Raw genomic sequence first — 71,610 nt, 5'->3', positions numbered from 1 at the left:
GGTGGATAAGACTTGCTCTAGTTTCCTTATATACGTCAGCAGTAGTTCTTGCCCAGAGACTGAGGAGAGGGTGAGAGTAAGCCCTGAAAGCAAGAGCCAGATGCATTTTCCCTCTGAAATCGACCCCTCTTTGTACCTCTGCATATAAATTAGCGTATGCAAACACCATGCAGATTTATGCCCTGGGCTTGTGCCCTGAGCAACACCCCTGGTGGGTAGATGATCCACTTTGTATGCAGAAGGTCCAGGGTTCAATCCCTGGCATCTCTAGGTAGGGTTGAGAATGTGCCCTGCCTGAAACCCTGGAGACGCCACCGCTTACTAGTTTAGATAATATTCGGCAATGCTTTGACTTGATAAAATGGCAGCTTGCTGCATTTGGAGAAACCAAGCTGTCTTTTAAGATCTTGGATCACATAGTATAAAAATGGCCGTAGAGAAGGACAGCCTTTCATCTGTGGGTGAGCATTGCTTATTGAGAAGGGGAAGCCCTTGATTTCCCCAGTGTCTCCAGGCCAGGCTGGGCTGCCTAGTGGCCCCCCCTCCCCAAGGACTCCTGTTGATATTAATTCAGCATGTGATGGAGCCGAGTCTCTTCCCCTCCCCTTCTCCTTTTGGCTCCCAGGCACTTGTTAACACTCATTTAATTAGCAAATACCGATCTTTTGACTGAGCGGCTTAATTAGCCTGACTCTCTGGCAGCTACTTGGCCCAGGCAGCTGAACCTGGGCTGCTGTGCGAGGGGGAAGGAAGGAGGCCTCTTGGCTCCGTGGGCCACAAAAAGCCACGGAGTGGGGCAGAGGGGACGGGGCTGAGCATTCTGCCTGATTCACACAGTCAGTTTGGATGTGCTCGAGTCAAACGTCTCTTTGCTTTTTCCAGCATCTTTGCTTTGACACATCTCGCCCCGGCTTGGTGAAGACATCACTAGGAGGCTCTCGGGACTGAAGAATCAAGCAGTGGTTTAAGATACGGCTTATTTATTTAGGAGACTCCTGTGGTTCCAAGCGTTTCCAGAGTTTGGTTTCCTTCAAATGAATCACAGAATGACAGAATTTCAGAGTTGCAAGGGACTTGAGGGTCATCTAGTCCAACTTCCTGCAATGCAGAAACCTCAACTAAAGCATCCATGACTGATGACCACCCAACCTTTGCTTGGAAACCTCCAAGGAAGGGGGGCCCACCACCTTCCAAGGGAGTCCATTCCACCGTCAAACAGCTCTTACAGTCAGAAAGTTCTTCCTGATGTTGAGTCAGAATCTCCTTTCTTGTAACTTGAATCCATGGGTTTGAGTCCTACTCTCTGGAGCAGCATGAAGGAGGCTGTGAATGAGCAGAAACTAACCTACTCTGCAAATATACAACTTAAACAAACTGGTCTGTCCACCTTTGCTTCTGGTCCCCACCACCACCACCGCGGGCATATTGGCCTGAAGAGAATGTGAACCTCAGGCTGGAAAATGTTCCCCAGCTCTGCCTTCCCCAGCCTGGTGCCCTCCAGCTGTTTTGGACCATAACTTCCATTGGGCTGAGCCAACTGCAGCTCAGGGGAGTTGTATTCTAAAACACCTGAAGGCCATTCTAGGTGCTGCCTCAGAGGGCTCTGGATAGTGGCCACTGTGGCTTGTGCCTTGGCAGCTAGCACTGGGCTCTGCTCTCTTTTCTACTGCACCTATATTGCTGTCTCCTCCTGCTGCCATGGCCACTAATGCCCTCCCTCCTGCACCTTGGAAGGAAGGGTGGATGTGTGCAAAAGGCAAGGGCCCCATGAGAGGAGGTGTACCCACTCTGTGTATGCTCTGTGAGCCTCCCTTTTGTAGTGGGAGAGGAAGCTGCGTTGCCAGGTTGTCGCCGCTGAGTTAGAGAGATAGAGCCAGCCGCCAGCTTTTCCAGGAGGGGTCTCCTCACCACTGTTCCAAGGACGCCGTGTGTCTCCAGTGGCATGTGCCTCCACATGGTTACGTTCAGGGACAGGCTCACGGTGGAAAGAGGAGGGCATGTTAGAGGTGCCTGTTGCACAAAGTGGGTGGGAGGCGAGAGCGGATGTGTAGACATTTCTGGGAAGAACTTGTGAATTAAAAAATGACCTTCAGATGTTGGAGTATTCGGCGCCAAACAATAAAAATGAAATTGCAGGCTGAGAAAAACCTACAAGGGGGGGGGCAGAGAGTGAATGTACAACAAACATGAAGAGGAGGAGAATTAGTACTGACGAATGAGTCATCAACGATTTGTTGCTGCTGAACAGATAAATACTTCGGGACGCGGCTGAAATCCGTCAATAGTGGGACTTGCCTGTCAATTCAAAGCCCTCTTCCAAACATTAAGGCAGCATCGCAGAATTAATCCCACGGTGCTTTTATTGAATCCGCTGAGTGTTCAGCCAGGCAGGTTTTCAGCTCTCCGATGTTTTCAGCGCCACAGCAATGAGCACATTTTGTATTCTCGATATATTTTTAACCCGTCCATGCCAAACGGCTGCCAGCCATCTGCATAGTCTAGATCAGAGACAAGAACGCAGGAAGCTGCCTCCTACTGCGTCAGGCCATCGGAGCATCTAGCTTATTATTGTCTGCCCTGAGTGGCAACACTTCTCCGGGTTTGCAAACTGGGCTCATTCCGAGCCCTAACTGGAGATGTCAAGGATTCAACCTGTGACTTTCTGCATGCAAGGCAGATGCCCTAACCACTGAGCTATGGCCCTTTTCCAGCCCAGGGATCATATCTGCTCATGGATAACTAGCCTGGGGCTGCAAGACCGGGGTGGGTGGGACAGTCAAAATGGAGACAAAAATGTGTGAAGCAATAAACGAGGCTCTTAGCCAGTCAGAGGTTTCCATTCACACCCCTCTCCTCCCAGGCAAGTGGGAGGCAAACGCACTCAAGGAAAGTGGGGCTTGGACCTGGTGAGCGGTGTGGCCTAGAATGGGGACATGGCCAGGAGAGGACCCTGAGACCGGGAGGACCGCAACTGAGGTTCCCTTGGCCCAGATATCCATGTTTGAAAGGCCAGGTTAAAAACAGTGGATGTTCTGTTCTTCAACTCACTTCTCTGCTCCTCTGGACATGAATAGAAACATTAAGACTGTCTGAGAGTCTGTGCACATTTAAGCAAAAAGGATGCCTGGGTGAAAATGTCTGTGAAGCATTTATGATACAGTTTACTGAATTTATTTACATTACCTCTTTTCAGATCAGCTAGGTTTCCAAAGCATTTTTAAAAATAGATAGATAGATAGATAGATAGATAGATAGATAGATAGATTGATAGATGATAGATAGATAGTGCATTCACCCTCCGATCCGGAAAATCCCATGTGTCAGCACAATCCTAACAATGTCTACTCAATATATGTCCTGTTATTTTTGGTTGGTAGGTTGGTAGTTAGATGATACAGATAGATAGATGATAGATAGAATGTAAGTCCTGTTTAATGCTGTATTTGGTGAAGCTTCCTCCAAGGTAAGAGTGTGTGGTGTTTTTAGTGTGTGTGTGTGTGTGTGTGTGTGTGTGTGAGAGAGAGAGAGAGAGAGAGAGAGAGAGAAACTGACTGAAGAAGCCTCCTTCTCCAAAGTGCTGACCTGTGTCCCAGGCAATTATCCATGTTGAAAAACAAGAGGCAGCAGGAGGGTAATTTTTCCTGCATTGATTTTCCTTCTGCTAATTACAGCCATTTGTTATAATTAACCTGCCTGCCGGCTCTCTCGGGACATGGAGCTGTATGGCTGCACTGGCTACCTTGGCCCAGCAAGAGAAAACAGCTCTTTCTTTCTGATGGGGGCAAGAGGAGTGCAGCCCCTCGCAGTCCCAATGGAGCAAGGATGGCAGCCCCTCATTGATAACACAGGGAAGAAGAGGCTCAGATCAAAGCGTTTGGGGTGGCAGCTCTGGTTAAAAACAACCCCTTTCTCCTCCAATCTCCTGCCAGCTGGAAAGCAGCTGCTGCAGCTCAGTGGCAGAGCATCCCTTCTGCATCCAGGCAGTCCCAGGTTCTACCCCCGGCTTCTGCAGGTGCAGCAGGGAAAAGACCCTCTTGGAAACCCTGGAGACCTGCTGCAGTTAGCATAGTATGGGGAACTCCAATTAGCTCCAGCTAATATGGCTCATGGCCAGGGATGATGGAAGCTGCAATTCAGCATCACCTCGAGGTTGACCTGGAGTCTCCAGGTTTGTCTGGCTCCCTCCAAGGGGCAGATGGGCGGCTTGGATCTCCACATTGGGGAGAGTGCCTTTAAAAAAATGGTTTTTATTAATCTGGACCTGCGATCAACCCACTTTAGCTAAGGCCTCTATCAACTTCCAGCCAGTAGCATATCTGCTAATTTGTTAGACTGTTTGAACGACATGCTCTCAACGACCATGGCCAATGTTTACTGCATCATGCTTAATGACATCACCCTCCATGACATCACTGGGGATTGCCCCAGTGACATCACCAGGGCCCACTCCTAGGTTTCAAGCTTTAGCCCTGAAATCTCAGGGTCTGGGATGCTCCTGACCTGGCAACCCTACCTGGTGGGACAAAGGTTCCTCACAACTGGTGTAGACCATATTGAGCCAGATGAACCTAGTGGTCTGAATTAGTAGAAGGCGGTTTGCTGTGATCCTATTTAAGCCAGCCCTTTATTTAGAACTAGGAGGAATGGAATCTTAGTTCTGTGGTGGAGCACATGCTTTGGGTGCAGAAGGCCTCAGATCCCATCTCCAGCATCTCTAAGTAGGGCTGGGTGGGTGGGCGGACCCTGTCTGAAACCCTGGAGACCCGCTGCCTGTTAGTGTAGACAAACCTGAGCTAGGGGAACCAGTCGTCTGACTCAGTAGTAAGGCAAGCTTCAGTATATTCAGCCCCTCTGGGAAGGGAAGGGTGGCTTGACTGGCACAGCAAGGTCTCCACATAGCACACCAGCTCTTGCCTTGGAAAAGCAGGCTTCGCTTGAGACGCAGAGTGGGTGCTGACCAGGTCGTGTCGTAATGCCACTTCCTTGGGAGTATGTAAGAAAGCTGCTTTGGCTCAGATGAAATGTTGCTTGCTCAAATGCCAGGGCAGCAGCACAAAAGCCCGTGTGCGTGTGAGCCGAGGCAGCTGCCTGAGTAATCGGCAAGCGGCACGTGGAAGAGCAAGATTTTACAGAGATTTTCAAAAGGGAGAAAAACAAAACACCACCGCACACATGTAGGGATTTTCATGCTGATGAGAGTTCTGGAATAACAAAGTTCCATCTTGAATCAGAGCGATTCAAGGATGATGCAACTAAGGGGGGAGCATTTAGGGTAGAGGCAGTAACTCACTGGTACAGCACATTCTATGCATGCAGGAAAAAAACAACCAAAAAAAAATCAAGCCAGGTTTAATTCCCAGGAGACTTCAAGTTGCAGGACTGGGACAAACCTCTCTCAGTCATGAAGACCCTGGGCTGGGCCTTTTAAACCTTCCTGGTGTCCTTCATGCCATCCTACAGATGTAGATGTCTATTTATTGTTGTTGTTTATTATATACATTTATATACCACCTTCCCCTCCAAGGATCTTGAGGCAATGTGCATAGTTTGCATAGTAATCCTCACAACAACTCTGTGAGGTAGGTTAGGCAAGTGACTGGCCCAAGGTCACTAAGCGAGCTACATGGCTGAGTGGGGATTCAAACTTTGGTCTGCCCCGTCATAGTCCAACACTCTAACCATTATACTACACTTGCAATGTGGCCTTTAGAAAACCCACTTTTGTTTCCTTGTGGAAAAGAGTGAGATGAAGAAGAAGGATTTTGGGTGGGGATGTGGCCAAACAACAAAATCAGGGTGGATTGGGACTGGGGGGGGGACTCACTGGGTGCAAACACCCACCCACCCACCCACTGTCAGGGGCTGGACTAAGGAGGAATGGTGGGAACCGCCTTCCCCCCTTTTCCTGCACCTTCCCGAGAAGAGGACAGTATAGATTTAGAACAGTGGTTTGCAGAAGGTCATAGTTCCGAGGCTGCAGAGGGGAGGAGCTGGGAAATATTGGGAGAGCAGCAGAAAAAAGAAGTACCATGGGAGAGACAGCTAACAGACTCAGTGTCTCTTGAAAGCATTCCTGACTCGCTCCCCTCTCCCAGAACAAGGTGTGCCTTGAGAGTGATAGAACAGAAAACTCAGAGGCAGAAAGCACAGATTAGCTGGCATAGGGGTGACGTAGAATACGAGGGACTGAGGGGATGGTACTTTACTCGGAGCAATACCATTAACTAAGAGAGACCACATTCCTTCATCTCTCCCTGTGAATATTGAATAACCTACCTGATAAGAACTCTTCTTGTTTTTCTGCTTCTTGGCATCCCACCGTGAGAGGGATAGGATTGCCTGAAACCTTGATACCTATGCATCACAACTGGTGCCCACAGACTCCCAAGTGTGCCCCCCAATCAGGTGATGTAAGAATATTTGCACTGACAGATCGGAAGCTATCTTTTACTGGGTCAGACCATTGATTGGCAGTGACTCTCCAGGCTTTCAGACCAGGGTATTTCCTAGCCCTAGCTAGAGATGCTGAGGATTGAATCTGGGACCTTCTGCATGCAAGGTTGATGTTATACCACTGAGCTATGATGGCCTTTCCTCTAAAGGGGCATAGGAAAGACAAGCAGCAGACATTTGGGGCCCATCCATAGAAGAGCACAGACTGGGGTGGGGTTAATGGGAAGGTTGGCAGCATCTGTCTGTCTCAGGAGATATTGGAAGACATTGGACTTCATCCTTCGGGGGTGAAGTAAAAATGTTGGAGAGCTACAGTGCCTGCTGTGGCTGTAGAGACCAATACAGGAAGGACATTGATCATTGTGTGGGTTGCTTTGTAGCTGAGTGCCGACTGGGCTGAAAGAGAACAGAGTGAAAACGAACTGGTTGCGTGGGAATGCCAGGGTGCTTTCATATAGGGGTGGTGACTTTATTTTACATTGGGAGCAATCATGAGATCTACGTTTTCAGAAGGAGCGCTTTACACTATGTCTTTGGGGAAGCGTGGCCTCAATATTGCAAGAAATCGCAGCCACAGATAAGAAACAGACCATCAGACCTGCAGCACCTCCTAAGCTCGCTTCACCAAGGATGAATGGCAGCAATAAGAAAGGACGACTAATGAAAAGCATCCATCTGCTGCCATCTGCCCCCAGCAACGGGAGCATCAGTGGCCGGGTGCAGCCTTCGGCACCCAACACCAAGGCATTTATCCTGGCAGGGCAAAGATCTCTGGGCTGCTGCATCTCCTTTCTGCATGAGAAAGAACCTGGCATCCAGTGGGCTGTTGCGCACAAAAGTTTAAGCTACAACAAATTTCTTCTTGGCAAATTGTTCTTCAAACAGCCTGTGTGATTTCTCGTTCTTGCAGACTTGCTGGCTGCTTGCTTGCTTGGTTTCTTAACCCCTGAAATTAGGAGATGGATGTGGCCACCTAATTCAGCACTCCCGGAACACAACTGGGCTGCCCCACATTTCAGCCCACTCAGAATCCTCCCAGATCAGCATAAGCAATCCAGGCTCAGGTCAGCCAACATGCTGCATAGATCAGATTGACCACAGAAAAGGGCTGTTGTCGGTTGGGAGTGATGGAGTATCTGCTTTGCATGAAGAAGGTTCCCAGCATCTCCAGAGACCCAAGCCGAAGAGACTTTGGGGGGGCATTACTAGTCAGTAGGCTATACTGCGCTAGGTGAGTCAATGGTCTGTAAGTGGTTTAAGACTAAATAAGAACCCAAGAAGAACCCTGAAAGACCAGGTCAATGGCTCATCTAGTCCAGCATCATGTTCTCACAGCGGCTAACCAGATCTCTATATGAAGCCCACAAGCAGGACATGAGTACAACAGATCCCCAGCGGCTGGTATTCAGAAGCACACTGCATCCAATAGTTGACCTAGAATATAGCCATCGTGGCTAATAGTCATTCATAGCCTTGCCCTCTATGCATTTGTCTAATCCTCTTTTCAAGCTTTTCAAGCTGGTGGCTTGGAGTTAGCTGGACATTCAGAAGAATGATATTCCCTGGGCTTTAAGTGCTGCCTGGGTGATGATACCTGCCTCTCCAAATCTTCTACAGATCCAGAGATGTTGTGCTCATGTTCTGCTTATGAACTTCCCTTAGGCATGCGGTTGGCCTCTGTGTGAACAGGGTGCAGTCTCAGTGCATTAGCAGTGGATTTGTACTGGGCTGCGTTCACACATCATTTCTGCCTCTGAGTTGTTCTGCGATACTTCCCCATTATTGCCATCTGGAGAGGCACTCTTGCACTCTAGCACTGTTCAGCAAAAGCAGGACAACACCCACCCACCCTGGGATATTTATATGATGAAAAGTTACAAGATTTCAGCAGGGTGTTCCAAGATATGCACCAACTTGAAATAAAGTGTCATGTCCACCATTAAACCTTTCCAGGTGTAAACGGTGTTAAAAGTGGGCTTGTGGATAACCACTTTGAAACCTTCAAGAGCACAAATCATACAATTGCTCCATCGAAAGGATGCCTGGAGGGGCCTAAGGGCACTCTGCCAAGAATTCTCTCCCAGAAATGGAATAACTCATAGCCACTGTTTGTTGGTGACTATTTGGAAGGTGCTTCCAGAGGCCCACGGGGATTATGCATTGCCCAGGCTAGGAGTTCTGAATCACCAGCATTGGTTAGGATTAAAACATAGAATTCAGAAATGAGATGCTGCTGAGCAGATGCTGGGAGGAAGCCAGACATGCTCTCAGATAGAGAAAGTGTACATCACTGCGTCATGATTATGGATGAGAGCCACAGGCATGGTTGACTCAGTAGGGCTGCCTATTCTTCAGAAGGAGGACTTTCTCTCTGTCACCTGAACCTTCCTGCCCATGGCTCACACTGGTCAAATTTCTGTAAAGTCGTAAAAATGTGTCATTTATTCTCTTGAGTTCTGGGTATGTTGATTTACAGAATGGGTGAACTGGGATGGATTGCCCCTTCTATTCCAAAGGGGTTAGGGCAGCCTTTGCCAACCTGGGGCCCTATGGACATAACCTGGATGCAGTAAGCCATAAACTTTAAGAAATGCTGTACAGCATATACTCATTTTCTCTTGTCTTGGTGAAATCTGGGCTGGGATATTGTATTCCTTGCCACTTTGCAAGGAAGAGTTTCTAGGCGTCTCCAGATAGTCATTATTTCACAGAAGGTCTTCAAGCACATAGGGGAACTTTAGAGTCACACAATTGAAGGTGTTTAAAGGACTCCATTGCTGTAGCTCGACATATTGACTAAAAACAACAATTCACATTTCAATTTTTTACTGATTTGATCTGTGTTTTAATTATAACAATTTTAAGAGCTTTTAAAAATGGTTTTGTTGATTTTTTTGCCACATTCTAGCTTTAATTTTATTTGCACTCTGCTTGGAGAGCTCTTTGACTAAGCAGATTTTGATATCTCTAAGTAAATAAATATGCTAGTAGTTGTGGAAAAGAGCAAAGTTCAAGCTTCTGTTTGCATCTGACACCCCCCCAAAAAACTGATGCCAATATTCATTGCTTCTTTTTGACCTTATTCCTTTCCTACCCTACACCTTCTTTCATAATCCTTTTGCTTGTTTTACCATAAATTGGATTCCAACTGCTGTGTAACCAAAAGAATGTCAGAGAGATGAACTCCTGTAATCCTGCATGAATCTACCAATAATGATTAATATTTTTAGCACTTATGTAGTGCTTTAGGTTGTTCAAAGTACTTTGCATAGGTTAGAATAGTAATCCTGCAAGGTGAACCTGTATAATTATCCCTCCATCCACCTGTATTTCAAATTACTGTATCAGAAGCCAGGAGTCTACATAAACAGCTTAAATATTACAGACAGATTCCAAAGGAATTGGGAGCTCAAGAAAACTGAGACAAAGGGAAAGAACGAGGTAGAATTCCTAGTTAATGGTGAGGTAGAATTCCTAGTTAATGCCAATGGGGTTTATCATTTGATTGTTTGAGGGGCTGGCTGGGGTTCAGCAATATGGCAATAACTGGATAAGATTCCAGGTTTCCTGGGATGAACCTAACCCAGGGTCTCTAGGCTGTTGTCCCTGTCTTTCAAAGTGTGTCAGCTATGGTATACCTAGGGAGGAGAATATATATTTCAGATTCTCTCACTTGCTCATTTTCCCAATCTCCACTATTTCACATCAGTTTGCATTCTCCTCCTCCTCCTCCTCCTCCTCCTCCTCCTCCTCCTCCTCCTCCTCCTCCTCCTCCTCCTCCTCCTCCTCTTCTTCTTCTTTGTTTTTTAAAAAAAACTCATGAAAATTCACCAACATTTTAGTGTAAATTTCTCTATGTACACACACACACACAAACAATCTTATCTAACACATGCATTTGCAAAGCAATCTCCGCCTAATAAAATGAATTATTGGATGCTGTTTTCGCTAATATATACATTTATATGCATCTGTTTCTCTGCTTGAGATCTGCATTGTAACATTCTGAGAAGTGTGTATTTTGAAGGATGGCTGTGTTTGGCTTGTGTGTTCCTTCAGGAAGTCTGAATTAGTCAGAATCACTTTTACATGCAAAGTGAACCTGATTTATTTCCTCCTTTCCTTCTTGCGCCTCTTCATCAGGCACCATCCTGGCTGATGGTGGCAGAGCCCAGCAGAGGGCAGTGACAGCTTAGTACAAGAAGCAGCAGGGAGACCCTTGGGGAGAGAGATAGAGAACAGCCCAGTGCTTACCATGTCCTCTCACACCCACCTGGCTCCATCAACTTATTGGTGCCTAGCAGGAAATCATATGGCATCTTAATTTAGTTTCATCCCCGGGGATCAAATAAGCAATATTATGGCATTAGCTGGGATTTATCCCGCCACAACCATCACCTTTGCAAGATGGTTGAGTTGCTCTGAGCACGTCCAGAGGATCCCTCCCTCACCTTCTGAACAACACTTGGGATTGGAGAAATTCATGGAGGATAAGCCTATCAGTGGCTATGTTCCACCTCTGCAGTCAGAGAGCAATAAATGCTTCTGGATGCAAGCAGCTGGAAACTTGGGAGGGTGGAGTGATCTTGTGCCTGGGTCCCACGGGGGCATCTGATTGGCCATTGTGAGAATGGGATGCTGGCCTGATCCAGCAGACTCTCATACCCTCCAACATTTCTCTGATGAAAATAGGGAATAATAATAATAATAATAATAATAATAATAATAATAATACTCCACCCATCTGACTGGGTTGCCCCAGCTATGCTGGGAGGCTTCCAACACATATAAAAACATTTTAAAACATTAACCATTAAAAAAACTTCCCTATCCTGGGATGCCATCAGAGGTCTTCTAAAGGTTATATAGCTACTTATCTCCTTGGCTTGGGGGTGGCATAACTCCATTCCCACTAACATTTCTCTGATGAAAGTAGGGATGTCTTAAGGAAAAGTGGGACATTCCGAGAACAAATCAGGAACATGGAGGGCTTCTGTAAATCCAGGACTTTCCCTGTAAAACAGGGACACTTGGAGGGTCTGGACTCCTCTTATGTTGTTAACCGCAGCCATTCCCCACATTTCTAGAGTTAGGAAGCCTGGTTCCTTGCCAAGCAGATCTGCCCACCCACCCAATTTCACAAGATTAGCACCACTCCAGCAGCACCGGCAGTGCGGCTTCCTAATTGTGGATGTCTTTGGGGGGCCTTCCTGCCCGCCTCCAGCCAACCCCCCCCCCCCATCTCTGATTTCTGTCTGTTGTCTGACTTGCTTGGCGGCCTCAAGAGGACCTTTGGAGCTCCTGCATCCAACTTGTTGTTCCTGCTGAGGATCAAAGGGCCTAGAGATAAGGTTAATCTTCAGTTCATGCACCGGAACAGGGTCCTGTTGGTTGGAGTGGCTCTTGTTTCCTACACTCTCTGTGAGATTCTAAGTGGAACAAGACCTGCAATCAGTTGCAGCTTGGCCCATTACTGAGGAGCAGAGGCAAGGAATCAGGCCCTCCAGGTCTCTCTCTCTCTCTCTCTGGCCCTCAGAATGTCCCCCAAACCACACACCCTCCCCAGCCACACCCCTTCTGACCCAGTCACGCCCCTCACCAGCCCCTCTTCACACTCTCCTCCTCCTCCAGTGTTTTTGCTTGGCCTTGAACTCTGACAATGCATCCTGGGCTGGATGGAGTATAGAGGAGCTGTGCAAGTGCGGGTAAAAACTAGCTTCCCACATTCAAGTTACACACATTGCTCCCCCTACTGCTGGCATATGGTCCTCCAAGGGTTGCCCAGAAGCAAATGATCTCCCACCCTGTTAAGGAGGGTAGAACATTGACTTTCCCTGTTGATGGCCTGGAATTTGTTCCCCAGCATCTGCTGGCAGAGCAAAGAAAGCCCCCTTCCTTGAAACCCTGGGGAGCTGCTGCCACTCAGTGTAGTCAATGCTGGTCTAGATGGAGCAGCAGTCTGACTCAGTATATAGCAGGCCCTTATGTACCTATGAGAGCAGAGCATACTGATTGCCATCTTTTAGATGTGAGCCCTTGAGATCCTCCATAATGGAATTTCCTGCCCCTTCACAATCCCTTCCTGCACTCCAACGAACATGGGATACTGAGTCAGCCCATTAGTCCACCCAGCTCAGTATACTCTGCACTGACTGGCAGCATTTAAGGTAGAGAATCTTAAGGTAGAGAATCTTTAAGGTAGAGAATCTTTCCCAGCCCTACCTATAGATGCCAGGAATTGAACTGGGACCTTGTCCGTGCAAAGTAGATGTCCTTGCATCAGAGCATGTCAGCTCCCAGCTTTCTGCATGGAGGCGCACGTGGACCCCAGCATGTGGACCCCACAAAGTTGCCTCATGCTGTGTACCTTGCTGTACCAAGAGGCAGGTGTCCTAGTTCTGCCAGCAGTGAGGGGATTAGCTCCTGCTGTGGCCTCCATCAACAGGCTCATCCAGAGCATTTGCACTGCAAAATCTTTGAAATATTGGCTAATTCCATCATCGCCCCCCCCCCATCTTTCTTGCACCCTCCTTTCGTTCCCAGAAACAGAGTGGACAAGTGTGTATGCACATAAGGATTGTGTGCACTCCCACGAACATGCAAATGGGTTGGTGTGCGGACAGGTTTCTTGCAAGGAGACAGATTGAAAATGTGAATAGCCCCATTGCAGAGCTGTTGTTAAGACACTGCTCTTGAGTTCAATGGTAGGGGAGGCCAGCTTATGCCCCAGGGGCAGCAGTTGGATTCACATGCAACTGTTGCTTGCAGGTTGCCAGCCCGGCAGTGCTGGCTGCCATGTTGCAAAGTGATAACTCTGCACATGCACTCACCGGGCTCCCTTTGTCTGGAAGAAGCGCTGGCTTTGCAGCCCTGTGCAAATGAAACAAAGAAACATGGGATGCTCCCCAGTACCAAGTCATACCATTGGTCCATCTAGCTCAGTAGTGTATATACTGACTGGAAGTGACTTTCAGGCAAGGGTCATCCCTAGCCTCACCCGGAGATGTGAGAGACTGAACCTGGGAGCTTGTGTGTGCAAAGCAGATGCTCTACCACGGAGCTACAGTCCTCCCGCTAACTTGTTGCTGTAGAACTGGCAGGCTTGGCGCACCATTCTGCCTACCTGTGTGGCCTGAAGCTCTAACCAGCTGGAGGGAGGCGGGTATCACTTCCTATGGCAGAGATACTGGTGCCAGCAAATTTTCAGCAAAATTCCTCAATGCAAAAACAAACAACATCTGGTGCTATTTTCTTCAAAGCAGCTACTTGCTACAAGATTTTATGGCTTTAAAGAGGGACGGGTCTCTCAATGGCTGCTATCCATGATGACTAGAACCTTCCTGTTCAAAGGCAATCTACCTCTGCCCTGCTGCCCTGCTTGTGTGCTTCCCAGAGGCATATGGCTGCTCACTTTGGGGGAAAGGATGCTGGACCGGATATGCCTTTGGTCCCGGTACTTTTACGTTCCTAACACATAGCACTGGAAAACAGGCTTTTCCTCAGTCTGCAGCTTGGAAGAGGGCTCTGGACAGGGACGGCCGCCCCAGAAAAAATCCCAGGAAGTCTGTTGACAAAGAAAACAACTATATAGGAGCCCCCAGGCAGCAGAGATCAAAGCTGGCGCATTGCCCAGAATGATCATAGGATGGCAAATTATTTTTCACAGAGACAGGTGTGAAGCTTTTGAGGCAGGCTCCCGCCAAATTAGCAGCTGAAAATCGAAGGCGGGGAAAATTAGGAGGCGCCAAATCTGCAAGCAGAGGTGTGATTCTGTCCCTGGCATGAAAGAAGGAGGGAAACTGAGGCAGAGACATCACTGAGACTCCAACATTGAGCAAAATGGAAAGGCAGGAAGTTGGCCAAGGACTGCAAGAGATAGTTCACCTCAGCAACTGAGCTGTAGAAAGAGGGCCGGTTAGAGAGGCCGATATGATCTGAAGTTCTCCATAACCATGAGATGGATGGACAAATTCAGAAGGGACTCCTTGACCCCAAATGAAGGAGCAGAGTGCTTTCAGTTCTAGGGATGCAAACTCAAAAGTGCCTTATATATATATATTTGTATTTTATTAATATTCCCTCTTACCTCTAAGGAGCTAAAAAAGAAGAAGGTGATGACAGACAGGGGTCTCCTCCCCATTTATCTTCACAAGCAGCTTGTAAGGTAGATGGGGCAGTATTTCCCCCCTCTTTGAGTTATAACTCCAACAACCCTGGGAGATAGATTAGGCTGCTGGCTAGCCTAAGGTCAGCCTGTGCACTTTCGTGGCCGAGTGGGGATTTGAGCCCCAGCTTCTCAGGTCCTAGCCTGACACTCTAACCGTTGCACCACACTGGCTCTGACAGGTTAGCCCGCATGCCATGCATTGAGCTCTTTGTGCTTGCAGCCAGGCTGATCCACCTGGAAATGAAAGGGTGGATTTGGTGGTGGAGGAAGGTTATTGTTTCAATAGATTTTTGTTTTTTTGCAGTGAATGGGGTGCTAGGGGAGGGGTAGTACCTCTGGTGGGGGATAAACCATGCTCCTTCCGGGATAGTTTGTTTACCTTTGGTCCCCACTCTGCACTCAGTTCTCACCTGTGGCTCCTAGAAGCTGTCAGCATGCAACAGCAGCCACACCCTGTGAAATGGCTTTGGCTGTCAGCTAAACCAGATGAGGGTAGCCGATGGATCTCAAACATAGGAGCCCACCCCAAAGCTGATGGGCATTGCCACTCAAATGGTGTTCACATGACTGATTGTGTGGGGCGGGGCTTATCTCCCCCTCCCATATTTTATTCAAGTTGGCACCCCTGGTCTCAAATCCTTGGTGAGTTAGGGACTTTCCCTGCATGTGAAAACAAGCTCCAGTGGATTGAGTGGAGGAGACCGTTAGTGGGTCCAATGGTCAAGAAGAGGGAAGATGTAGAGGGAAGTGAGGGGCAGATGGGGCTCGTCAGTCTGGGAAGGGAGCCCTTCTAAGAGAAGGATATTTAACCTCCGCTATCTGGAGTGGAGTCCTTAAGACAGTTGGATGGCACCTTATATTGGCAACTCCTGCAGCCAAGCTGGTGCCAAATGTATTGCTCTGCTTTCCTTTGGACATCAGTGAGGCAGAGAGGGGCTTCTTGTCATCTGGGCAACCCAGGGCCTCCATACACATTGCGCATCGCAGGAGGTCACTTTGGTGCTGCAAACGAGACAGGTGGATACCAAGCAAGAAGATTTTGGAGAGAGGAGGAAGATGATGGTTCTAAATGGGGTTTTTGGTTGTGAGTTCTAGGGCCAGCACCTGCCATGAGGCTGCATCAATGCATCTGGAGGGAAAGGCTGCATGCTGTGGGAGGCAATGGCCCCACCGTTAAGGGCAAGGGCACAGGTGTGCTGCTGGCTCACTGAGTACAAGAAGCACAAGCAGAATTTGCCACCACCACCAGGCCAGATTTTGCAAAACGCTGAGCATTGCTGAGATTGGGGAAGATCGTGCATTTATTTTGCAGTGACCTGTTTGAAGGTCAGGATGGACGTGTGATAAAAATGGGAAAGAGGGGAGGCTCTGGTTTCAGGCATGGACCTAACCCTCCTCGGAGACAGAGACCCCTATCCTGAGCGTTCAGAGGTGACTGGTGCCCACTGGAGCTGGCAAGGCGGAAGGCGAGGAGCCCAAACAGCAAGAGGCTCCAGAACCAATGACAGGCAACTCACCCTAATTTTGCCCCATCCTCCTCCTCCTCCTCCTCCTCCTCCTCCTCCTCCCTGCTGAGTTCTACAAGCGCAACTCTTGATATTCAAGAGGGGGATGAAACTGGCAGGCGGTGCCACCCCCTGGATTGGATGATAAGTAAGAAGGCAGGCAGGTGGGAGCTGGCTAAGGGCAGGTTGGTGGGACAGCGCCCCAATCTTTCCACTGTGAGGACTTAGCAGTCCCCCCCCTTCCACCCGCGACTGAGAAGAGAGCCGGCGCTGAAGCAGTTAATTCCTGCGCTGTTGCTGTCGTCGAGTCTGGCTCTCGGAGCTCCGCAGGAGAGAGCGGGCGCAGGCAGGCAGAGCGCGGATCTTGGCGCTGGCAGAAGAGGCGCAGCAGCGAGCGAGCGCTGCTGGCAGGCGGACAGAGGGACGCGCGCTGTGGCTAAAGCCGGTGAGTGGGGGAGCCAAGGCGCCAGGCGGCGGGTGGGCTGCCCCGGGGTGGGCAGCGGGCCAGTGCCAGGGAGGTCAGCGCCTTTGCCGGCAACTTTGGCAGGACGAGCTCCGGACGCGGCGGGGCAGCCGACGCTGCCAGCCAGCCTCCCCACCGCCTAGCTCCAGATCCGCGCGGGGAAAGGGAGGCTCTCTAGCTACTCCGGAAGGAGACACGTGAACGCTAAACGTGTGGATGCCTGAAACTAAATTCCAGAGATGTGCCGTTGAACATGAGCACAGGGGCATTACACCCATGCCTGCCTTTTTCTCTTTTTGGTACGTGGGAAGAGCCCGCAAACTTTGTGCAGGTGTGTTTGTGGCAGCATGGGCGTCATCTCTGTGCCTGAGCAGTTGTGTTAGCCTGACAGAAGTGTGCATGCAGGAAATTGTGTGTGTGTGTGTGTGTGCATTTGGGGTGCATGCACCAGCGTGTGTGTGTGTAAATGCACTCCTGGAGGATACTCGCTGCCACTACTTTTTTAGACAGCAATGTTTATGTGTCAGCAAAACTGTATTTGCACCATAATGCGTGAATGACAGAGTGTTGGTAAGAAGATACCTACACTGGCTTCCTGATAGGCTTAGAAGGAGCAAAAGGAAGCACACCAATGTTTGCACATCAAGGTGTTCATTCTTGGATGTGTGTGAATAAAACCTCTGAGAAAAATGACATGCAACAGCCAGGAAATGGGTGCATATGCAAGGAAATACACACTTCTGCATGAACATGTATTTACCATTTGGGTGGCAAGGAGGCATGATGGTTTTGCTTTATTATACATGTTAAGTAACTTTGATCTTATACTTGTATCTCACAAAACATGCATTTCTCTTTCTGGACAATAACAAAAATAGCTAACAAGCTTATTAACTGCCCATGCATGTGGGAATGTTTACGGAAGTGTGCATCTATAATCGACGGCGTTTATACTGAGGTGTGTGCTTGTGAAGCATGCACACACATGAGTGTGCCCCCGCATGTGCATGCATATGGGACTGCATGCTTCTGAGCATCTCCATGCACTGGCAAATGTGGGTTGTATGTTTTGCGGGGGGGGGGGGGACAAACATGCATCAAAAAGTCTCCTCACCAATCCCAGGCACTGACAAGCCTAGGCACCAGCTGTGTGCAATTAAGTAAGCGCTTGGCCACAGGAACGCCCCCAACTTCCTCCCCTTTGGGGGGATCCCCTGCTGTGCTTTCCACTTGCCATAGGGTGTGTGTGTGCAGGGTCAAGAATTTGGAACTTCCCAGAGCCCAGGAATTAGTTGCCAGAGAAAGTGCTGAGCTCTGCTCTGACAGAATGGGCAGAAAGAAAAGCCACAAGGATGCCCACATTACTCCCATGACACCCAATACTATTTTCTATATGAAGTTGCTGGTGTGCCAAACACCACAATAACAGTCCACTGCACTGCCAGTTCTGGTTTGGGGCCTCGGCAGCAAGCTTGCAACAGGGCTTTCCGGGTTAGAGAGAATCTCCAGGAGCTGTTCAACCCCAAACACCAGATGGACTCTGAAGAAAACAGGGTTCTCTTCTGTCTTCTCCAGTTTATGGGGAAAGCCTCTAAAGATGTCGCCCTGTTCATCCTGCTGCTCCACCAACCTCCAGTGAAGGGGAGAGAGAGAGAGAGAGAGAGAGAGAGAGGGAGGGAGGGAGAGGGAGCTCTCAATTGACATGACCCAGAGTTCCAAAATGTCTGTGAGCAATTGAATGGCAATGGCTCAGGCAGAGACCCCTGACACAGCTAACTGCCAGCCTGCATAGTGGAAGGTTGGAATCTAGGTGTACCATTGCAGTGATAGGTGCTCACGACTTTCTGTTCTTAATTAGAGTGTGCATACGTGACGAACAGTTTGTGCAAATGCATCACATGGAGACACAAGGCTACCTGTTGCTGGGGAACAACAGAGAGTCCTGCTACATCAGACCAAAGGATGTTACAGAAAAGGTCTATCAGGTCACATAAGCAAAATACAAGCTGGTGCCCATCCAACCCCATTGGATGGAAGGGATGGTAGGGAAAGCACCTGCAGAGATCAAGTTAGTGATAGTTGGTGTAACTCCCCTTATAACATACACAGAGAAACAGATCAAATTTCCAATCGCAATTCTTAACAGATATCCAATGTTTTGTTTAGCATCTATCTTGAATTCCATCCAAATCAATCTACCACACCTTGCAATTTCCTTGAATGTAATCTACATCAAACTGGCCATTATATCCAGCATAAGAACTCTGCTGAATTGGGTCAAAGACTCATTTAGTCCAACATCCTGTTCTCACATCATCCAACCAAATACCTCTGGGAACCCACTAGCAATTCACAAGTGCAAGGAGCAATCTGGATCCAATAATCTGTTTAGAAAAATAGTGCATAATATCAATCCAATTGGTTTAGGATCTTGGTGCAGTAAAGAAAAACTATTTCTTGAAAATACTCCTTGTTATTATTTACTTATTTCTTCCCTATTTTTCATTTAGGGGAAGTGAATCTGACACATTTAACTAAGGACCATATCCTAATTTGCCATTCAATAATTCCCAGTGCTCAGCTACCAAAACTCTTGATGCCAGTAATAAGAAATATTTTAATTTGATATCCCAATCTGACCCTATTCCTTCCAGATACCCTAATAAAACGTTACAGCAAAGAGTCTCGTGGTACATTAAAGACTAACAAATCTACTATAATTTAAACTTTTGTGCTCTACAATCTACCATCAGATGATTGTATGTTGAAGTGGACTGTAGTCCATGAAAGCTAATATCACAATAAATTCATGAGTCTTTAAGGTGTGATAAAACACCTGGCTGCTTTTGCTGCAAGAAACTAACATGACTATCTTTCTGGAGAGGAATTATAGGATCTACTGAGATTCCCAAACCTGTTACTTCTTTGTGATTTTTTCCTCCTTTGTTTTTGTGTTCATAACTCCCGTATAAATGGACAATTCCACTAGGTAGATGGCGTAGCAGCTTTTTTGACAATTACCATAGCGGCACTCCAAAGACAAATGAGAAGATACATGTTTCAGGGCTCTGTGGAGTCATAGACCATTTGGCAAATATTTCATAATAATTGTCAGTGAAGCTAATGTTTGGTATGACTGGTCTGACATGGATCAGAGCTCCACTGCATCCTCACATTTTGAAAAGGTTGCAAGAGAGACTCTGCTCTTGCTGCTCAGTTGTGATGATTCAGAATGCTCACGTAAATTGACTTCACCATCTCCGACTCAATCTCAGCCCTTAGTCATGATGCTTATGTGGAGCATCCAAATTCAAGGGCAGTCTACCTTTGGATACAAGTTGTTGGAGAACAACAGCTAGGGACCACTATGTCTTCATGCCCTGTGTGCTTCCGCAGAGCATTGTGTTGCCATCCCCAACCCCGCATGAAAACACGATTCTGGCCTAGATGGTCTATTCCAGCACAGCTCTTCTTACATTATTACTTATCTCCTGATTTCTGAATGTTTGGGATGTGGCTTATCAATTTACCTACCCTGTGTTTTTTTTTATATCCTTTAGGCAGCTGCTTGAGTGACCTTGTCAGCACATTTCCCATGGCAAGGTAACCTGTTCTGCCAGTCTGTGAGCATCACACAAAGACCCTGGTGCTGCTGTGGATTGTGGTTTCCACTCGTGTCTAGAGATCCAGCCTTGAGCCAGATACAAGAAGACGTCAGCGTATCCTCTGGTAGATCTGCCTTGTGAAATACGTGCCCTGTCTCCTGTTGTGTCAACCCAAGATCCAGAAATCCAGGGGACTGCCAGGTTATTTCTGCTCTTGGTGACTTGGAAAAAGAGACTTGTCTCTCTCCCCCCCACACCTGTCCTCCGCCCCAACCTGCCCTGTTATTCTCTGAAGTCCTGAATACCAGCAAAGGCCAGAAGACAGGGCCACCTCCTCCCCCAATCTCTCCAGGGAGGGTGCCAGGGCACATACGCACCCAGGCTAGATCTGTGCCAGCAACAAGGCAAGCTGAGTGGGATCTGGCATCCGGGTGAGAGGAAGAAGAAGGAGGCAGCAAAACACAACTTGTTAATTTGTAGGGAGAAGACAAACTCCTTTAATTAGCTCTGCTTGGCAGCAGCCAAGCAAACAAGAGGCAGTGCCTCCTTCAGGCTATGTTCCTCAAGCTTCTGGGATTGCATTGACCACATAGACTGCAGACAAAACTCAGCAGTCCCTTGCTAAGTGGCGACGCCTCAGGGCTGAAGGTGAGCCAGGCTCCTTGGCTGTGCCGTAAGCCGCCCTGCAGCCAGCCCATCATCACCGGACCCCAGATCTGGCTGTGGATGTTCCTGGGCACCCAAGCCCTTGAGCCACTCTTCTCTGCTGCCTCTGCTACCTGCAGCTGTTGCTGAGCGAGGGCCCTCCTCCCTGAGCAGGATGAATGAGTTACTGGACCCAACCTCCCAAGCCAACCTGGGCGTTGTCTCTGCCACCTGTGTCTCCAAGGTGGAGCTGCGGGTCAGCTGCAAGCACCTGCTTGACCGCGACACGCTCAACAAGTCGGATCCCTGCGTGGTGCTCCTCATGCAGTCCCAAGGGCAGTGGATGGAGGTAGGCAACAGGCTCACGGGGAATGGAAGGTCGGAGTGGGGAGGCAGGCAAGGCGGGCTGGTGAGGGATGGGAGGATAGTGTTGCTAAGCAACCAGGTTGGTTTCACCTGCTGCCCTGCAAGCATCTTCAGCAGGCGCAGAGCAGAGTGAACCAACAGCTGGTGCCGGAAGCACAAGGTGCCACTGCTGCAGGAGCCCTCTCCTTTCTCTCACCTCTTCTTCTAGGCATTATTTGAGGTATATCGGGCTCACCATCTTTTAGCTCATCCTGGTCATGAAACTGACTAAGGGCACCCTCCTCCAATTTCCACCCATGTGCCACATATAGAAGTGCAAGGGTGTATTTCTGAGAAGCATTTTTGATGGTGGTTCTGCTTTTATAGACCTACAAAAGTCCGATTATAAGCCTTTTCTAGACGGACTGGCTTTTGTGGACCAGGGTTGAGCTAGTGGAAGGGCAGGGCTTTCAAAATAACGATTTCAACTGTTGAACTGGATCTCACTGAGCTTCTAGGAAGGAGAGGCCTGAATGGGTTTTTGAACGAACGAGTGAATGAATGGATGCAAACCTTTGCAATCCCCATTGCCTGGACGGTTTCACTTGGACAATGAGGAGAACATGGAAATTGGAAACTGGCCTGTCCCGTTGAACTATAGAGCAGAAAGATGGGTTCACTGTTTGCTTCCAAAATGGCAGATCCCAGGGTGTGGTGCTTGCCATACAGTCGTGTTTCAGCCACCACATAGGCTTGTAATGATTGAATTCCTGTCCATAGATGGGAACAATTGTAGGCTACTTCATAGGAGTGTGGTTTTATGTGTGGGAGGATCAGAGGGCCACAAAGGGCTGGCTTTGGGGAAGAGGGGAGGTGGGACATAGCCCCTCTTCCAATAGCCTTGTGTTAATTTCCCAGGTGTCTTGGTTTTACAATGCTCAGCACAATTGATTTGGCGGAGATTCATCAGACAAATTTTATCATGTTCGGTCCCAAAGGATCCATTTTCATCTGGTGTGTGGTAAAGAGTTCTGTGATACCCAAAAGCTTGCACAAGGGGAATCTTTCCAACCCTGTGCATTGCCTGATTTGTGCTCAAGAAGGACTATTTCCCCCTCTCCACACACTATAAAGTTCAACTGATTAGTAACTTAGGGCTGTCACTTGATTAAAGAAATCTTACTCAGTTAATCCTATGAGATTTAGTTAATTAATCTAGCAATTAAAACTGCATATATTTTCATGTGGGTAAAACCATATTCCTGAAGCAAAATGCAGTCATTTTTAGAGGAAGGATGCCTCTGTTATCTTTGCAGTGTTTCCCCCCTTTTCCATGAGAGAGTAAGGGCAGGGCCTCTTTTAAGAGGGTACCTGTCATTTGCCGTTTTTACAATTTTGTGTGTGTCCGTCCATGTAATTTTAAAGCAAGAGCCTGGTTAACTGGGGGACACTTTTTAATAATTTTAATAATAATAATAATAATAATAATAATAATAATAATAATAATAATGTTAACTGATTGGTTAAAGATTGTAATAATAATAATAATAATAATAATAATAATAATAATAATAAATTTAAATATTATAAATATCCCACTCTCCACAGCCAAAGGACGCGGGTGGCGCTGTGGGTAAAGACTCAGTGCCTAGGACTTGCTGACTGTAAGGTCGGCAGTTCGAATCCCCGCGGCGGGGTGAGCTCCCATCGTTCGGTCCCAGCTCCTGCCCACCTAGCAGTTCGAAAGCATCCCTAAGTGCAAGTAGATAAATAGGGACCGCTTACTAGCGGGAAGGTAAACGGCGTTTCCGTGTGCGGCACTGGTGCTGGCTCGCCAGTTGCAGCTTTGTCACGCTGGCCACGTGACCCGGAAGTGTCTTCGGACGGCGCCGGCTCCCGGCCTCTTGAGCGAGATGAGCGCGCAACCCTAGAGTCGGTCACGACTGGCCCGTACGGGCAGGGGTACCTTTTACCTCCACAGCCAAAGCCGGGCTTAGAGCAGCTAACCACAGTAAAAATAGCACAGTTTACGTAAAATCACAGTCAATTAATTGAAATACATTCTAAAATCAATTCATTCTACAACCGATTCAGAATCAAATTAATGGCAACCATTGGGCTAGAGTTCTTTGAGGATTACAGAAGGAGGGGGTCAGACTGTGCCTTGGCCAAAGCCCTGGTGGAACAGCTCTGTCTTGCAGGCCCTGCGGAAAGATGTCAAGTCCCACAGGGCCCTAGTCTCTTGTGACAGAGCGTTCCACCAGATTGGGGCTACGGCCGAAAAAGCCCTGGCTCTGGTTGAGGCCAGCCTAACCTCCCTGTGGCCCGGGAACTCCAAGATGTTTTTATTTGAAGACCGTAAGGTCCTCTGTGGGACATACCAGGAGAGGCGGTCCTGTAGGTACGAGGGTCCTAGGCCATATAGGGCTTTAAAGGTTAAAACCAGCACCTTAAACCTGATCCTGTACTCTGCCAGGAGCCAGTGCAGCTGGTATAGCACCGGGTGAATGTGATCCCGTGGCGAGGGATGTAGCTGTATAAAGGACATTTTGTCTTCCTTCATAAATGCAGCTTGGCTCACTCTGGAGCTCTGAGCTTGGCTGGCTCCAGCCTGTTTTGTGTTGGCTCTTAGGTTGCTATGACTGCATACACCTAATGTGCAAAACCTCAGGCCCAGGCCTCTCTCTCTCTGGCCCTGGGCACACCCCATTTCAGGCCACACACCCTTTCTCCAGGCCACACCCAGCACTGACCCTATTTTGGCCATGGATATTTTTTTCTCTCTGGTTATGGAGTGTTCCCATAAACACTGATAACGACTCTTGTTTACCAGGATGGAGAACCGAGAAGGATGTGTAAGTGTGTAGAAACTAGCCTCCTGTACAAAAGTAAAATCTGCATTTGTTGCTCTGCCTACTTTTGCCTGTGGCCCCACCCACCACTGGCTGAAGGGAGTCCCACCCACCCTTGCTAGGTCACCCAGAAGGGAATGTGGCCCTCGGGTTGAAAAGGGTTCCTCACCCATTGCATAGACCTATGCCACAGGCTGTGCCCAAAGGGAGTCAATTTGAGGATGGTCTTACCTTGCCGTGGTGGTGCTTGAATGTCGAACAGCTCCAGTACCGTATTTTTTGCTCTATAAGACTCACTTTTCCCCTCCTAAAATGTAAGGGGAAATGTGTGTGCGTCTTATGGAGCGAATGCAGGCTGTGCAGCTATCACAGAAGCCAGAACAGCAAGAGGGATTGCTGCTTTCACTGCATAGCGATCCCTCTTGCTGTTCTGGCTTCTGAGATTCAGAATTTTTCTTCTTCTTGTTTTCCTCCTCCAAAAACTAGGTGCGTCTTGTGGTCTGGTGCGTCTTATAGAGCGCAAAATATGGTATGTCTTTTTACCCCTTCCCATTCTCTGGCAACTCCCAGCCTAGAAGGGAATCCATTTGGAGATGCAGCGATGCAATGGAAGGGTCTTTCTGGCTATTCTGCTTTCAGGCACATCTTTGGTGAACATTAATGCATTTCTGTCAATCTACTGAGTGCTTTGTAAGAGTTAAATACAAATGGATCCCTACTGAAAGCACTTAACTGATGCTGAAGGCAGGAGCACTTCTGGAGTAGCGTGTGCCAGGCATTCTTACCCTTAGCTTCAACTGATGCTGGTTCCTGCTGGCTGTGAACTGTCAAACTGGGAAGAGGATACCAGGTCCCCTGCCAGCCTCAGTGGCTAATTTCTAAGATCAAGACACTGGGGAGACCCAAGTTTGCCCTGGACAGCATCCCTGGCCTTTGCTTTCCAATAGGAGATGACACGCTGTGGCCACTCAGTAAGCAAAATGCATTTGCATCACAAACTCACCTTCTCATCTGCTTAATTATTTACAGGTTAAATGTGTCTGGTAATAAACCAGAGATAAAAAAGCAAACAGTTAAAAAGAGAGAGGAGATACCAATAAATGCTATTAAAATCTGGAACGTTTTCTATGCAAAGCTTGAAGAATGCACATTCATAGTGCTTTGATAAATGGGAATAGAAGAATCTGCATTTCTAATTAGTGGTTAGTGATGATAGTGACCTTAATTATTTCTTCAGCTGTTCACAATAATTTAAAATAATAATGATAAATAATCTTATAAATGAATAGAACTCTGTCCCCACAGAGGGGTGCATGGCCTCTATGCTATGGATTTTTAAACTGATTTAGAAACCATGCCTTTTCTCAGCTACCTTTTCATAAAGGCTTTCTTTGCAGCACTGTTACAAAATTATAGCTCTGCTTAGCTGTTTTTGTTAGTCTTTGTAACTCTTTTAAGCTGGCCTTTTATAATAATTGTCAGTGCTGTTGCCGTTGATTATTATTTTTTAAAAGATAGTATTATTTATTTATTTATTTATTTATTCTGATAATGTGAGCCACCTTGGGACAGCAATGCCCCAAAATGCAGCACGTAAGTAATTTAATTAATAAACAGTGTTATGGTTGGCATCTGTCCGTCTTGGGAGACAATAAAGAGGTGCGCCTTTGGTGGTGAAGTCAAACTGCTGGAGAGTTACAGCACCTGCTGTGGCTGTAGAGACTGATACGGGAAAGACATGTTTTGTTGCAGCTGGGACCAATGAAGGCGTCTGCTTGTGCTGCTGCAGATGCACCAAGGCGTTTCTTCTGTCTGTGTTCGTCTCAGTAGTCATTCCTTTTCTGGTCACTGCTATGGCTGCACAACGTAGTGGGTAAGGTTCATTACAACTCCTAGAAGAGATGCAGCCCTTCCTTGCCCAGAGGACCGCAACTGCATGAGACCTGGTGTGGGGAGCCTTGGGAAAGCTAGATGTTGCTGAACTATAAATCCCATCAGCCCCAGCAAACATGGCCAATGGACAGGGACAATGGAAGCCGTTGATCAGCAAAATCTGCAGGGCAAAAAGTTCCCCAGACCTGCATTAGATGGACAAGCTGCCTAGAATTTTGAATCTCTGCTCCCTGATCCCAGAAGCGTGGAAAGTTGGTGGAGATTATTCAGTGAGGTGAAGGCAATGCCCTCTTGATGTGCTCTGAGGCACCCTTCTCCGTTATCAAGTCACATACCTCAGGAGTAAGCTCTGACATTGAACAAGGAGATGTTCTGGGACTAACCCATGATTACTTGTGGCTTCAATTCCAGGTCAGCTCTGAGGCATTTTCCTACCTGAGCTAAGGGCAAAGTGGTCTGTACCCCCCACCACTCCCAAGCTGCATGCCAGGTAGATAAACAAATTGAATTGGCAGTTAAATCTTATTCCAATACTGCACCTGAGGTCAGCAGGCAGGTTTAAGACTCCTGCAGATGATTTGCTTCCTCAGCATTCATCCTGATTTGCCAGCACAAAGCTTATGTGGAGGTTAGACTGTGTCCGGTCTTTACTGAAATGGCTTGCGGAGAGGTTATACAACCATAAACATTCACCCTGCATGGTGTTTACACGTCTTCCTGCGGATCATTTATTCACCATCCCACACTTCTCAGTGCATTTCCCTGCCCTTTTCTTAACCACAAAAAGGCCAGTGTCTTTTCAAAAGACGGATTTCTTTCACCAGGGCAAGAGAGGCACTTTAATCTGCTTTAAATACACAAGCCCACAGTTCCAGCATGTGCTTGAATTCCTCCTGCAAAATGCTGACAGCCTGGAAGCGGACTTAGGGTGCAGAGGGCAGGCTGCATGGCACCCACAGCTTTCTCCTCCGACACCTTCCCTGAGCTGCCTGCCCTGCTCCATCAGCCGCCTGAGGCAGCTACCTCACTCTGTATAATCCTGATTAATCTGTGTAAAAGGATACATTTGCAGGTGGCTTTTTGCAGGATACAAGGATTTGATCCTGTGATTATTCTCTCTTGGAGTGTCCTGGGGAATGAGGTTAGTTTGGTTTGCCCTGCTGCCGACCCCCAGGAGGGGGGCTTCTGAGGAGTCACAGCAGTCAACTGCTGGGTCATGACACCTGCAAACCACTCTCTGCTCACTCCCTCACCTGGGCCTGTTGCCAGCCACTTCCTGCCTGCAATCTTCCTTTCCTTCCTTTGTGCACTTGCAAAGAAGAGGGAGAGCGCCTGGCTTTCTTGTTGCTCCCGGCTCTCAGGCTGATTCCCTCTCCTCACTTCCCGGCACATGGCTCTTTTGTAACAGTTTCAGGGTTAATTGCCTGTAGCTTCAGATGCTCGTTAGATGTTGGCACTGAAGGCTTTCATCCTCTGCATGAATCGCTGAGCAGGCAGTGGCAATAGAGGCCAGGCAGGTGGGCTAGAAGAGATGGACAGCCAGTCCCTTGAAACGTCCATGGCCCTTTTCTCCATCAGGGGCTTCTGGAGTTGGAGAAGACGCTTTGGCTACCCATTCCAGAGGATGTAGCCTGATTTGCTCGGGCTGATGGACCTTCTGGCTCAGCTTGCAGAGGGAACGACAAGAGCCACCAGGCACCCCAGGGCATCAGAGCAGGCTGCTGGCACAAGGCATAAGACAAGCCTGGCTCCTGGGTAAAGCCAAAGGGGGCCCATCTAGTCCAGCATCCTGTTCTCACTGCAGGGCCGGATCTACAGTGAAATGAATGAAACTTAAGCTTCAGAGCCCTTAATCCTTGAGGGGCCCCAGACGCTGAAAAATGTGGTGTCTAGTTAAGTCACACAACTCAAAACAACATCTTGAGGACACAAAGCTGGGAGAGGCTAAAGGGTCATTTCCATAGGGGTAGCAGCTGTGGTAAGTCAGTTGCAATGAAGTGTCTTGTGGCACCTTGAAGAGGAATGTGTTTTTATGACTGCATAGACATTAATGGACTGCATCATCAGATGCAGGAAGTGTAGCCCTTCAGTGCCACCCTATTCATTTGGGTCTGAATGGAGACCATGCCTTCCTTTCCCACTAGAGATGTTAATTCACTCAGCATTGCCAAGTGGATTGTTTCATCGCCTGTCTCTGCTGTTGTAAAGCATCACTCTGCTCATCTCACATTCATTCTGGCTCTAATTGAATTGTCACTATGTGCACCTTTTGAATTTCATTTTCATTTGGCACCACGAGCCTTTGCCCCCCCTTACAAACTAAGTGCTCGCTTGCGCTCTCTCTCTCTCTTTCTCTATGTCTGCAACTGAGGATTATGCTTCATGCTTCTAATGAAGTGGACCCCGTAAAATCCATGATAAAATTTGCTGTTCATCTTCAAGGTGCCATAAAACCTTTTGGGAGTTTCCCCCTCCCGAAGGGCATTCTTACTGTATTTGCAGTGGCTAGTAAGGATCCAGGTGAGGTTTGGGACTTGAGAGCTCCTGGAATTCTTTGAACTTTCATGTCCTTCTTGCCTCTCCAACAGGGGTTTCTTGTCTGCTACTACGGTAATTTGTGTAGTACCTGCTCACGTTCCGCAACTTCCATGGCATCATGAACATGGAAAGGGGGAAATGTTTGGGGGATTCAACCCTATTAAAATCTGTTCAGTTGCTCACAGCTGCTACATCGGTCCCAAAGGATCCATTTTCATCTGGTGCGTGGTATAGAGTTCTGTGATACCCAAAAGCTTGCACAAGGGAAATCTTTCCAATCCTGTGCATGCTTTTGTGCATGTGCACATGTGTCCATGCATGTCAGTACTGTATAGATCTTCCTTCCTTAGGGTGTCTCATTATCATAAAAGGTTGGGGTGTCAGATGCAGTAATAACTAGGCTAGCTCTGGGTGCTCTAATGTGCCTTGATTTGCAGTTACCCTGCAAGGTTGGCCCAGCCCTGCAAGCCCAATTGACTCAAGATGGGATGGTGGGGAAAAGCCAAAGATGCTGGTGTAAATCAGTTCTGCGGGAATGTGATCCCCCCCCCCATTGGGAAGTGGGCAGTGGGCTCCTCGAGAGAGGAAGGGAGCTTGATGGATGACAAAGGAGGCCTCCTGCCAACCTTGGGAGCAAGCAGGCCAAGCCCTCATGTGTTGCACAGCGATAGCATTCTTCCCACTAATTCCCTCTTCCCTTGCAATTTGCATGATGAATGAGGGCTGTTAAAGCTTTCTGGATTGCTCAACTGCAGGGATGCACACACACAGTCCTCAGCTGTCCCTTTTCCTGTGGGATCAGACTTTACTGCAGTGATAAGCATAGTTGCTCACAGTGCACTCTTCAGTCCTCTTAGCTAGGTCCCAAACAGATGTCATGCTATCAACAAAGTGAATTTGATCAAGGTTGCCAACTGACCAGGAAAAGAATTGCTCCAGCTGCTCCTGTGCCACTAACATTGGCTGGATCAGGTGAAGCTTTTATGGCATGGAGGTCAGTGCTGTCTCCTCTTACAATCTGCACAAGAGCACATGAAGCTACCTTTTACCAAGGAAGACAACTGGTCCATCAAACCCAGTATTGTCTACACTGATGTGCAGTGGCTTTCCAGGGTTTCAGGCAGAGATTTCTCCCAGCCCTACCTAGAGATACTAGGAATTGAACCTGGGACCTCCTGCATGCAAGGCGTATGTTCTGCCATTGAGCTACAGTTCCTGCTCTCCAGATTAAGCTGTTATTAAAGGCACAGGTGCCTTGGTAAAAAAGGTGGGCAACTGCTAAGCTGTGGGTCCCTAGCGCAAGGTCAGGAGAGACATCAGTGGCTGATAGAAAGGAGCAGCAGGAGAAGTGTTTTGGTCAAGGGCAGAAGAATGGAAGGTTGCCAACAAGCTGGGTTTGTTCGACAGTTCTTAAAAATTAGCAAAAATCAGCTGTTCTGCCTCCACTCAATCCCCGCTTGTAGCAGCCATCAACCAACGTACTTGCCAACTTTTGAAAATTCAAAAGAAGGCAAATTAGCATGCCTACTCAGATGCGTAAGCACCACTGAGTTCAATGAGACTTACTCCCAGGAAATTGTGTATATAGAATTACAGCCTACACACATTTTTCTCATTTCTCCTTTTCCCCCAATCCTAAATTCAGTTATCCACACTTACACATCAGTTTGCAATTCATTAATTTTTCTAAGTCACCCTGAAAATTCTGCAGCCATTGCTTTTGACTCTCAGGCATCCCTTGAAGACCTTTTTATACCGACAGGCTCTTATAGCAGTTTAACTATTACTTTTTATCCGGTCTCTTTGATAATTATCTGGGGTTTTTTTAATGTTGATTGCTGTTGTTAGCTTTATATCCCACCTTCTATTCAAAGAGCTCAGGGCGGAAGTTGCTTCTCCTGTTGTTATTCTCACAACAACCTTGTGAGTTAGGTTAGACTGAGAGACTGACTGGTCCAAGCTCACCCAATAAGCATAATGGTGGGGATTTGAACCCTGGTCTCCCAGGTTCTAGTCCAATGTTCTAACCACTACACCACACTAGCTCTCTTTATGTTTTAGTGTTGTACAGTGCCCAGATATTTTATGATATGATATAGCGGTATAGAAATACGCCATAAATGCTGGAGTGGTAACTCCAGGATTGCATGGTCTGAGAGCGCCTTGAAAATGCCACTATTTCGCAGGAAGGGGGGTGGTTGTGATCTGCATACTGGAACTTAATGTTTGTGCCATTGAAGCGGATGAAAAGGCTCTGTTGCCCTGGTGCCACAAATCTGCTTTTAAAAAGAACTGACATCTGTGGTTTGGAAGAGCAACTGGGAAATGCATTGAAACACGGGGGATGAACAAAGAGCTAACGGCAAGACATAGAAGCACCAAACTAGGATGGATGCAGGCCAGGCTAGGACGAAGGCTCATTGTCATAGAACTTCCCTGCAAACAAATAAGAATGAAAGCTCAGTAAAAACCAGCTATGTTCGAAGCTCCACTCAGGCTTTGTGCAAGCAAATCAGGATGAATGCTTAATAAAGGAGGAGGTCATCAGGAATAACCCTAAGGACCACAGATCCACAGCAACACTGCAAGACGTCCTGAGGTGAGGGCACCAGACAGCTGCTGCGAAGAATAAAACAATCCAGCCCTCCTTGAATAATATAAATCTTGAGATTTGCAGTAATACAGATCACAATCCTCACGAAGCCTAATTGTGGGGTTGGGGGGGGGATGTATCTCTAAACAGCTCAGTTTTACAGCAGCACGGCCTACGTTATTATCTCTTTTTTAGTGTGTGTCATTATCCGTCATTTGTAAGTTCTGGGTCATGCGTCACCTTCTTACCAGACTGACAAAGTTGCTGCATGAAAGCTCTGCTACGTTTTTTTTTAATGTCTGAGCTACCTAGCAGCTAAGGTTTAGCAGAATCACATGAATTCTGGTCTTGCATGGATCTCTGCTTCAGCCTCTCTTTGTTCTACAAGGCTTACTTTAAATAAGCTTAGTTTCAGAATAGTTGCCAGAGGGATGCCTAGCCCAAAGCTGTGCCAAAAGTGGCGGGGGCGGGGGGGGGACACATAACTCAGTGGTAGAGCATTTGCTTTGCATGCAGATGATCCCCGGTTCAATTCCTGGCATCTCCAGGTAGGGCTGCAAAGGAAACCTGAAATCCTGGGGAGCTGCTTCCAGTCAGCGTAGGCTAGGGGTGGGGAACCTTTTTTAACCCAAGGGCTCCACTCACTCCTGGGCAATCTTCCAAGGGCCACATGCCAGCAGAAGGTGGAGCCAGAGGCAAGCAAGATTAATGACCAGAGTTCAAGGGCACATTCCATCCAGGCAAAAAGGGGCTGGTGGAGGTATAAGTAGGGAGGGTGTGTGACATGAGCCAATTCCCAAGGGCCAGAGAGAGAGGCTTGGAGAGCTGCATTTGGCTCCCTGACTCACGGGTAGGCAATTCTGAGCTAGCTGGACTGCTGATCTGACTCAGAGTAAGGCAGCTTCCTATGTTCCTCTGCTCAACCATTCTCTGTTTGCAGAACGAGAGAAGCCAAAGTGAGCCAAGCCACCAACAAGCTGCAGGGGAGCCAAACCTAGAAAAGCCTCCTAAAAGCTAGATTTTTATTTTTTATTTCAGTTAAACACCCTTCTCAATCCCAAATATATGACAGGCCCTGAGCAAAATGTTGCCCACCCACCTGGTCATTCCAGAAGAAATTTAATTGGCAGCAAGCAACACCTCTCATGCTTCTTTCATTTGGTCTAGCAAGCTGAGCTCTGGAAAGCGGGCTCTAATTGCCTACCACATTGTGAAAAATCCACAGTGAAGCGGAAACGGAGCCGAACAAAGGCTGAATTAAGGGAGCTGCTTTCAGAGGGAGGGAAACCAGCCTGAAAGTTGTTTAGGAGGTGGAGGAGAGTTGTCCAGTCCTAACTTTCGTCATCCCCTTCTCTGGCAGAGGCCCAGTAAGCCAGACTCGGCCTCGATTCTGGGGAAGAGCTACTTTGAAATGTGACGATGAAGAGACAATTATAGCAGAGCCAGAGAGCATGTGATGCTTTTCATCTGAGATCGCAGCTTTGTGTTCTTTCGTATCAATAGATCCAAGGCAGCATATTCTGAAGCCTAATCTAGTAGATAATGAGCCAGCTATGCACACCCACTTCTTTGGGCAGTTGGATCCATATTGTTCGAAATGCACCGTCCGTACCCTAATAAACGTGTCTGCCTTTGAGGTGCTACAGGAATCTTGGCTGGTTTCGCTGCAACGGGGCAGGACAGCTGCTGCCTCTCTGCAAAAGGTCTTGTGTCTTGTTCCCAAGGGCATCAGGCTGGCCTCTGCCAGAGAACAAAGCTCTGGGCTAAGTGGATCTTTGGCCCGGCACAGCATGGAAAACGTCCTGAAGATCACCCTGCGAAAGGGACAAGTCTGAGCGGTGCTGAGCATAGTGAAAGTCTCCCTTCCTGGAACAAGCCCGCTTGGCTGTTGCTGAGGCTAATTTATTGTCTGAAGCAGGCAGTGCAAACCCACTGTTTGCACTTAGATGGCATGGCAAAAATCAATATTGAAATGGGCTCTTGTATTTTCGAGGGAGCCCAGCCGTCTTGGCCCATATTAGCAGCCATGGAAAATCACTTTGGCCAGCATCCCGACGGCGCGCTTTGCCCTGACGTTGATAAAGTTACCATTTTGTGCTTTGTCGTTATTTAAAAATCATTACAGAAGTACAGCAATGTAGCAGCGATTTCTGCCTTCCTCTGGGAGCGTCCGATAGCTGCTCAGGCTTCCGTGGACAAAGGGTTATTGGCAGTTGACACCGAGGCCAACTCCACAGCTTGGCACCTGTTGCTTGCTGTGCAGCCAGGGGAACCCTGAAGGCGGGAGAGGAAACAACCATTTACCTTTCCTGGTTGTTGGTTAGTGAAAGGTGCCTTTACAGTGTAGAGCAGGGGCTCTTAGTTACTCAAGCCCCAGGGGTCTGAGTAACTCACCCAGAGAGTCCGTGGCACATATCCCTCAACTTTCTAGAGACATCCTCCTGTTTTGGGGGGCTGTGCTCTTGCATGAGAGCATGGGACCCAAAGGTGTGCAAGATCATGGCCCGATACACATCTCGCATGAGATTGCAATGCCCAAAAATGTGCAGTTTGCGGCAACATGCTCTTGTGTGGATCGTGTGACTTGCACAGTAGTGTAGCCTGGAAGATACACATCCCAGTTTTCTGCTGGGGCATGTGGGAGGGTAGGGTGGCACTATTCACATATCAAAAACTACCACAGAGACATCAACATTTTCAAAAGTAAGGCATCCATGGTTTAGCTTTTGAAAGACAAGGGGTCTGCAGTACTTCACTCATTGGAAACAACTGGGATAGATCACCTATCTTTGTGCAACTGAAAATGGACGGCTCACCACAGCATCTTTGCAAACATCTCTTGTGTTTCCAGGCTACATGCCAGGGCAATGCCTGCCCCACTGCAGATAAACACATGCTCCAGAATCCACTAAAGGCAGAACCCAATGGGGATAATTTTCCAAAGTCTCATTTCCAGCAACTAGCACAGCCTCCTTCAAGCTGGGGCCCTCCTGATGTTTTGGCCAGTTGGGGCTGGTGGGTATTCTAGTCCAAAATATCTGGGAGGACCCAAGGTTGAGGGAGGCTCAACCCGTTCAAGGAAACTCAACCTCAGCCTCATTTTTTTGTTTCTCTCAAAGCCCCCTGCTGTTCAGTGCAACTGGACAAGCAGCTTTGAAGCGGCTGTCGCTTAGTGGGAAGAACTGTGCCAATCCATTAAACAGAAAATCCCAGCCAGCAGCTCCAGCTGGAGCATACATGATGGACAGGACTTGGAAGCTGCCCTGTCCACTCTGACATGTCCAGTTTGGCCACTGACCCTTGGCATTAAACCCTCAGAGGACGTCTTGAGGGATGGCGAGCGCTGCTCCAGGATGATCTTAGCCGTACGTTTGGAGGAGATTAGAGCTGACAGTTATTGCATCAAATTAATAAATCCCTGCTCATTAGGGGGGAGGTTTTTGGTGAAGTTTCCTGAGATGAAGGAGCTTTGGGGGAATCGATTGCCACGGAGCGTGCATCCCTCCGGCTGGCTCATTGAGACTCAAATGAAATCAGGATTTGGGGAAGCAAATGGAAGGGCCCTCCCTGCTGCTGCGTAATCAATATGGAAAGCAGAGAGGCATTGTGCCAGGCTAATCTTGTTCCCTTCCCTGCCAGGATGAGAAAGAAAGTCCCCACTTTCAGGTGGGAAAGCAAGCAAGAGCACTTTCTTCCCTCCCCCAAAGGAAAAGGCTGCTGGTCTGAAAGGCTTTAATTCAGCTTGAGGAATTGGGGGGGGGAAAGGGGGGGAAAGAAATTGCTTTTGGACAAACGGCAGCAGGAGCGTCTCCTGCACAAGCTCATTGAGCGGAGTGGGAGCTGTTCCGTAGGGTCCCAGGACACTTGCACTCCTCCCGTTCACCTGCCTCCTTCTCCAAGGCATGGCCAACTCTGTCATCAGTTCCTGCCGCAACCAAGTGACACCATCTCCACTGCCACACTGTGCCAGAACTGGAGAGCAGAGGCACTGAAAGTGGTGCCTGCAGAAGGAAAGCTGCAGATGGCTCCTGCAAGCCAGCCAAGCCTCATTCCTGAGGAATGTCAATGCCAATCTGAACTGCTATGAAGCAGTGTCACCCTGGCACCCTCACTGGCACCCCAAGGGATGCTGTCATGTAGTTGCTGGTGCCAGCCCTGATGGAATAATGGATTCTGATGCCATCATTGTGCTTGCGTGTGTTGGGGCAGGGGCAAGGAAGGGATAGCAAGTGAAAAAATGCTCAGGCTGCCTGGGATAGATTCATAGGAAGACACCTGATACTGAGTCAGGCCTTTGGTTTATCTAGCTCAGTATTATCTGCTACACTGACTAGCAGCAGCTCTCTACAATTTCATGAAGGAGTCTCTCCCACCCCTATGTGGAGATGCTGGGGACTGAACCTGTGACAGCCCCTGATCCACCACTGCCTAGGGGGAGTTGTTGTTTACAGAGCACTACTCGCATACTAGGAACAGAGGACCTGTGATCTACTTTAGACAAGAGAGAAAGGGGACAGCCCCTGACCAAGTAAGCAGAAGGGCTAGGGAAGGACCCTCTTTTTATTTTGCATTCCTGATTATTTGTGCTTATAATGGTATTGGGGTGGTCTCACAAGGTTCTGCTTTCCATACTGTTTGCACCTGCAAAAGTTTTTGGACTGCTTCATTTCCAGTCAGTGCATGTCCCATAACTTTCTGCTGAAATCAGGCAACTTTCCATACCCCAAATGTTCTGGCTTATTTTTTTTGCCTCGCTTTTTGCAGCACTTTCACTCCAGATGGCCATGATGTGGTGACATTGGGGAATTATTACAGGATAACTCATCATTCAGACAGATGTGTGGATGGGTCCAGTTTGTACCCAATGCCAGCAAACTATGGTTGCATCAGTGTTGCAGTATACGCTGCAAAAAAATCCAAGCACCAGTCTGGAGTGGCCCTCTTGACACTGGTGGAGAGGCAGGGCAGCTTGAGGCTGCCAGCCACCCTGACAATTCCCCCCCCCCAAAAAATAACCTGGCACCCTCACAAAGCCTCCCCACAAAAACTGGGATCAGTGCCTAAGGAATGGCTCATTAGCATCTCATCTGCATTCACCACAGTAACGATTCCATTCCCCGAATGTTTAGGCAAAATTCTATTCCATTTCCATAAGAGCGTCAGTTTCTATCCCTTAAGAAGGTAGGTAGGAGGAGGAGAGGAAGGGAGGGAGCTGTGATGCTATCCGGGTGCCGCAAATAACCAGCCTCAAATAACCAGCCCTCTGGAGCTGGAGATAAAGGGCAGGAGAAGGCACTCACTCTTCCCTTCCCTTCCTACCACGAATATCACAAGCGCAGATCCTTTCCTTCATCAGAATAATTCCACTGCTAATCCAGGAGAGACAGAGAGAGAGAGAGAGAGAGAGAGAGAGACTGATATTGCTAATGTAGAGAATGCAGGGAACAGGGCCTGCAGATTTGCGGCATTTTCTCCAACATTTCATATTAATTATATAAAAAAAATTGGCTCCAGAATTCGTTTTTTTCTTACTGGAAAAAAGACCTTTTAATTTAGGCTATAAAAGTCCACTGTCCATGTGTGTCTGTGTTTACAAAGCTGTTACCTCTGAAGAACTCTTGGTTTGGCGTTTTGGGTTTTTTAATTACTCATTTCTCTTTTTTATATATTCAACATACTCATATGAGCCATCATGTGAGCGTTATTTTGTTTAAACCAAATGGATGCATATAATTTAAAATGATAAAATAAAAAATACAAGGAAACTCAGTGTTAATATCTGCAGAAAGCAGCAAAGCAATAATATCCAGCAGAAATAACCAATTGGGGAAAAACAAAAACTGCATCAGTAACATGCTGGAAGTCCTGGACAAGCATAAAAACTCTCTGCCTACCACAGGAAAAACCTCAAATTTGTATGTGATGCAAGGCGGTACACCCCCCCGGAAGACTTTCCATACATGGGGTGCCACAACCACAACTGCCCCCCAATCCCCTGCCTAATTTCAGAAGACAGGGGACCTAGAGGTACGTCTCTGGAGAAAAACGTGAAGCTCATCACTTAGCTGAGTGAAGCCCTGAGTTTACTTTCAGTCACAGGAAGCTGCATTCTATTGAGTCAGGCTGATGGTCCATCTAGCTCAGTATTTGCTTGTCTTTAAGGTGCCGCAGGACCTTAAGGGACACAGGTGGCGCTGTGGGTTAAACCACAGAGTCTAGCACTTGCCGATCAGAAGGTCGGCAGTTCAAATCCACACAATGGGGTGAGCTCCCATTGCTTGGTCCCTGCTCCTGCCAACCTAGCAGTTCAAAAGCACCCCAAAAAGTGCAAGTAGATAAATAGGTACTGCTCCGGCGGTTCGCCAGAAGCAGCTTAGTCATGCTGGCCACATGACCCGGAAGCTGTACGCCGGCTCCCTCAACCAATAAAGCAAGATGAGCGCCGCAACCCCAGAGTCGGTCACGACTGGACCTAATGGTCAGGGGTCCCTTTACCTTTACCTTTAAGGTGCCACAAGACTCTTAGCTGTTCTGAGTGGCAGCAGATTTCCAGAGTTTCAGACAGAGTTTTCCTAGCCTCACCTCAGTCCTCATGATTTTGAAAAAGAGCTGATTTCAATAGGAACATTGGAAGCTGCCTTCCAATCGTAACAAGCGGCAATCCACAGAAAGAACTGATTGGCGTTTGCTCCAGTTCAGCAGTAAAGTGCAGGTTTTCCCAGGTAAGCTGCCAGGACAAATAATTATAATAAACACCATTTGGACACAGAGTTCTAAAGTCTGCACCTGTGCCTAGAAAAGTGGCACAGAAGGAAGTCAGGATGAGTCCAGAGTCAGACCATTGGTCCATCTAACTCAGTATTGTCTTCATTGGCTAGCAGTGGCTCTCCAGAGTTTCAGACAGGGCAGTTTTTCTCTACCCAAACTACAGATGCCAGGGGTTTAAACTGGGTGTATGTGCTGTACCATCGGGACGCAGGTGGCGCTGTGGGTTAAAGCCTCAGTGCCTAGGACTTGCCGATCGAAAGGTCGGTGGTTCGAATCCCTGTGGCGGGGTGCGCTCCCGCTGCTCGGTCCCAGCGCCTGCCAACCTAGCAGTTCGAAAGCACCACCGGGTGCAAGTAGATAAATAGGGACCGCTTACCAGCGGGAAGGTAAACGGCGTTTCCGTGTGCGGCTCTGGCTCGCCAGAGCAGCGATGTCACGCTGGCCACGTGACCCGGAAGTGTCTCCGGACAGCGCTGGCCCCTGGCCTCTTAAGTGAGATGGGCGCACAACCCCTGAGTCTGTCAAGACTGGCCCGTACGGGCAGGGGTACCTTTACCTTTACCTTTATGTGCTGTACCACTGTGTGACAGCCCTTTCTGAACTAAAAAATAATGCATACATACCCCTGTCCCTTTTGCATTCTGTTTTAACTAGAAGAACAAATGCTTTGGTGAGCTGGACTCAATGATATTTCACCCACAAGACATAGGAGAAGGAGGAAGTGATCAGAGTTGGGTCTGTCTTCACCACAGACTCTGTGTTCTGGCTCAGGGACACCAAATGGTGACTCCAGCATGCAGTGTTTCAACCTCCCACTACAGGCAGTTAATGGCACCAGTCTGCCTGCTTTGCCTGCTCAAGAAACTGGCATTACTCTGGGTGCAGTGACCCTGTCTCCTCTCCCCTTCTTTATAATGTCTACACTATGTTTAGGCTACAGTTCTGTGCACACTTAACTTGTCAGTCAGCTCTGCAAAGTACACCAGTGGGACTCACTTCTGAGTAAGCAACATGCCTAGGATTGCTCTGTGAATTTGCAAAACAGCTTACAATCTTTGTTCTGTATTAACTCTCACAGCAACACTGTGAGGTTTGCTGCTCTTGTTCTCAGAGGCCACAAGTAGGTCAGGTGGTTGGACTTGGATCTGATGTCCAGGGCTGGCTGGCCCAGGGCATTTTGCTGTCTCAGGCAAAATGGCACCTCCCCACTCCATGAGAAAAATCAAACTGGCCTGGCAGCTGAATCTTATTTTGACACTGGTGATAGAATAGGGTCCTCTACCTGCACTGAGTGCAGCAGACAGACTGCACGGTACAGCCATCTGTGTTCAATACCTGCCCCTCAAGATATGCTGCAAGAGGTAGTTGTCTCACTCTGCCTAAGAATATGGCCAGCCCTGTGAGCGGCTCATTTCAAACCTTTCTTTCCACTAACCCTGAACTTGATATTCCACTCATCTTGAATGTCTGCTTTTCCTCCCATGCGTTCCACAGGTGGACCGATCAGAGGTCATCAGAAGCAACCTGAACCCCATCTTTGCCAAGGTCTTCATGGTTGACTATTACTTTGAGGAGGTGCAGAAACTGCGGTTTGAGGTGTATGACATTCATGGCCACAGCAGCATTGGGACCCACGATGACGACTTCTTGGGCGGCATGGAATGCACAGTGGGCCAGGTATGGAGTGGCAGGTGCCGCCACATGAGGTTGGCACAAACAGTGGTAGCAGAACAGAACCGCTCTCCTTTGCTCCAAGTGAGAGAAAGGGAAAGAGCTGCATGGCCAATCTGGGAGCCAACAAAAAGGCCCAGTCCTAGTTCAGTATTGTATTGCATTGCATTGCATCTATATCCCACCTTTTCTCTAAGAAGCTCAAGATGGTCTATGTGGTTCTCCCTGTCCTTGTTTAATCCTCATAACAACCCTGTGAGGTAGGTTAAGCTGAGAGGGAGTGACCAGCCCAAGGATATATTTTATACTTCAGCACAGCAGTTTGTAACCAAATGAATGCGGACCAAAAAATTGATAAGGATTGCTTGGATGAACTTGAATTGAGCTGTGCATTGAATGTGAACTGAACTAATTCATTTTGCAAAGGGACAAATGTGAACTGGATTCAGTTCCCTTTTAGATATGCTGAAGCCGAGCTCAAATGAGTCCCTTTTAGAAATGGACTTTCCGAATTCTGCAAAGACCTGCCATCCACTTTCCTGCTGTGGCTCGTCCACAGCGATTGCCCCTTAAAAGCAAGAAGCAGCATGCGGACTGGAGCTCTCCACTCTCTCTCTCCATGGGATAATTGCCAGCCATTGCCAGCCTCCTGTGGCTTTGCTGTGTGGCTCATGTGCAAAAGCAGTGATGAGCAAGTATCTTGAGGCTCTGAGCAGCTTCCACGGGTCTGCCTGCTGAGTCTCCCCCACGCCCAGCATGCTGCAGGATTCCCCCTCATTGTGCTTTTTTGTCAGGCAGAACCATTGTGTGACTCACCCGTTTTGGTCCCTGAGCCAGTGCTGAAATCATTTCCCATTAAAAAAAAACCATAAGAAGAGCCTGTTGCATCGGACCTATGGCCCATCTAGTCCAGCATCCTGTTCTCACACTGGCCAACCAGATGTTTGTGGGAAGACCACAAGCAGAAAGTGAGCACAATAGCACTCTCCCCATTTGTGATTCCCAACAGCTGTTATTCAGAAGCATTACTGCCTCTGACAGGGGAGGTAGGGCATAACCACCAGGTTAGTAGCCACTGATAAACCTCTCCTCTATGGATTTGTCCAATCCTCTTTTAAAACTATCCAAGTTGGTGACCAGCACAGCCTCCTGTGGGAGCGAGGTCCATAACCATGCACTCCATGTCTATGTCTATACTCTGGTAACCTCTAGGTTAGGTTCCTGAAATGTGTTATATGTGGGACTGCCTCAAGCTCCTTCCTGCACCCCAATATGCCAATAGACTCCAACATCCTTCCAAGGGAAGCAGTGCATCACATGGAGAGTGTAATAACGCATGAGGAATGGTATACTGGGGTCCCTGAGAGCAGAGATAAAAGAGGTGACGGTTGCTAGTGAGCCAAGGCAAGCGTCACTGGGAAGGTGTCTTGTGGGATATACTTGCAGGATTGTCTGACCCCCATAGTGCCCACTTTTTCACTTCAATCTGATATAGATGCCGTATAATAGTCATTCCTCACTTGTGCAAAAATTGAAATTCGTAGACTCACAGAGTTGGAAGTCCTCCCGAGTGTCATCTAGTCCAACCCCATTTAACTAAGTCCTGCTCAAAATCCACCCATTGAAATTAATGAACTGAAGTGAGTCATGTCCATTAACTTCAATGGGTCTACTCCTGAGTAGGAGTGGTGTTGAATTTCAGTGTGGCAGCACCTGCACTCCCTGTCTATTGACATCTGGCAGGCACCTTCTCTATACTGCTTTCAACACCAGCTTAAAACATTATTCTTGAGGCAAGCCTATCAACACAGATGTTGACATGTTGTGATTTCTTTTTAACTTACTGTTCATTTCCATTATCTTTTAAAGGTTTTTGATTGATTGCTTTTAACAGATTTTTTGTGTTCATTTTAACATTTGTTGTGAAGCACCTTGAGTTTTATTACAACCAAGCAACACAGAAAACATGGTCAAACAAACAAATCTTTTCTTTCTGCCTTCCTTTGCAGATTGTGGCCCAGAAGCGGGTGACCAAGCCTCTGTTCCTGAAGTACGGGAAGTATGCGGGCAAGTCCACCATTACGGTGAGCAGCTCGGTCACACAAGCGGACATTTTATGACAGCCTTCTGGCCTCCATGACCTGAGGACCTGTGGGGATTATGGGTTTATTTTGGTTTTGTTCTTGTTTTTATAACGTATTTTATGTTTTTATTTTGTATTTTTTATGCGGTGAACTGCCCGAGATCTTCAGGTGAAGGGTGATATAAAAAGTTAATAAATAAAATGGCTTCTGACTGGCCTCCCTCTTGAACCTCCTCCCCACAACAGGTGACGTCTGAAGAGATTTCTGGCGACAATGGTTTTGTGGAACTGTTCTTTCGAGCGAAGAAGCTGGATGACAAGGTAACAGGGGCCACAAAGGACCCATCTCTCTCTCTCTCTCTCTCTCTCTCTCTCTCTCTCTCTCTCTCTCTCTCTCTCTCACACACACACACACACACACACACACACACACACAGAGCAAGCAGTATAGTGGTTGAGCCTTCCCATTTTTAGCCACATTCTGCTGGGAGGGCTGGCACAGGGATCTTTATTGAAGCACCCATGGGTGGAGGGGAGCCAACAACATAACACATCTAATTAATTATTATTAAGCACATAACCCTGCTGGATCAGGCCAACTGGATCAGGCCAAACCCTGCTGGATCAGGCCAACTGGATGCCTGTGGGAAACCTGCAAGCATGGATGCCTGTGATTTCCAGCAGCTGATATTCAGAAGCATTACAGTACTGCCTCTGGCTGTGGAGGCAGAGCATAGTCATCACATCTTGTAGCCTTCGACAGCCCTCTCCTCCATGAAATAACAGCAGCAACAACAACAATAATAATAAATGACCTGGCATCAAGATCATGGGACTCAAACCCTCTCTCCCCACAGGATCTCTTCAGCAAATCAGATCCCTTTTTGGAGATCTACCGGATCAATGATGATGGGAGTGAGCAGCTGGTTCACCGCACAGAGGTAAGCGTGCACAGCAGAGGCCAAAAGGTGTAATTCCCCAATACGTTCACTCCTGGCCAGCTGACTGAGAACCCAGAGTGGAATAGAGAATGAGGGTTCAGATCCAGGTGTGTTGCTCCTTTATTCATCTTTGAGCTGGTCCTTCTAAAATCCTGGGGAAATGTTGGGGGCAAGCAGTGAGATAACCTCTTTTGCACCTTCCTGAGGAACTGAGAGGCAACTGGAATGTCCTGAATCATGTGCTTATTTACTGGAATTCCACAAGGGCCTTAGAGAGAAATACGGGGGGGGGGGGCATGTCCGCAGAAGCAGGCAGGCTATAAAAGCCCTACTAGCCTTAAGGAAACCACAATAATATTACCATAAGGAGAGAGAAAACCAGAACTGTGCATTCTAAAGGGGGGAAAGCCGCAACAGGGAAATAAACCTGAAACATAAATGTAGAAAGAGACTACTGTAGTTTACCCTTCATAGAGCTACAGTTACCAGCAGCCTTAACAAACTACGGTTCCTAGAGTTCTTTGGGAGGAAGCCATGCATTTCAAATGTATGGTATGGATGTGACCTCTGACGCAAACCAAGCCAGGAGGTCTTCAGGCAGTTTGGGGAAATGCTCAGGCTCAAGCTGAGGTGAGCCTCCGGGTGAAGGGAGTCAAGAATGGAGGCAGCCCCCTGAGAAGAGAAGTCCATTCTGTAAGACTTTGCTGTCAGGAATCACCAGCCCTCTCCTGCTTGTGCTTTGCAGTTTGTCAAGAACAACCTGAGTCCCGTGTGGGAGCCATTTAAAGTCTCACTGAACTCCCTGTGCAGCTGTGAAGAGAAGCGGAAGCTGAGGGTAAGTCCAAAATGGGAAAGGGGGGGGGAGTCTGTGACTGGACAGCACACTCAGCACAGAGGCTGACCATGCCAGTAGTGCAGAGGTGAATTCAGAAGAGCAGGGTCCCTTCATGCTAGTCACAGCAATGCCCCCTTACTGCCATGCCCCCTTCTAAGATTATACAAGCAATAATTTTTAAATTATTCAATAACAATCATTAGGAATGCATTGCAATGATCAGTGCAGATTTCCATGTGCTGCCTTCCAGCCAGATCTATTATTTAAGTACACGGAATATGCGCAACTTGCGGATCTAACATAAAGAATAAGAGAGCAAGAAGAACATACATTAAAAGAAGGTTGGAAAACGCTTCTTGAGTATATGGAAAATATCAGTGTACAGTTGAAAACACTGGCAGCTTTAGGATAAATTCAACAGAGTAAAATAATTTTAGATGGAAGTAATAGCGGATAACCAATTGGAATAGTTATTGTAAAATATGCAGGGATGTAAAATATGCAAAGTGAACTGTGGAAAGAGAAGAAGGGAAATCATTAAATATGTTAAAGTATATAAAATGTTTATTTAACATTCTAATATATATATATGAGAGATCTACTATTTTCTGTCCACATAAATGGGCAAATGATCTAGAGTGCTCTAATATCTAGTTGTGGTTTCCATGAAGTTTCATTGTACATAGCAGAACATGCACGTATTCTCTTGAAAGGGAAGCACCTTGTGTTTCAGTCTTCCAAAAGGCTTAGCTTTGGATCATCCAGAACCATCACCACTCCCGCCTCCTCTGTGTTTTTCCTGTGTGCCTTCTCCAGAGTGACCCTAGGAGCCAATTCTTAGTGGCTGACTCACCTCCTTTCACTCCGATTGGCTCCAATAAGCACAAAGGGTGAGAAGGCTTCTTCTCAGTGGCTAAATTGCTCCCCTTTCATGCTGATGGGGGATTGCTCTAGGATGCTGGAGACTGGAACTCTGCTGGGACCCTGCTGCAGAAAGAGTAATGGATCTTCGACCCTTGCTCCCAACCCTGGACCATTCCACCACTGAGCCTTGTACCAGAAGGGGGCTTGCTCACCCTTTCCACACACTAAGCAGCTCTCTCCTTTTCTCTTTCTTTTTCTCTCTCTGCATTCAGTGTGTCGTATTTGACTATGACTCCCGGGGCAAACACGACTTCATCGGAGAATTTTACACCACCTTTGAGGAGATGCAGAAAGCGATGGGGGGCAACAAGGTTGGTGTGTGGAGAGGAGTGTGAGAGAGGCCCATGGGGCAGCCCACCATCTGCTTGTAATGGACAAGGGTTCCCCTCTCATTTTGGGGGCCCCTTGGGGAAGACATGCTCCACAGGGGGCCCCTCTGCCAGTGAGCCAACCTCCTCCCTGCAGAAGGGCTCTTTTCAGTGGGCCCCTGCTGGGGTGGGGACCCTTGGCAGATGCCATGCCATCCCTTGGCACCAGCCCTTCCCACCCACTTTCCCTTTCTTTCTTCTAGACGGCTTAGCGTGAGCATGCCCTGGGAAGGATGCCCCAAGGCTTGGCATACACACAGTCAGATTCCCCTTTCATTCAGACCTTGCCTGGTCCCAGCTGAACACAACATGTGTCCAGCACCAGGTGTTGTGATCTTACTTGCTCAGACCCCCACTAGTCTTGATGCAGCTTGCAAGGGAGACACCTGGTATGGGAAGGGAACACTTGCATTTCCCAGCAGTGCCTACCTCTCATAAGGGCACGGCACACCTGCTCACCTTTGCTCCTGCTCCCCAAATCAGATCCAGTGGGATTGTATGAATCCGAAGTACAAGCTGAAGAAGCGAAACTACAAGAACTCGGGTGTGGTCATTCTCTTAGACTTGAAGGTGAGTTGTGCGGTGGGGGAAATGTACACAGGATGGGACAGTTTTCCTCTGAGAGAAGAGGCTGCACAGTGCCTGGGGGAGGGGGAAATCTACATGGGTAGAGATAGAAGGGCATCAAGACATCTTTGGAACCCAGCAGAAAAGCTGAGCCTTTTGCTGCTGGCTAACCTTTCACTCCCGCAGTCTGGCTGTGTCAGTTTGGTATCAGAGAGTAGGGATGAGGAAGAAACTTGAAACTTGATTCAGTTTGCATTAAAAGGGGAACTGACCCCATTTACACTTTCCTAAACAGTAAGCAAAGTAATTCCCGGCCATCTTCAAAATTCGCAGTTCTGAGAATTTTGTAAAGTACTTCTCCAAACAAGTAAGGTGTTCAGAAATACTGTACATCTAAAAGAGTAAAGCATGCATATAAATGTATATGATAGTGAAAGTAACATACAGATATGCATTACATCTGGGGAAATTGCTTTGGAAAAATGTGTACATTTGGCAAAACTGCATACAGGGTTGTATATATTGGGAGAAATTAACACTGAAATGCTGATGAAAACATTAAAAAAAACAAAAAACTAACTGATGTGGAATTGCAGAGAACTGAATCTAAGATTGGGGAAAAATGAGAAATGGAGAGAAAGCAAGGTGGAATATATTTGCCCATCTCTGACTGGGAATTTCTCCAAATCTTTCCCCTCTGGAATCTGGTGGGTTGCTGAGCTGTAAGCAAAGCCAGGTCCTCATTGAATTCTCTCCCCACACACCTTCGACCTGGATGTGCAGTCTTAATGGCTGCCTGGAAGACTGCAGGAGGAAGGTGGATGTGCCCACCCATGACATTAGCTAACATGCTCTTTGTCTGAAAGATTCACAGGGTCTACTCCTTCCTGGATTACATCATGGGTGGTTGCCAGATCCACTTCACGGTGAGTAGCAACACTTGCCTTCCCCCGCTGCACAGTGAACCCATTCTAGCCTCAACTGAACATCATAGGATAGCCTGGGTTTTTAAGGCAAGTCTTCTGATGAGTGTGTGTCTTTCACTGGAGGCCAATTCATTAGGGCAAATGGGGCACTGCCCCAACAACCTCAGTCCATGCTCAGCCCTCCCCACTTGCCTGCCTTCTTACTTCCAACCAGTCCTATCAGCTTCCTCCTCCGCAATTACAAGTGTTGTCCTTGTAGAATTCAGCAGGGAGAAGGAGGGTGGGGACAAAACTAGAGCTAGTTGGTTCTGCCAGCCATTTGGCGCCACCTACTGTTGGGCTCCCTCTCTTCTACCCTACCAGTCCCAATGGGCACCAGCATCAATGCTCAGCCTGGAGGAGAAAGATGGAAACAAAAGCAGAACGTGTTTGCTCTGCCTGTCGTTGGCTCTGAATCTGCCTGTTGTTGGCTCTGTTTCCACCTACTGTTGGCCTCCCTGTCTTCCACCCTACCAGTCTAAATGGGCACCAGTGAGCCCTTTATATTTCCATATGTGAAGCAGCAACATCCTGCCTTTTCACATGCAGCAAATCCGTGGGATCCTGTCACTGTACTGGATCGCCATGGTTGTTCGAGGTTCAAAAGCATGTTCCACACATTGCAGTAGAACAGAAATACAGAAAACCCTCCAAACACTGCATATGCTCAAAGGCAGTGTCGATCTCAGCAAAGATGCTAGGCTTGTCAACTCTCCTCCATATGGGGATGTCACTTCCCTGGTTGCTGTCACTAACACTGTTGTAGGATACAGGCTTAGGGTATGCTATCTGCACACGTGTGCGCACAAACAGCCCTTGCCTTGGCAGGCCAGCTTGTCACGTGCAAATCAACCACAGGCTTGGCCAGGCAGTTTTGCAAATGGAGGCTTCTTCAGTGATCCTCCCCCAGGCCTTGGTGAGCTGCCAGGTGGGCATGTGTGGGGAGCAGCTCCTTTTCCTCCTCGGGCTTTCACAGTCCCTGCTGCCAGGCCTTCGCTGCAGCTTCGCACAGATTTTTCTCCCTTGAAAACAACCAGCGCCCAGATTGCGTTTTGAAAGAGCAACTCTCCTTCTTGGAGTGAGTCAGATCCTAGAACATTCAAGGAACAGATTGCTGGCTCTCAGCCTCTCCGCTCGCTGGGATACGAGCTGGGAACGATCCCAGGAATTAGAGGCTCGCCATGTCTGGAGGTGCCAAGGCCTGTTGCTTGTTGGTGCCGCGGCGTAGAGGCAAACAGCAGAGCAAGAACGGAATGGTAGCAGCAGGTGGCACAAAGCTGTGCTGTGCTTGGTGCTGCCCCTGGTGGGCAAAATGGGAAAGTGCACCAAGATGGCAGTCTTCCCTTTGAGTTCAAGTCTAGTGGCAAATGCCACTTTTCAAGAGATACCAGGTTGGGATGGATCCATTCAGCTACTTAGCAAGGGGATGAGAAGGAATCATAGAACTGTAGAGTTGGAAGGGATCCCAAAGGACATCTAGTCCAACCCCTGCAATGCAGGGATCACAACTAAAGAATCCCTGGCAGATGGCCATCCGACTTCTGCTTCAAAACCTCCCATGATGGAGAGTCCACCACTTTTGAGGCAGTCCATTCTACTGCCTAATAGCTGTTGCCATCCGCAAGTTCTTCCTAAAGTTTAGTTGGAATCTCCTTTCTTGTAATTTGAATCGATTGGTTCAAGTGCTACCCTCTGGAGCAGCAGAAAACAAGCTTGCTTCATCTTCCAAGGAAGAGAAGAGGCTCATTGCTCTGTGCCCCTTTTGCATCCATATAGTCAGCAAATTGCTTGGCTAAACAGCAACCTTTTCCAACTTGGTGCCCTCAAGATGTTTCGGACAAGGACTACCATCAGGTCCAGCCAGCACAGCTGTGTTGTCTGGGGCTGCTGGGAGTTACAGGGTGCTTCACTACTGTGTGGGAGGAATATAAGTGCCTACAAGGAAGCTTAAGTTTGGGCAGTGGATTAAAGCACCCTAACACAACAAACCCACTTTAGAAAAAGAAACCCTCTTTTCTCAGTTAGGAAAGTCACAGGAAGATGCATTGAAAAGTGTGGAATGAATGAATGATCAATGGGAGATGCCTAACTGCTATGCGGGCAAATCAGGATGAATGCAAGATGAATGATTTATGCCTCATTGGAAGGGAGCTCATTGGTATAGTGGTTAGTGTTGGACCTGGGAGCATGGGCGTAGCCAAGATTTATGTGGGAGGGGGGGCAGGAGTCGGGCTCAGCTATCTGCAATGCAATTGGTAGTTAAGTATTTTTATTTATTTACTTGATGGGAGGCAGCTGTCTCGTCCCCGTCCCCCCGCCTGCTGGCTACGCCCATGCCTGGGAGAGACCAAGGTTCAAATCCTCTCTCAGCCATGAAGTTCTTTGGGTGACCTTTCAGCCTAACCTACCTTGCGGGGTTGTTGTGGGGATTAAATGAGGAAAGGGAAGAACCATATCCACCACCCTGAGCTCCTTGGAGAAAAAGATGGGATATAAATGTGATAGAAAAATACATTAGAAGTTCCCCGTAAAGAAATCTCAAGGAATCCTCAGTAAGGACTGGATCTATTCTAAGCTCCGTGTCAGCTTTGCGCGAACAAGTCAAGATGAAAGCTCAATAAATGGGAGTCATCTGCGGAGCTGATAGTCAGAAACATCGGCTGGCCGGGTGTGCATGCTGCGTTGGGGAGGCTTTGCCAGATATTTCAGGGCTGCTCCAAACTCTCCTTGTAAAACTGCTAAGCACTGCAGCTGGAGGTGGAGCGAGAATCTTAGCAGATCTTCCTCGTTTTGCCTTGTCGAGTGGGAGGCGGCCATCGTCAAGGCTACCACCTTCAAGCCTGCCACTTTGGGATCTATCTGCCGCCTGCTAACTCGCTTCTGGTTTTGACGGGTCTATTCTCATAAACCTGCAAACGCGGCACGTCTGCATCACTGCATGAACGGTTTATTTCAACCCAATAAACACACTTGGAGCGCCTGTTCTTTTCTCGGCTGAGAGAGGTGTGAAATCGGAGAGCAAGTGGGAGAATTAGGCGGCTGCTTTGTTAAGGCAAATACAAATTGTTGTGACTTTCCTATCAGGCATCTGTGAGAAGGGCGATCTGTGCGGGTTGCCCTGAGGCAGTTCCTGGCTAGACAAAAGTCTTGTCACAAGAGTGTCAGTTGTTGCAGGCATTTTGTTTCCATGGGAACTAATTGTTAGAACATTTTCTGGGTGTGTGCGCAAAAGACAGAACTCCCCACCCGCAGCAAAGGGATGTTTTAATCTAGGTGTCTGTGTTGTAAAAGAAGAACAGACTGTAGTTTGAGTGAAACTGAGAGACAGAAGCAGGGAGATGCTCTTGTAAGCATCTTAGTGTGTTGCCTGTCTGCAATGAGATCTGATGTGGGGACCGTGGACTTTGGCATGCTTAAACCAAAACTAGAGGATCTGTAACATTTCAGGGTAGTTTGGAATCCCACCATCCCCAATCACCCTGGCAGACCATCCATCACAAATGAAAACATGAGTTGCTGTTTGTTCCGATTCAGCGTTAAATAGCCTGTTTTCCTGGGGAAAGGGGAGGGGGGACAACACTCGGACACGGAACTTTAAAGGATGGAAACGTGTGGCAAAAGGTAAGTGTGGATGTGAGGTTATCCAAGAGGATAATTTGGCTAACCAGTGGAAGATCCTCCTATGTTATATTTCCTCTCTGTTCTTCTGCCTTCCCAGGTGGCCATTGACTTCACAGCTTCCAACGGAGACCCCCGAAACAGCTGCTCCCTCCACTACATCAACCCCTACCAGCCCAATGAATACCTGAAGGCGTTGGTAGCCGTGGGGGAGATTTGCCAAGACTATGACAGGTGACCGGATGTGTCTTGGCTCCTACTCTTGCTTCCTGACCAGACCTGAGCTCCCTTACCTCTTACTCACCAGCCCTGCCTAAGGACATCTGGGCTGGGGCAGGGCAGAGAGAGTAGGGCAGGAACTGCCACAACATCCATGTGTTGGGGGGGGGGGAGGAGACTGGGGGCTCGGAGCTCAAAAGTCTGCCTCCTCTTTCAGCCAAGCTTGTAGAAGGAGGATGATTTTGGACTCCAGCTCCCATCAGCCCCAGACAGCATGGCCAGGGTTCAGGGATGATGGGAGTTGTAGTCTGGCAGCACCTGGAGAGCCACCAGTGCTCTACTCCTGCTGTAGCATATTCATCAACGTACTTGGTATGCCAGAGTTGCCCCCTGGAATGAACACAAATGTGTCTTGAAGAACATGGTCAGGACCAAATGAGATGTGGTCTTAGATGCATTTTCAGTTAATTATTTTATTGCTTTATATCCTGCCTTGCATCCATTATGGAACTTAAGGTAGTGTACAGGTAGTTCTCAGGTGTTCACCCATCCAGACACTGTCCAGACACAGACCTTCTTAGCTTCAGGAACATGGGGGTGGCCTCTAGTGCCTTTGGATTATACCCTTTGCATTTAACCTGCACACTTTAAAAAAATAATGCAGAGAGCTGATGGGTGGGTGGGGCTGATCATTTTTCAGATCTGAACAGGTGAGAAGAGGAGTTTAGCCCTTTCCTTATCTGCGGACGTGTGTGGCATTGTGGTCTAAACCATTGAGCCTCTTGGGCTTGCTGATCGGAAGGTCGGCTGTTTGAATCCATGCAACGGTGCTCTGTCCCAGCTTCTGCCAACTTAGCAGTTTGAAAGTACACCAGTGCAAGTAGAAAAATAGGAACGCCTGTGGCGGGAAGGTAAATGGCATTTCCATGAGCTCTGACTTCCGTCACGGTATTCCATTGCTACAGAAGTGGTTTAGTCATGCTGGCCACATGACCCAGAAAGCTGTCTGTGGACAAATGGCGGCTCCCTCGGCCTGAAAAGTGAGATGAACACCGCACCCCATAGGTGCCTTTCACTGGACTTAACCATCCAGGGGGTTCTTTACCTTTTTTTACCTTTACATCTGCTGTACTTCTAACAAAAGTTCCAGGTTCCATCCCAATGCAACTAGCTGCTCTGGGGAAAGCCATTTTCATCAAGCTAAACTCTCCTTCCAAACCTGCTGCACTTCTGATAATTATCGCCACTCCCCAGAAGCTATTGTGTGCATTTACAAAAATGCACATTAAATGAAGATGCATTTAACAGTTGCATCCAGTTTCACCCTCAGTGCTAGAACAGTTGCACAAGCAACCATTGTGTCTGCTTGGGCTGATAATGTTTCATCCCCAGCACAAACATCATCTCTGCGCCACAATAATGAAGGATGATGGGGATAACCTCTCACATGTTGAGGCTGGATGTCCTGGGCTGCCCAGGAACAGGAGAGAGGTCACTGGTCACATCTGCATCATACATTTACAGCTACCACACACAGCTTCCTCCAATGAATCATGGCGCTGTAGTCCACTACTAACAGAGCTATAGTTCCCAGCACCCTTGACAAAGTACAGTTCCCAGGATAGCTTGGGGAAAAGCCATCTGCTTAAAATATATGATGTGGGTGTTACAATGTGAATGTGACCTTGGTTTCCTGGGGTGCCTCTTCATGCGTTTACGGTGCCAAGCCAAGAATGCAGGGAAACCGTTCCAGTGCACACCCTAAGACCATGCACTCTGCTTCTCCACAGTGATAAGAAATTCTCTGCCTTAGGCTTTGGAGCCAGAATCCCACCCAACTATGAAGTAAGTGAAGGATCATCTGGGAAATGATGGGGCTGGGAGGGGGAAGAGGCCCCTGGACAGGGTTGGAAATAAGGGAGGATGGGGAGGGATCAGTGCCAGAGGAGGGTGCAAGAAGGAGGGGCTGGTGTTGTGGGTCCCTTTCATATACATGCTGATGTTTGTCTTTCCTGTCCTGGGCAGATCTCCCATGATTTTGCCATTAACTTCAACCCAAACGATGATGAGTGTGAAGGTAAGAAGCTGACCAGGGTTGCTTTGGAGTCTTCATTCCATCACCCCCCAACCCCTGAGTCCATCAGTACGGTACTTGTACCTGGATTGGCACCTCCAGGTCTCCTTTCAGGAGAGGGCCATAGCTCAGCAGGAAGAGCCTTGGCTTTGCATGCAAAAAAACCTCAGGTTCAATCCCTGGAAGCATCTCCAGCTGGGACTGGAAAATGTTCCTGCTTGAAACCCTGGATATTGCCTTATCACAGTGCTCCACTGAAGGCAATGGCTTCTGGCTACCCCTAACCCCAGCCTTTCCCTCTTCGTGCTAGGAATCCAAGGCGTGGTGGAGTCCTATCAGAACTGCTTGCCCAAGATACAGCTCTATGGGCCAACCAATGTGGCGCCAATCATTTCCAAGGTAGCCAGAGTGGCAGCGGATGAGGAGAAGACAAAGGAAGCCTCCGTAAGTGGGCCACCAAGCCTGGGGCTGCAGCTCAGTTGTGGAGTGCCTGCTTTGCATGCAGAAGGCACCAGGTTCAATCCATGGCATCTCCAGGCAGGGCTGGGAGAGTCTCCTGCCCAAGACCCTGAAGAGCTGCTGCCAGTTAAAATGTCAGCAGTACTAAGCTAGGTGGACCAGTGGCTTCCTAGGTTCCCTGCATTTTCTCACCATAGCTCGGTAGCAGAGCATCTGCTTTGTATCCAGAAAGTACCATGTTCAATCCTGGCATCTTCAGGCAGGGCTGGGAAAGTATCCTTCCTGAAACCCTGGAGAGTTGCTGTCAGTCAGCACAGACAACATTGAGCTCACTGGTCCTTCCTCTGCCTTGGTATAAGGCAGCGTCCTATGTTCTGAGACAGGATGGCAAGGCTGCTCTCACCCCAGAATTTCAAGGATTTGTGTGAGAGCTGATATTTGGATGCTTCATAGCCCTGCCCCCTCACCCCACCCTGCTTGATGGAAATCTACCGAGTGCTGGGGCTGGGGGATTCACATTCTGGAGGGTTTGCTTGGGCCATTTGCATGCGTGCACGAAAGCCCTGGACAGGCTAAAGGGACTTTAACTAAATTCTCCTTCATTATTTACGCACACCAAGTACTCTGGGACCCAGGGACATGCCAGTTTGGATTCTTCAGGGATCATGTCAGCTCTTTGCCTCGCTAAATGTCTGAAAGCTTTGCTGCTGAGCCCATCAATTAGTGACAGTAGTTAATGTGGCGTTACGGGCCTGAGCTTCAGGTGGGTGGGTGGGGGCTGGAAATTGCATTTCCATGACTTGGTTTGAGCTGTGCATGAAGGATGCCAACCTGAGGGGGCTTTCTTTGGGGTGGGGGTAAGCAGAGACTGTTGTGGGCTCAGTGTATGTGATGACAGAGAATAGCAAGCATGGGGATGTGAACCCCTGCAGTTGTTGTTGCACTCCAGCTCCCAGGAGTCATCAGAGCCAATGTCTAAGGATGATAGGAACTGTAGGCCAGCAATTTCCAGAGGGCATAGGGACCCTCTGTGCTGGTGACCTCAAGGCTTTTATTGGTACCCTGAAAGCTGCATCTTCTCTTTGGTCTTTGTGCTGCACTGTCTGTTGTGGGCAGCCTGCTGGATGCTTATGGGAAGAGGCCAGAAACCACCTTGGTTGTGAGTCGCGGGAGACCTGCTCCCTGCCTTGCAGGCCTCCCACCTGGCCTGGGAGGGTAGGGTCAAGACTGACTCCAGCTACAAAAGTGGAGGCTGTGGAACAGACTCTTGAGCTGGGGTAATATTTAGGGTTTTTTTTTTGTTATGGACATTGTTCAGCATGTACTTTTTATTTATTGTTCATGACTACTACTGTTATTTTTGTGATTATGTAATTTTATATAATTTTATTTATTTTAGAAGTTGTAAGCCACCTTGAGCATGGTTTTAACTTTGGAAAAGTGGCATTCAAATAAAATGCATCTTGCATGAGGAACTGTGTTCCACATTCCCGCAATGAACCTTGGAGATCCTTTTGGGGCTGGACCTTCTAGCCACTCTCCTGGTTCCCTTTTCCCTGACCTCTCATCCTTTCTCTCTCTCTCTCTCTCTCTCTCCGCAGCAATATTTCATCCTGCTGATCCTGACGGACGGGGTCGTGAGTGACATGGGAGACACGCGGGAGGCCATAGTCCGGGCCTCCTACCTGCCCATGTCCATCATCATTGTAGGTGTGGGCAACGCCGATTTCACTGACATGCAGGTCTTGGATGGGGATGATGGCATCCTGCGCTCCCCCAAAGGCGAGCCCGTCCTGCGTGACATCGTGCAATTTGTCCCCTTCCGAGAGTTCAAGAATGTAAGTTGTCTTGCAATGCAGACACCTTTGTATCTTCCCCCTAGTTTCTCCCGCTCTGTTAGGACAGACTCGTTTTCTCTCTGGTGTTGCATGCATCTCTTACAGATTCTAAACCCAGAGTTACAGGATCACAGGGCTGGAAGGTACCCTCTTCTTAACACATCTGATACTAACTCCTCTTAGCACCAGCCTGGCTGGAATGTGTCCTTGAACTCTGATCATGCCTCTCGGTTGCCTGGGTGGAAGACAGAGCAGGTGTTTGTGAGCATCTGTAGAAACTAGTCTACTGATTTTTATTTCAGGAAGCTTACCTAGGCATATGATTTAGTTCTGCCTACTTGTCTTTAACATTTTGCTGAGTTTTTGTGTGCATTATCAATAATTGTTTTATGCACACCATTTAAAGGTGTGTTTTTAAAAAAGAAATATCTCACTTTTTAAAGAAATTATAAACAACACCGGTTCTAAATCCATTTACAATATACACATTATACTTATAGTATCATAACACAAGTTGCAGTATAAAATCTCCATTTCGGGGGGGAAATCTACTGTATCCAGTAAATATACTTAATTATAAGATAAGATAGAATGGAGACACCTCCTTTTTAGATAAATAAATGAATAACATTTGGCAAACTAATTCCATTTCCATTATATTTCACAGACTTAAATGTCTCCCCCACAATGGGCATGGGTTTAGTAAGTTCACAATTTTTTATTAAGTGGTTTATCCACCCCCCCCCCAATCAAAATTAAATAAATATGATTGGGTTGTAAAAAAGAAGAAAGAAATTTGTCTTCTCTACAAAGGTAAAAAAACCCAAAACATTTATTGCTCTGCCCGCTTTTCCTCTCCAACTGAAAAGGGATCCCCCCCCAACCCCTGATTTTGCAACTGAAGAGCACAATGGTGCAGGAAGAGTGATCTCTAGGCCACTAGCATAGACTGTGACTTGCAGTGTCTCCCCGAAACCCTCCCAGCCCTGGAACATGAGGGGGTGGAGAGGGCTGAGTGGTGCAGGGGCAGGGCAGGACAGGCCTGCTGGGGGTTTTCTCTTTCACTTTGCCTGTTTTCTCACTCCACAGCATGTCGGAAAGGAAAATCCATAGTTGGGTATTTCTGGCAGCTGGAGGCACAAGACGCTTGGCCATTGCGAAGGCCTAATTGGGCTTGATTGTCAGTAATTTAGGCCTCGGGAGACAAGCTGTCTGTTGCTGAGCCCGAGTGAGCTGTGAGGCGAGATTAACCCTCTGGGCCCTGGCGCCAAGAGCGCCAAGAAGTGACAGGCGCTATTAGTCGAGAGAGAGGCAGACGCAGACCTTCTCTGTGGGAAGGAGGAGGGAGACAACTTGCCCTTCCTCAGAATGCCCTCATCCTGGCAACATTCCCAGTTCTGATCAGGAGGAGGAAGGGAAGCAGCAAAGCAGGGGCTTTTCGTCTGTGGAGCAGGGGACCTTGCAAGGCTATGAGGTCTCTGCATTAGGGATTTTTGGGGAGGGCTGTGACTCAGTGACAGAGCACCTGCTTTGCATGCAGAAAGTTCCATGTTAAAGCCCCATCATCTCCAAAAAGAGTTGGGAGGGACCCATGTCTGAAGCCCTGGAGAACCACTGCCAGTCAGTGCAGACTAACGGCCCAGGATAGGTCCCTGTTTACTTCGTTCAGTCATTCACTACAAGCTGCATCTACCTGCCCCCATCTGAAGTGGCATCAGGGCAGGTACAGATGAACAATGGGGAGCTTAATGTGACCTCCCAATTGTTCCTTTGCTAGCTGGGCTCCCAGCTGATCAGCACTGGCAGGGAGCTATGTTGGGATGGCCTGCACTAGGGAGCTCCCCACTGGGAAATCCCTAGTGCAGCCAAGACGGTTGGAGGAAGCAGTTTGGAGCAGAGGAAGCAGGATGGATTCAAACTGGACTTCAGAGGAGCTCTCTGTAAACCATGCCTTTGAAGGCAAGCTCCAGACCCAGTCAGCTGATTGGCACGGGAAGTGCATCTTAAAAGGAAGCTGCTGTATCTGCCAAGCAGCTGGTGGCAGCCACCTCTTTTGAACTGTGGCAGGTGTCAATCTCCTGTTGTCATTGTGGCACCAGGTGATTGACAGGTAGGCGGTCCTGCTCACCTGTTAAAGTTCACCCAGAGGGGCAGAATGGGTGAGAATCAGGAATCTTGCCTGCTGGTTGAATCCAGTTTTCCACTCTGGTTGTGTAGCCAACACTGAGCTATGGTCTGGCTGTTTCCTAGGTTCTTAATCCTAAAGTGATAGCATGCAGCAACATGTCCTTCCTAATGACCACTGATGCATTTTGAGCTAACCTTTTCCTTCTTCTTCCTTCCAGGCCTCCCCGACTGCCCTGGCCAAATGTGTGTTGGCAGAGGTGCCCAAGCAGGTTGTGGAATATTACAGCTACAAGGCCTTACCTCCCCGATGCCCCAAAGGCAGCACCCCTGACCCGACTCTGAACTCACCCTCACCCCAGTGACAAGGGCCCCCACCCCTTTGGGCCTCAGTCACATTGTCTGTCTTCCCTCCATCTGCCAGTTCCTTCCCCCAGTGAAGTAGAAGAGAGAGAAAGAGAGAGAAAAGGAGCCCAAACCAGTGCCAGGGAGGATAGAAGGTTCCCGGGTCCTGCAACAAACTTCAGCCACCAAAAAAGGAGAGAGAGGAGAAGGCCAGCCTGTCACCACCACCACCACATCCCTCGCATGCCCTTCTCCCAGTGGCACAATAAGAGATCAGAGCTGGCCCCTTGGAAGCGAGTGAGTTCTAGGAGGACCCATCTCTCCCAAGGGGAAGAAAAGGGCCTCCACTACCCCAGGCAGAACACACAGTGTGACAAATTCCCTTGTGAATGCGGTTTGGCTCAGGAGATACCTAAAGCAGAGAAAACCCACTTCTGTCTCACCTACGGAAAAGGGGAGAGTGGGCAACTGGCATTCCCCATGTTGGCCATTTGGAGATGGGAGACTGAGAGCAAGGAAGGATGCAGAAAGCTTAGTGGGAGGGGGCGGAATGACTAGCTTTGTCCCCATATCATTCATTCACACACACACACACACCATTGCCTAAAGAAGGTAGTTCTGGCCTTGTTTACTTCTGTTTCCCATCCACCCCTTGCCCCCAGGGTGAATAGGCCTCCCTATTCTTGGATGAAACTGTGGCAAGGGAGTCTGCAGCTCCCATTTGCTTCCATGGAGAGGCCTGGTGGAAGTGGATGAGCTAGTGAAGCAGAAAGGATGGTGGAAGGGGAGAGAGGGAACAGAGAAGAGGAAATGCCTCCCCCCTTGTGCTGCTGGAGTTGGTGCTGCCTTTCCCCCTTGGCTGCTGGTGTGTGTTGCTGTAATAATGCCAGGTGCCCCCCACCCCATGGTTTAAGAAAGATGAGAGGAGCCAAGGCAGAGTCCCTGCAAGAACTGTTTCAACACCTTGTCCGTTGCCATGTCAACCGCAGAAAACCAACCCCAAACCGTCCTTGATTCTCTTGAGTGACCAGCTGGAGTCCCTCAACTTTCCCTTGATGCTCAGCACCATGGGGGGGGCATTGACATTAAGGGTATGGTTCTCCCTCTGCATGGCATGCAGGGTGTGGCCTCAGTGGACAGCTTGAGCCAGCCTTCCACAACCTCCAGATGTTTTGGACTGCACCTCCCATCATTGTTGACCATTAGCCATGCTGGCTATGACCAATGGACATTGTAGTCCAAAATGTCTGGAGAAATACATGGCTAAGGAAGACTGGCTTAAGAGGGTCCGCAGATACATTGCTATTGCACTTATGTCCATTTCACCATCCCATCCTGTGCATGAAGTTCATTGGGTTCCTGTGGAGGCACCATGCCCAGCTCTGCCTACTCCTCCACATGGTACGTGGTTGTCTTTCACTATGATGTTGTTGTTTGCCTAAGGTTTGCATGACAAATCTACTTGATGTACCAAAAGAGGCAGCCAAATAAAAGGATATGTTCTGTTCCCCCTTGTTCTCTGCACTTTTTCTGATGTGGAAAGTTAAAACAACTGCCTCCAGCCAGGGAGGCAAAGCATCATGGCTACTAGATGGAGTTGTTCCTGGAGGCAGTGATTTTTGGGAGGGTGCCCACATAGTAGCCAGGTGTCATCCCAGAGGTGTCTTCCCAGCATGCCTTGCAATGATGCAAATAATTGGTGGGGCAAACACCTTGGCTTATTCAGTACAGCATTTTCGTGACAGCAAAATACCATGGCATGTCTGGGCAGCTTAGTAATTGAATTTGCAACAGGAGGTGGCCAGTATGGACATATCTACACAGTGGGCATTTTAGCCTTGGCAAGCCTAAGAGATTGTGTTAAATGTCACAACTGGCTCCAGTTTAAAGAAGCAACAGAAAAGATGCAGTGACTGGAAATTCCCACAAATTCCACTGAAATAAATGTGCTTTCCATATGCATATGTGTGTGTATGTGTGCAGAATTACACCCCTGCTGTGTTATTATGCCGGTTGTTCCATGTCCAACTGGGGTGTTGCTTTTTCTGGGTCTAATCAGGCTCTGAATCTCACTACGACATTAAAAAAATATATATCAAAAAAATCCTGGTCCTATGTTTCCCGACAGTTACGCATACAAGACATGTCTGGTTGGAGACCAGTGATGCCAATTAGAGATGAAAAGCAGCGACCTCTTAATAGGATCTGAGGCCACAGTCTATTTTACAAATAAAGTGGTAGGAAGCCTAAAAGGCAACCCAGCTTGAAACCACTGATGCTTCTCTCCGATCAGCCTTTCCTTTTTTTGAAGTTCAGCCACATAGGAACAGACAGAGGTCTGTTTGCAGTGTTGGCGGCTATAGAGAGCCCGATATCAAAGCCAGAGATTTGATTTCCTTTCTTTGAATGTTTGAAATGGCAGGATTTATTCATTTAATATTTTATTTTGTAAAAGCTTGAATCACCTTCTATAGAGTTAAAGCCAGGCTTCTTCTGCCTTAGTTTGACTCAGGGCTCCCAGGGTATGCTGGTTGGAAGCTGTGGCATATAATAAAAGGACAGGGTCATGTCCAGAACTGGAAAGTTATGCAGGATCGCAACAGGCAAGGCCAGGCCTTTCAGGACCTTGGACAGATCACTGTGGCCATACCTAAGGAGAGCTGTTGCCACAGAAGCATGCTGAGGCCGTCTGAAGGCAGGTTGGTCAAGCTGTTTATCCCCAAATCGCCGGAAGAGCTCCCTGTGTTTCTGCAGTTACCAGGTTTTTACGGAGTGGAGGCAGTGAGAACTGCATCTGGGGTATGTTCCAAGTCTGAGGAGTCCAGCAAAGCCACATTCTAGGCTAGAGTGGGGAAGGAGGAATCTTCCCCTAAGCCAGGGGGATAGAGACCAGATAACATGACAAGGCTGCAACATGGTACTCGGTCCCTAGGGCCACCTATTTTACCTAATCGCCAGAAGATGTGCAAGTATGAGTAATGCAGTCCAAAGCCAAACTGTACCCACATTTCACCTACAGCATCATCTGTGCTCCCTGCTTCAGGATAATTGTAATGCAGGGAAGTGGGAAATGGGTGGCGCTGTGGGTTAAACCACAGAGTCTAGGACTTGCCGATCAGAGGGTCGGTGGTTCGAATCCCCGTGACGGGGTGAGCTCCCGTTGCTTGGTCCCTGCTCCTGCCAACCTAGCAGTTCGAAAGCACGTCAAAGTGCAAGTAGATAAATAGGTACCGCTCCGGTGGGAAGGTAAACGGCGTTTCCGTGCACTGCTCTGGTTTGCCAGAAGTGGCTTAGTCATGCTGGCCACATGACCTGGAAGCTGTACGCCGGCTTCCTCAGCCTGTAAAGCGAGATGAGCACCGCAACCCCAGAGTCGGCCACGACTGGACCTAATGGTCAGGGGTCCCTTTACTTTTACCTTTTAATGCAGGGAAAGGAAGAAGTCTGGTTGTGGGGATGCTAGAGCCAAAAAGTAGTGGAGCCCAGTGTGGTGAAGTTAGGTGAATCAGAGCCTCTCTCAGACTAACCTTATCTTACCAGATTATGCAATGGGAGACCTGAAAACCACATACGATGCCTTAAGAACTTTCAAGGAAAAGTGGACTTTAATGTAATAAATTAATTAAAGCAGAGAATGACGCACGCACACCCAATGTCTTCAGCCAGTAATAGAAATGTGAAAGGGGAAGGACACCAAGCATCTGGAGGATGGCGAGACAGAGACCCCTCACAAAGAAGCCTTGCAATGTATCTTGGTGACAAAGTGCTGAGCTCACTTGCTGCTTCTCTTCTGCCCTCTTTCTTGAGCACATGTACAGCCCAGCATCAACCAGTAGAAGCTAGGGAGAATGAGGTACTATCCCACCAGTCTCAATCTTCTCACAGCCAGCCCCCACCTGCATGCCTTCTTACTTACAACTGGTCCAGGAGTTGGCACTGCCTGCCAGCTTCCTCCTCCCTGGTCTCAGTCTTGTAGAACTTATTAGGGAGGAGGTGGTGGAGGAGGATGGGGACAAACCAGAAGTAGCTGGCTCTGCCTGTCCTTGGGTTGGCTACACCTGCTGTTGATCTCCCTCCCTTCTGCCCTAACTGTCCCAGTGGGCATCTACCACAATCGGCAACAAGGTTGGTTTACTGGTCATGGAGATATTCTTGGAGATAGATCTCAGTGGGAAGAAGACTGTTGAAAATTAAGAAACAAGTTGCAACAATGTTATTTCTCTTACTTCCCATGGATTTTCCCATGGAGTCCATCATCCAAGCTCAGAAGCAGGTTGCTTTGGTTAGCATATCCAAGGCTCCTGAGATCTATTGTTATTTAAAATAATGCATGGGCTCTCTGTTCCCACAGGGATAACAAGAGGAAAAATAGAAAGACTAAGAACTAGAAGAATCAAAGCTGGCTTGTATAAAGCCTTAAAAAAGTTCTTTCTGGACCTATTTTGATTGACTAAATCACACCTGATAGCAATATGATAGATCAGGCTTCCTCAATCTCGGCCCTCCAGATGTTTTGAGACTACAGTTCCCATCATCCCTGGTCACTGGTCCTGCTAGCTAGGGATCATGAAAGTTGTAGGCCAAAAACATCTGGAGGGCCGAGGTTGAGGAAGCCTATGCTAGATGGTCTCTCCCCTTTCTATTAGACTAGGGACAACCACAGTAGTACTCTGCAATTCCCATCAGCTTCAGCTAACATGGCCAATGCTCAGGCATGATGGGAGTTGCAACTCAGCAACATATGTGGGCACTACATTGACTCCCCCATCTTAGACAAATTAGGCCAGTTAGGTGGGAAAACTTCTTAGTAGCTCTTGATTAGTCACTGGTAAGGACAATAATCAGGATGCTCTGCCTTCCAGTAGGAATTTGGTTGGTTGGCAGAAAATAGCAAACAGATGCATGATCAATAAAGCCAAGTCATTGCAAGTTTCTTTTTGTGTTTATCAGTCACACTGTGGGGTAAGCTCAATTCAGGGTAAGTCTCCACACCGAAAGAATGCCTGTTCAGCTCGCAGAGAATTACTGAGCAGAAATCTGGGAAGGAAAACACAAAGATGTCCCAAAGCAATTTCGGTCATGGAAGTATCATAAATCTATGTATTTATAACTATCCAAACCACAATCTATTTCTGCCATTGAGGCACCCAACACTCTCCTCAGCTTGGACTCTAGATAGAAAGCTGAGCTCCAATCTTCAGGGAAAGAGGTGAGGGGGAAGACCTTGTGCCAAGGTTTGTGAAACTCTGCCATTTCCTTTTTAGGGACCAGAATAGTCTACCTGCCCTTCCCCCAAGCCTCAACTGGATCATGAGAAGACCAAATGAATGCTTTGAGCATCAAATGCATAATGCTCAGGGGTGGGCAAACTTCAGACTTATGGAATCTTCCTTTATTTCTTTAATAAGACCAGCTAATCATAGCCTGGGACAAATGATACAGGCTTAGACTTAAAGAGCACTGAGCCCAGGAATTTATTTTGAGTACCAGAACAGATCTCACCATCCTTCCACAAAAATGCCTACTCCTGCTTAAAGGTAAAGGGACCCCTGACCATTAGGTCCAGTCGTGACCGACTCTGGGGTTGTGGCGCTCATCACGCTTTATTGGCCGAGGGAGCCTACTCCTGCTTACTCCAAGCTTAATTTTAGCAGTATAATTTAGAGCTGCTTTTGGTAAACAGTTGGGAGTCAGAAATCATTGCTGATCTACTGGAAATCACTCAGAGATTTGTCAGTAGTCCGCAATCTAACTTCTTCTCATCCTTGTGATAGATGGTGTGGAGTCAAGATGGCACACATGTGTTCTTTCCCACATGGGGAAGAGTCTCTTTGCAAAGTCAACTAGTCCTTTCTGAAACCTCCCCTGCCTGCTCTCTCAAGAAGAGATGCAATCTGGGAAGGACTTCCCCACATTCCTATGCTATTTAAGTAGCCATGTGCATTTGCCAGGAAGGAAGGGAGATTCAAGAGAGGGAGAAAAAATAACTTCAAAGGGAGCGGTGTTGGGAGATGGAATAAGAACATAAGAAGAGCCCTGCTGGACCAGGCCACTTGCCTATCTAGCCCAACATCCTGTTCTCACAGTGGCCACTCAGATGCTTGTGGGCAGCCCTCAGGCAGGACTCTAGCTCAAGAGCGTTCTCCCCTCCTGTGGTTTCCAGCAGCTGGCACTGAGAAGCATCACTGCCTCTGGCTGTGAAACAGACCACCAAATTGTGTATCACCAAGAGTGCAGCTTAGTTGCCTATTATTTCTCTTGCCTTCTTCGATAAACCTTTCCTGGTGGATGTCCCTAGATGACCATCTTCATTTCCAGTTTCAGTGCACACCATGCCAGGCTGTGAACAGAATATCCTGTACATTCCTTCTTTTGATTGCAGCCACCCTGATGGGGCTGCACATGGGCACAGAGGGAACGGAGCTCTAATCCAATCACCATTTCAGTGTCATTAAAAGGCCGTTTCACAGCATTTGCAATAAATACTCCAGCAAATAATAGACGCTTTAACACTCAAGGGGAAAATTTAACATAATCTGAAGAGAGGCAGCTTCAAAGCCTATGTGTCCCATTATAAGAAAAATCAGAAAAACAGAGAGACAAGAGAAGGCGGGAAGATTTGTGCAATACACTCTGGGCAGCTGCAATAGCTTAACTTGGTCAGTCTGACCTATTTAGCCTTTTCGGGACATTGGGCAGCATCTACAATCAGGGCTCGTGGCAATTCAGTACCATGGACAGGAGGAACACTGCAACCAGTTCCTTTAATTAATCAAAACCGCACACAACTTGTATGTAGCCCAGAGGACCCATTACTGGGCTTGTTTGTTTTTTGCCAATATCTCTCTACTAGGACCAACTAAAATACCATAAAGTATGAGCAAGATTTTGAGTTTTCTGGAACTCTTCTTCAGGCTGGAAATTAAGCAAAACATTAAGCCTAAAGAAGAATTGAGAACATAAAAAGAGACCCACAGTGACCAACCAGATGCCTGTGGGAAGCCCACAGTAGCACTCCCCAACTCATGACCCCCAGCAACTGATATTCAGAGGCATACCAAAGGCAATATATATCACCTTATCCTTTGTAATTTTGTCTAAACTCATTTAAGAACCATCCAAATTGACGGCCATCACTGCAACTTGTGGCCTGAATTGCATAGCTTAACTGGTGAAAGTACTTCTTTTTATCTGTCCCAAATCTCCCAACTTTCAGCTTCAGTTCTTATATTTAAGGGGGGAAATTGCTTTCTTTCCTCACTATGCGTATTGTTTACACCTCTGTCATATCCCTACTTTTTTGCCTTTTTTCCAAACTAAAAAGACTCAAATGTTGCAGAGGTGCTCCATCTCCTTGATCGTTACCCCTTTCTGCCAGTTTTCCAGTACTGCAATATATCTACATATCTATCTATCTATCTATCTATCTATCTATCTATCTATCTATCTATCATCTATCTATTTATCTATCTATCTATCTATCTATCTATCTATCTATCTATCTATCTATCTATATCATCTATCTATCATCTATCTATCTATCTATCTATCTATCTATCTATCTATCTATCTATCATCTATCTATCTATCTATCTATCTATCTCTATCTATCTATCTATCTATCTATCTATATCTATCTATCTATCATCTATCTATCTATCTATCTATCTATCTCTATCTATCATCTATCATCTATCTATCTATCTATCTATCTATCTATCTATCTATCTATCTATCATCTATCTATCTATATCTATCTATCTATCATCTATCTATCTATATCTATCTATATCTAGAGAGAGGTGTGGCAGTACACAAAACAAGAGCAGTCACACCACAGATTTGTGTAAAGGCATTAGGCTGAATCAAACTCTCCTCAGAGCCATTAATTTAAATGGGTCTACTCTGAGTAGAACTTCGTTTGATCCTACCCTATATGATATTCACAGTTTTATTTTCAGCCCCTTTCCTAATTATCTCCAATGTGGAAGTTTTCTTTTCATGGCTGCTATGCATTGAATCCACTTTTTCTTCATGCTATCCATCCCAAACCCAGGATCCCTTTCCAGACCAGTGACTCCCAGCTCAGACCCCATCAGCATATATGGAAAGCTGGGCTTTTTGTGTATCACTTTACATTTGCTTGCATTGAACTTCACTTGCCATTTTAATGCCCATTCTCCCAGATTGAAGAGATCCTTTCAGAGCTCATAATAATAATATAATATTTATATCCCTCCCTCCCCAGCCAAACCGGGCTCAGGGCAGCTAACATCAAAATAAACACACTAAAAACATAAAATCCAGAAATCGACTGAAATACAGATTAAAATCAGATTAAAATCATTATGGTTTCATAGCCCTATATAATTTGGCATCATCAGCAAACTCAGCCACCTCACTGCTCATTCCTAACTCCAGATCATTTATGAAGTCAAAAAACATGAATCCCACTGTAATGATGATGATGATGATGATAATAATTAATATTCCATTATAATTACAAATTCTTCACCCTAAGATTCCGCGGAAGGTTACAACATTAAAATACAATATTTAAAACCAGCTTTCAATATATGGTAGATCATTGAGGTAACCCACTTTCTTGTGAGAACTACCCATTTATTTTGACTTGCTGCTTTCAGCTATTTAACCAGTTATTGACCCATAAGATAACCCATTGTCTTATCCCAAAACTGCTAGGCTTACTCAGGAGTGTCTGAAAAACTCAAACTTGCTTGCTCAGTACTTTGTGACATTTTAATTGGCCCTCATAAAAGGAATACATGACTGTAGATTTTGGATTTCCCTCCAAAGTGATGTTTTCTTTCATGAGAATTATTTCTGTGTAGGAAGGTGTGTGTGTGCAGGAAGTATCTGCCAGGAATAAGCTCAGTTGTTGCCAATTACTGTCCATAGTTAATGCTTGGAAAAGCCACATGGGTTTTGTATTCTGACTGCATTTTCCCACATGTATTAATGTGGCCATATTATTTGGTTTCTTGCAGAGGAATGTGAGCATTTGCCCTCAACAGTTTCCTGGATCCATGTTCTCCTTCACCACATATGTTCTTTCCTTCTCTTTCATAAAGGGATAGAACACTATTCTCTCTTCTTCCATTTGTTACATACTCACATAAGAGGAGCCCTAACGGATCAGACTAAAAGTCCTTTTCATCCAGCATCCTCTTTTCCACATCTGGTGGCCAACCAGATGCCTCTAAGAAGCCCATAGACAGGGCAGGAAAAGCAATTGTCCCATTGTTGCTCCCAAGCAACTGGTATTCAGTGGTATACTGCCTTTGAACATGGAGGCTCCATGTAGCTATCAGGGTTTACTAGGCTTTGATAAGAGCTCTCCTCCTCCCCTTCCACTAATTTCTCGAATCCCCTTACAGCTCCCTGAACTAGCAGCCATCACAACACCTAATGACACCAGATCCCCTATATTAACCACACATTGTTTTAGAAGGAAAATTTCTCCCAACTGATTAGGAATACCTCCTTCACTGGAGGTATTTAAGCAGAGGTTGGACAGGGCGCCACTCAGGGATGCTGTAGCTGCATCCTGCACTGAACAGTGGGGTGGATTGGAGGACCTCAAAGGTCCCTTCCATTCTGTGATACAGCCTTCCTTCAACTTGAACCTGTTTATTTCAGCAAGTAATGTAATGCAGCCATGGAAAGTAAAGTCACACATACACACTCTTAAGCTCCCTGCAAATCGGCCTTAAGGGTTTGGACATTCAGTATCAGCGCAATTGTCACTCTCCCCCACCTGACCGCCCCCCTTCCACACTCATCCACACCCACAAGAGAGACGGGCTTTCGTTACAAAAACAGCTCTATTCAACAGGGACAAAGTGATTATTTCTGACTGTCGGGATAATTGCTCAAATTGTTCTAACAATAAATGGGGCTTGAAGTGAGATGCATTCATGCTGACAAGGATGAAGTTTGATGGGAAAACACCTGCTGCAGAGAAGAGCTCGCGTGAACCCGAGACTCCAGCAAAACTGCTGGAGTCGGATATTTCCCTCCTCACTACACTGAACTGTTCAAGTGAGCCGTCTCTGCCATGATTTGCCAACTGCTGCTGGAAGCAGGCCTGGCTCCACAGGAGGCTGCTGGGTTCACCAGTGCATAGATGCCCCATTTTGACAATTGAGCAGCTCTGAGGATGCCTTTCACACTTATCGCCATGCATAGGCTAAGCCCCCAGATCTCTTAATAGGCAAATGTGCCAAGGAAAGACAAGCTGCCCACAAAGTAAGGGAAACTGGGAGGAAAAGAGGGTCACTCTATATCCAGAGAATGCAAAGACAGAGGGCAAACAAGTCCCTTCCAACACTACAATTCTATGATTCTAAGTCTGAATAGCCACATTGGCTCCAGAAAATAGCAGAGCACAAAGCAATGGCATAATAGGATTGTTTGGACCAACTGGTGTTCACAGCTCAGGGATCTCTTCCCCCTTTCCCTGGGGTTGCTGCACAACTGTATCAGAAATGAGAACAGCACGGTGCCTTAAAGAGGAGAATAGCCAACAGGGCAAGGGCACTTTCAGAAGGTTGCTATTTTGGGGCAAATTCAGGTTTCACAATTGTTCTTGATTGGGCGATATGGAGCAACAAATCATCTTCCCCAAAAGTTCAGACTTTTTGAAATAAGGAAAGTGAACGGGAAATGCACTGGAAGGTGTAGAGACACATTGCTTCAGTGCAACTTCATCTAACTTCCCCACAAACCAATCAAGAGGCAGGTCACCTGGAAGCACCTGAGTCCACAAAAACAAAGCCCTTACAAGTTCACCTAAGGCCATTTGGCTTTGTGCATATGGATGCAGCCTCTGATCTAACAGTTACCCACCTAGCATAAGATGTGGCCCACAGCTGACATGCACATTCCCATCTGCCCTGTGCAAATCTATACACATCCTTCTATCCTCTGAGCTCTCTCTACATTTGGGAAGAAGCTGAGCATTATTCCCATCAACCATTTTGCCCCAGCCACATGCCACCTCTCGTGGATCAATCTGCTACAGATTTCTTATTTATAGCTCCTGATTCATCTCCCTATAAAGAGGGATAATAGACGTCGCCATAGTAACTCCTGTGCCTGATGAATTTCACGCTGGTGCCTGTCCCTCTGCTTCAAGCAGATGTTTCTTGAGCGAGGAGAAACTGGAGACTCCCTCAGAGACCTCCGTCACAGCAGAGCGGGCCACCCCACCAGCTAGCTCACTTTCCTCCTGTGGCTGCTCCAGTTCCATTGTTGCTCTTACTCAGTCCTGTGACCCAGCAAAGGTGCTTGTCTGTCTTCATTAGACACTATTTCCCCCCACTACCACCATGCTGTGGATCTCTCTCCTCCTCCTCTCACCTGGATGGTGCTCTCCTTAAACAGAGCAACGTTGGGGAAGCAACTGGGTGTGGAACAAGAGCATATTCTGTATCTGTTGGTTGGTAGTTCTGTATTGCAAGCTCAACGATTCTGGGCCAAAGACCAGCCATGTAGCTGCACATTTCTTCTCTTTCTGAAAGGCTGAATTGTACTTGTTATGTTGGTGAAAGTGTCAGACTAGGGCAAGGGAGGCCTGGGTTCACATTTGCACTTAAGCTATGCAGCTCACTGGATGACCTCAGTTATTATCTCAGCCCAGCCTGCTTCACGGTGTTGCTGTGAGGATTAATAATAATAATAATAATAATAATAATAATAATAATAATAATAATAAATTTTATTTATATGCCACCCTGCCCAGCTGAAGCTGGACTCAGAGTGGCTAACAACAGTAAAACGGTGGTGGAGGAAGGAAAAACAACTGGGAGCTCATTGGAAGACATGTGCAATAAAAATATCATAAATGCATTTGGGTATGTACTTTTCTCTCCTTCTAGTTCCCCAATAATGAGCCTGGTAAAATCAATGAATGCTGTTTTTCCTGAGTCAAGTTATTACCTATTTACACTTTTGCAACAATTACTCATCATTTCCCTTTTCTGTTCTGACCCACAGCATTCCCCCCCCCCTCTAAAGCAAAAGACAAGATGGCAGGCAACCCCCACCCCATTCCATTCACAGAAGATGACAGGAATGTCAGCTGAATCTCACTTCAATACATCATCCCAACACACCAGAAGGCAGCATGCCAGTTCAGGGGATGCAAGCAGGGCACACAGCACACCCAGATCTATGTTCCAACAGAGGGGAAAGGCTGGGGGAATCAGGAGGAACAGCCACTACCTCTCAGCACCTGCTGCCTGAAGCAATTGTCTAACTGTGCCCAATGGCAGAGATGGCCCTGTTTCTAATTGTGCAGATGCCTCAGCAGAGGAGGCCGGTTTTTCCTTTGAGCAGGGCACAGGCTCGAGGTTTTAGAAAACCAGTAAGAAACATTGATAGAGAAAGAAAGAAAGAAAGAAAGAAAGAAAGAAAGAAAGAAAGAAAGAAAGAAAGAAAGAAAGAAAGCTGGGTTTTTTCACTCTGTGCCAAGCTAAGGTGAACATTTGCTCTCAGGGACATTCCCAGGGCTGCAGATGCTACAATCTGAGACCGCAGAGAGAGCAAGCTCACTAGACTAGCCAGACCACAGAATGAAACTTAGGCTGGGCAGGAAGCAGAGAGGAGAACCAAGGGCATCAGGAGGTCAGCCTAGGGCAGCCTTGGCAGGTCTGCGCTGCGACAAACCCACCTTGGCTTGACGCAGCTGGACCCAGGCTGATGCAGAGTGGGGGCAGCCAGGCACACTTGCCCTGGGTCTCAGAGGGCTAAGTTGGTCAGGGGCCCTTGTCAGGGACCTGCCGTACTTAAGCTGTCATGTCAAGAACAAGACTCTCACACAGAGCAAGAACAAGACAAGCTCTGCACAGGCCTGGCTGGACCCAAACCTGCCCCCTAAGACTGCTCTCTGTGACCAAGTATGTGGAGGCCATGAAACGGATTCAAGTGCTTAAGGGATGCCCCTTCACTATACTAAGGGTGATTCATTCAAGGAGGGCTGGCTCTTGGCTGCTGTATCAGGTCAACTTTGATAGGTAGGAAGAGCCAACCACCTGTCAATCACCTCACATCATAAGGACATCAGCTGAAACCTTGGAAAGGGACACACCTTTAAAGTCCATTTGTAAGCAGTTTCATAAAAAATGGACATAAAAACTGATGACAGTTTTGCCTTCACTTGCTTCAAACCTGGCAGGTGGGTGTGGCTTAGGGAGAATGGCATCATGGGCCAAATTGGGACCCTGCTGGGCCTGATTAAGCCTGCTGGCTGAAAGTTCTCCACCCCTGGTTCTATGCACTGAGCTATGAGATCACCCACCACAGAAGTGAGCTTGCCTCAGAGAGCCAGGATGGGCACTGATATAGGATTTTACCGATACAGAATACAAACAAACAGCAGACATAAAAAGTACAGCAAACCCTCACAGCCCATCCACTCGCATATGCCCCTAGTGGCATTCTACATGGGATAATGTTGTGTGCAAACTTCCACTAGAATCCGTTCCATATGCACCTTCCCAGCAACGGAAGATAACAAAGTAAGAGACATATTTGGCAATTTGCCCCTGATTCCTATTTCCTTAGCATAGGAAATGCATCAACACCAAAGACCATTAAGACTGGTCTGATTTTTCAGTCCCTTTTAAGACTTCTATGCCATGAGTTTTCCCAGCAAGAGCTAATCTCCAAACATTTTTGTACATCATAAATCTATAGGCAGCCCCACCCCCCGGCACCCTTTCTTGACCAATTTTACTGCATCCTACAGTTTCTGTGTGTTTTCACATATGCTCTCCAAAGTTGCAGTTTGAATCTTTAGGCGAGATTTAAGCTAATGTTAAGAAACATTAAACATTTAAGAAGTCTGTGTCAATTGATTCTGTTAATTAACATCTTTTAAAGAAACGTGATAACTACCTTTTATTGAAATAAACTGGTAGTTTCTGACCCCATAAAATGCCAGTTTCAGAACACACCCAGACCTCAAATTCAAAAGATTATCAAAATACTGTCATGTTTGCATGTGGGAACCTCAGGTTTGGGTTGCAAGCTGCACAATTCCATCCAGCAGCATGAAAGCCGCCACCCCACCCCCACCCACTGCTGCCTACCTCTTGGAGTTCAGGCCAAGCCCTGATTGGGGTTAAGTAGAAAATCGATGCTAGATGGATGCCTGCAGCTGAAGCTGCAGAAAAGCTCTTTTCCAGGCCCTGCACTTGACTCCAGGCTGAAGGGAATGTGTGGCAGCAAATGGGTGCACAGGCAGTGTTATGTACTGAAGTTCTCACCCTGGGCCAGCAGGGGGATACTGTAGATAGTTATGCAAATGAAGGATCGAAAGTGACGTTCAGTGATTGGCTAGTTACAGAATATGGTTACTGTTGCATTCTAGTGGAGCTCTATATAAGCAGGCTGACTGAGCTCCTCAGTTCTGTTCTGTTCCAGCTTACAAATAAAGAGCTGCTTTGGAAGAATCGCTGTGTCATCTGATATGTTCGCCCACAACTTAACAGGCAGGATGGCAAAGGGCCAGATCCCTGGATCTCATAAGGCGTGGCTGACAGCAACCACCAGGGCTAGAGCATTGTCTTTGGCAACACTTCTCCTGCAGAATGCATTGCCCACGTGAGGCACACTGGACTCCATCACTGTGGGTTGCATCAGACTAAGTTCCACCCAGGATAGGCCCACTGGAATTTGGGGGCGGCTAATCCTATATGCTAGATGCTGGGTGCAGGGTGCAGGGTGC

General features: G+C 47.6%; 1 protein-coding gene across 1 annotated transcript; it reads left to right on the top strand.

Annotated features, from left to right (window-relative positions):
• Positions 1–16,250: 16,250 nt before the first annotated feature.
• CPNE7 (copine 7) lies at positions 16,251–58,365 on the top strand. Its single transcript, XM_081921585.1, has 16 exons — positions 16,251–16,570; positions 20,149–21,187; positions 39,322–39,504; positions 41,508–41,582; positions 41,828–41,902; positions 42,439–42,522; positions 43,268–43,357; positions 44,494–44,592; positions 45,133–45,219; positions 46,083–46,142; positions 49,900–50,033; positions 51,809–51,863; positions 52,044–52,095; positions 52,403–52,536; positions 54,153–54,389; positions 56,735–58,365. Exons 2-16 carry the CDS (start codon positions 21,014–21,016, stop codon positions 56,876–56,878), a joined length of 1,683 nt encoding a protein of 560 aa, XP_081777711.1. The 5' UTR covers positions 16,251–16,570; positions 20,149–21,013; the 3' UTR covers positions 56,879–58,365.
• Positions 58,366–71,610: the final 13,245 nt, after the last annotated feature.

The sequence above is a fragment of the Podarcis melisellensis genome, assembly GCF_964234715.1.
Source record: "Podarcis melisellensis genome assembly, chromosome: 8".
NCBI classification, from domain to species: Eukaryota; Metazoa; Chordata; class Lepidosauria; order Squamata; family Lacertidae; genus Podarcis; species Podarcis melisellensis.
Note: the sequence above shows the minus strand (reverse complement) of the source record. Positions and strands in the feature narration are given on the sequence as shown.

Bases quoted from the DNA above. Each gene is read 5' to 3' on its own strand.
- CPNE7 (XM_081921585.1), top strand. From the start codon at position 21,014: ATGAATGAGTTACTGGACCCAACCTCCCAAGCCAACCTGGGCGTTGTC. The intron at 42,523-43,267 runs GTAAGCGTGCAC...TGTGCTTTGCAG, and splicing joins AGCTGGTTCACCGCACAGAG to TTTGTCAAGAACAACCTGAG. The intron at 45,220-46,082 runs GTGAGTTGTGCG...TTTGTCTGAAAG, and splicing joins TCATTCTCTTAGACTTGAAG to ATTCACAGGGTCTACTCCTT.